Source organism: Trachurus trachurus, assembly GCF_905171665.1.
Source record: "Trachurus trachurus genome assembly, chromosome: 9".
NCBI lineage: Eukaryota > Metazoa > Chordata > Actinopteri > Carangiformes > Carangidae > Trachurus > Trachurus trachurus.
This window is the reverse complement of record NC_139895.1, coordinates 3,101,979-3,171,300: the sequence shown is the minus strand read 5'-3', so window position 1 is coordinate 3,171,300 and position 69,322 is coordinate 3,101,979. Positions and strand designations below refer to the sequence as shown.

At 41.0% G+C, this 69,322-nt stretch overlaps 2 protein-coding genes across 3 annotated transcripts; both read left to right on the top strand.

Annotated features, from left to right (window-relative positions):
* Positions 1–24,474: 24,474 nt before the first annotated feature.
* LOC310991882 (protein mono-ADP-ribosyltransferase PARP15-like) lies at positions 24,475–26,902 on the top strand (the record flags this gene model as incomplete). The annotated part of the gene is made up of 3 exons (XM_083979813.1): positions 24,475–24,624; positions 24,837–25,011; positions 26,579–26,902. 3 exons carry the CDS (start codon positions 24,475–24,477, stop codon positions 26,863–26,865), a joined length of 612 nt encoding a protein of 203 aa, XP_083835939.1. The 3' UTR covers positions 26,866–26,902.
* A 1,409-nt stretch (positions 26,903–28,311) lies between these two features.
* LOC310991315 (protein mono-ADP-ribosyltransferase PARP14-like) lies at positions 28,312–49,978 on the top strand. Of its 2 annotated transcripts, none has more exons than XM_083978971.1 (23): positions 28,312–28,556; positions 30,138–30,223; positions 32,524–32,551; positions 32,833–32,907; positions 33,528–33,701; positions 35,384–35,509; positions 35,797–35,898; positions 36,243–38,436; positions 38,583–38,737; positions 38,912–38,982; positions 39,311–39,547; positions 39,862–40,083; positions 40,316–40,418; positions 40,553–40,702; positions 40,814–40,867; positions 42,072–42,257; positions 43,011–43,214; positions 43,612–43,739; positions 45,365–45,600; positions 45,726–45,997; positions 46,553–46,692; positions 46,890–47,064; positions 49,052–49,978. In XM_083978971.1, the coding sequence occupies exons 1-23, from the start codon at positions 28,370–28,372 to the stop codon at positions 49,333–49,335; spliced, it is 5,589 nt and encodes a 1,862-aa protein (XP_083835097.1). In that variant the 5' UTR covers positions 28,312–28,369; the 3' UTR covers positions 49,336–49,978. The 2 variants fall into 2 exon arrangements, with proteins under 2 accessions (XP_083835097.1, XP_083835096.1); XM_083978970.1 differs by having other exon boundaries at positions 38,583–38,759; positions 38,907–38,982.
* The last annotated feature ends 19,344 nt before the right edge of the window (positions 49,979–69,322 follow it).

The following is a 69,322-nucleotide window of genomic DNA, read 5'->3' as shown; positions in this document are numbered from 1 at the left end:
GCCAGAGTGGTGTCAGAGTGGATAGAGGCAAAAAAACATTCTAGAGTTTTTCTGGCTAAACTGTCAGCACGGCCACAAATTAAACTCTAGACAAATTATTTTCTCCAGTTTTGTAGCCACACTTGTCTTCTGGCTAAAATTCTGGTCAAAAATGCAAAGAGACTTAGATAATAATTTAAAATATTTTTTAAATGCAGCCAGGGAGCTCTCTGCTCTCACTCAGCTCAATGCATTTTTTTCACAGCAGCAGGAGAAGGAGCTCAACTTTGTAACTTGCTGTTAAGTGCTTTTTAAATCATTTTAATTCACCAAAAAATAGTCACAGGTCACAAAAAAGTCCTCTTCTTACTTGGTGTGGCTAATTGTGTTGACATTACTTTTCTCTTTTTAACTATTTATCTCTGCTCTCATTCAGCCCAATGCTGAGAGTTCTCCACAACTCTGTCTGTAGCCTAGTGGTTAGCTTGCTGGTCTGGGGACCTGAAGGTTGCTGATTCAAATCTTGCCTCAACAACAATTATAGTGAATTATTTTCCCAGTTGTCCTCTGTTGACTTCTGATAACTTGCTTCATGTTGAAACTGCTGCTCTCAGCCTGAAATTCACAGAAATTTTCATTCTAAGTCATTCAAGCTTGACTCTCAAGCTTTCTTGGTGTTAACTGTGTGTGCACCGTGGCCTAGAGGCAGAGTGGAAGTCTAATGACCATGAGGTTGTGGGTTCGATTCCGACCTTGGTAAAAAATGTGTATGGTGATCACTGCTTGCACTATTTGCTAATTCTGCAACAGCGTTCAGTTGCTATCAGCAGTCACACCATTTCCATTCTTGGAAATGCTTTTTCTAGTTTTCTCCAGTTTTGTAGCCACACTTGTCTTCTGGCTAAAATTCTGGTCAAAAATGCAAAGAGACTTAGATAATAATTTAAAATATTTTTTAAATGCAGCCAGGGAGCTCTCTGCTCTCATTCAGCCCAATGCATTTTTTTCACAGCATCAAAGTCTCAACCTCTTCCCTACAACTCCGCTGTAGTGTAGGGGGTAGGGTGTCTGCTTATCAACCCCATGGTCACTGGTTCGAATCCAACGGAAGAGCTCTTGTTATGTTATGTTGAATTCTGCTCTCCTCCCCCACCTTCAATTGGTTACAGGTGTTTGTTATCTCCTTTATTACTCGTACCAGTTTGCAGCACATCATCACATTACAATGAATGACAACAGCCCTGAAAGCAGTGTGCTCTCTGTAGCCGAGTGGCAGAGTTAAAGTTTAGTGACCATATGGTCATGGGTTCGATTCCTGCCTCAGTCATTTCACATCATTGCTTGACTTTTGATTCCAATTATTCAGCTGTCATTGGACAGTCTTTGATTCCTCATAGTATAAAGCTCATTGTAACTCAGGTTCTCTGTGGCCATATGGTTAGTGTGTTAGGTGTTGTGCTATTTCAACAATTCATATATCAAAACGTGCAGCTTTTTTTTAACTTTATCGGCATTACTTTTCTCTTTTTTTTAACTATTTATACTTTTTAAAATATTTAACTTTTTCTGCAAATTAAACTCTAGACAAATTATTTTCTCCAGTTTTGTAGCCACACTTGTCTTCTGGCTAAAATTCTGGTCAAAAATGCAAAGAGACTTAGATAATAATTTTCATTCTAAGTCATTCAAGCTTGACTCTCAAGCTTTCTTGATGTTGACAGTGTTCAGATCATTAACAGACAACAGTCTCTGCAACTGTGTGTGCACTGTGGCCTAGAGGCAGAGTGGAAGTCTAATGACCATGAGGTTGTGGGTTCAATTCCGATCTTGGTCAAACATTTGTATGGTGATCACTGCTTGCACTATTTGCTAATTCTGCAACAGCGTTCAGTTGCTATCAGCAGTCACACCATTTCCATTCTTGGAAATGCTTTTTCTAGTTCTTCTTACTACTTTCCGCCTTTCTACGGTTTTAAACTAGTCCTTCATACTTTGTGCGATTTCAACAATTCATATATCAAAACGTGCAGCTTTTTTTGAACTTTATCGGCATTACTTTTCTCTTTTTAACTATTTATACTTTTTAAAATATTTAACTTTTTCTGCTAATTTTTTCCCATAGGAATGCATTGAAAACATCTTCAAACTTTTAAAATTTTCTTACTACTTTGAACCTCTAAAACGTCAGCATACTTTCTCCCACAGACTCCATTTGACTTTTAAACTGTAGACAAACTTTTAATCTATTCACATATTACTCAGCTTATTGATATCTTCAACAGTTTTTAGGTATTTGGCTGTTTTAAAATCATTAAAATTTTAGACAAAATCCAACTTTATAATGGTTGTGTATTGCGTTTAACGAGCAGGGCTTAGAGTGAGTGACATCATCGTTAGAGTGAGAGGGATCGAAAAAACATTCAGGATTTTTTCTGGATAAATTGCCAGCACGGCCACAAATTAAACTCTGGACACATGATTTCCTCACCGGTTTGTAGCCACACTTGTCGTGTCTCATCTGATGTGCTCAAAACAGCAGACAGACTTACAGAATTGTCTCAGTGAGCCTAATTGTCCAGCTAGACCCGCTCCAGTGGCTCATCCACTTCAATATAAAAGTAGGAGCTGATTTTTTTAGAAAAACAGAAATGCCCCCCTTTTCTACCTTGCGACGGCAAGAAAAGTTTTTGCCCTACAAACATTTAATGCACATTGGCTCGCTCAGGAAGGTCTCCTTGCCCCGATGGTCAGGACCACATTCTGATAAGAGGTACGGTTCTCTTTTTATGGCCTGTTTTCGGGAGCTGCACTGAGCTCAAATCTCTCTGCTCTGCTCTGCTCTGTGTGCAGTTGGTCCAGCTGTAGTGGCCAGCTCGTTATCATGTCTATAAATAGAACAGGTGCAGGTGCAGCCTGGCCGCTCGTTAAGATGTTTTTAAACACAGCCCCACACAGACACATGATCAACCAGACTGACAGAGGATGTCCACGCACAAACACAGGCATCACACTCACACAGACAGACACACACAGACACTCACACACAGTCACACATGCACGCATGCACGCATACACAAACACACAAACACAACACTGTTCCACACAGTAAAATGTAAGCAGTTGGTTGAGTCGCCATGGTAACTTCTGAGGGCAGGCTGCCACGCAGGTGTAATCAATCAGATCATTAGGGAGAGAGGAGTTTTGTGGCGCTTAACAGTTTTACTTTCTGCACATGTACACACAGACAGAGAGACTGTCAGACTCACACACCCAGACACACACACAGGTTTTCAACTCAAATTCATCAGCCTCTCAATTACTTTATACTTTTGATGTAAACATCTCCAACAATTTATATTTTTCTCATGAATTTAAGTTCAGACGTTTAGTCTTTCCAACTCTATTAATAGTAGTACAATTACAGGTGGAGCCTGGGATATAGGATGCAGCTTTTAACATGTGTTAACATCTATCTATCTATCTATCTATCTATCTATCTATCTATCTATCTATCTATCTATCTATCTATCTATCTATCTATCTATCTATCTATCTATCTATCTATCTATCTATCTATCTATCTATCTATACCCCTCCCTATTTTTTAACCCCTCTCTCTCCTTTTTTTCTTTCTTTCTTTCTTTCTTTCTTTCTTTCTTTCTTTCTTCTACTCCTTCATTTGTATTTTACGTAACTTTTTCTATCCTTCCCTCTCTATCCATCCATCCATCTACCTCTTTCTATCTATCATCCCCCCTCTCTTTTTCTTCTTTCTTTCACTCCATTTCTGTCTTTTTACTTCTTTGTTTGTTTGATTGTTTCTTTCTTTCTTTCTATTCCTTTTCTCTTCCTTTGTTTTTACTCCATTTCTTTCTTTCTTTCTTTCTTTCTTTCTTTCTTTCTTTCTTTCTTTCTTTCTTTCTTTCTTTCTTTCTTTCTTTCACTCCATTTCTGTCTTTTTACTTCTTTGTTTGTTTGTTTGTTTGTTTCTTTCTACTCCTTTTCTCTTCCTTTGTTTTTACTCCATTTCTTTCTTTCTTTCTTTCTTTCTTTCTTTCTTTGTACCGCTCTCTGTATATCTCTCTCTTTCATTTATCCACCCCAATTTCTTTTCTCTTTATCTTCTATTATTCTGTTTTTCTTACCTTTTTCTTTCTCTATCTACTCTTCTCTCTGTGTCTTTTTCTTTCTTTCTGTCCTTTTGTTCTTTCTTTCTTTCTTTCTTTCTTTCTTTCTTTCTTTCTTTCTCCATCTACCCTTCCCATTTTCTTTCTCTCCGTCTGTCCTTTTCTTTCTTTCTTTCTTTCTCCATCTACCCTTCCCATTTTCTTTCTTTCCTTCTGTCCTTTTCTTTTTTTCTCTCTTCTTTCTCTTCTTTCTTTCTTTCTTTCTTTCTTTCTTTCTTTCTTTCTTTCTTCAGCTCATTCAGCATTGCTTCCAGCATTCACACCATTTCCATTCTTGGAAATGTTTTTTCTAGTTTTTATTAGTGTGAATGCTGAAAGCATTCACACTATTGTTCTTCTGTTTGGCCATTTTCTTCCGCCTTTTTACGGTCTTCTTCTAGTCCTTCATACTTTGTGCTATTTCAACAATTCATATATCAAAACGTGCAGCTTTATTTGAACTTTATCGGCATTACTTTTCTCTTTTTAACTATTTATACTTTTTAAAATATTTAACTTTTTCTGCAAATTAAACTCTAGACAAATTATTAGTGTGACTGCTGAGCAGTCACACTATTGTTCTTCTGTTTGGCCATTTTCTTCCGCCTTTTTACGGTCTTCTTCTAGTCCTTCATACTTTGTGCTATTTCAACAATTCATATATCAAAACGTGCAGCTTTTTCTGGACTTTATTGGCATTACTTTTCTCTTTTTAACTCTTTATACTTTTTAAAATATTTAACTTTTTCTGATTTTTTTCAGCTTTATAATGGGTGTGTATTGCGTCTAACGAGCAGAGCCAGAGTGGTGTCAGAGTGGATAGAGGCAAAAAAACATTCTAGAGTTTTTCTGGCTAAACTGTCAGCACGGCCACAAATTAAACTCTAGACAAATTATTTTCTCCAGTTTTGTAGCCACACTTGTCTTCTGGCTAAAATTCTGGTCAAAAATGCAAAGAGACTTAGATAATAATTTAAAATATTTTTTAAATGCAGCCAGGGAGCTCTCTGCTCTCACTCAGCTCAATGCATTTTTTTCACAGCAGCAGGAGAAGGAGCTCAACTTTGTAACTTGCTGTTAAGTGCTTTTTAAATCATTTTAATTCACCAAAAAATAGTCACAGGTCACAAAAAAGTCCTCTTCTTACTTGGTGTGGCTAATTGTGTTGACATTACTTTTCTCTTTTTAACTATTTATCTCTGCTCTCATTCAGCCCAATGCTGAGAGTTCTCCACAACTCTGTCTGTAGCCTAGTGGTTAGCTTGCTGGTCTGGGGACCTGAAGGTTGCTGATTCAAATCTTGCCTCAACAACAATTATAGTGAATTATTTTCCCAGTTGTCCTCTGTTGACTTCTGATAACTTGCTTCATGTTGAAACTGCTGCTCTCAGCCTGAAATTCACAGAAATTTTCATTCTAAGTCATTCAAGCTTGACTCTCAAGCTTTCTTGGTGTTAACTGTGTGTGCACCGTGGCCTAGAGGCAGAGTGGAAGTCTAATGACCATGAGGTTGTGGGTTCGATTCCGACCTTGGTAAAAAATGTGTATGGTGATCACTGCTTGCACTATTTGCTAATTCTGCAACAGCGTTCAGTTGCTATCAGCAGTCACACCATTTCCATTCTTGGAAATGCTTTTTCTAGTTTTCTCCAGTTTTGTAGCCACACTTGTCTTCTGGCTAAAATTCTGGTCAAAAATGCAAAGAGACTTAGATAATAATTTAAAATATTTTTTAAATGCAGCCAGGGAGCTCTCTGCTCTCATTCAGCCCAATGCATTTTTTTCACAGCATCAAAGTCTCAACCTCTTCCCTACAACTCCGCTGTAGTGTAGGGGGTAGGGTGTCTGCTTATCAACCCCATGGTCACTGGTTCGAATCCAACGGAAGAGCTCTTGTTATGTTATGTTGAATTCTGCTCTCCTCCCCCACCTTCAATTGGTTACAGGTGTTTGTTATCTCCTTTATTACTCGTACCAGTTTGCAGCACATCATCACATTACAATGAATGACAACAGCCCTGAAAGCAGTGTGCTCTCTGTAGCTGAGTGGCAGGGTAAAGGCTTAATGATAATGAGGTCATGGGTTCGATTCCTGCCTCAGTCATTTCACATCATTGCTTGACTTTTGATTCCAATTATTCAGCTGTCATTGGACAGTCTTTGATTCCTCATAGTATAAAGCTCATTGTACCTCAGGTTCTCTGTGGCCATATGGTTAGTGTGTTAGGTTACCGCTCATGAAGTTGTGGGTTCAATTCCTTCCATGGACATGTTTCTTGTATGCCATTCCGCATGTCTTTGTCAATTTATTCTGCTAATTCAGCATGGTTCAGCAATGGCTTTCAGCATTCACACCATTTCCATTTTTGGAAATGCTTTTTCTAGTTAGTGTGACTGCTGAAGCAGTCACACTATTGTTCTTCTGTTTGGCCATTTTCTTCCGCCTTTTTACGGTCTTCTTCTAGTCCTTCATACTTTGTGCTATTTCAACAATTCATATATCAAAACGTGCAGCTTTTTTTGAACTTTATCGGCATTACTTTTCTCTTTTTAACTATTTATACTTTTTCAAATATTTAACTTTTTCTGATTTTTTTCAGCTTTATAATGGGTGTGTATTGCGTCTAACGACTTCAATTGGTTACAGGTGTTTGTTATCTCCTTGATTACTCGTACCAGTTTGCAGCACATCATCACATTACAATGAATTACAACAGTCTTGAAAGCAGTCTGCTCTCTGTAGCCGAGTGGCAGAGTAAAGGCTTAGTGATCATATGGTCATGGGTTCGATCCCTGCCTCAGTCATTTCACATCATTGCTTGACTTTTGATTCCAATTATTCAGCTGTCATTGGACAGTCTTTGATTCCTCATAGTATAAAGCTCATTGTAACTCAGGTTCTCTGTGGCCATATGGTTAGTGTGTTAGGTGTTGTGCTATTTCAACAATTCATATATCAAAACGTGCAGCTTTTTTTGAACTTTATCTGCATTACTTTTCTCTTTTTAACTATTTATACTTTTTCAAATATTTAACTTTTTCTGCAAATTAAACTCTAGACAAATTATTTTCTCCAGTTTTGTAGCCACACTTGTCTTCTGGCTAAAATTCTGGTCAAAAATGCAAAGAGACTTAGATAATAATTTAAAATATTTTTTAAATGCAGCCAGGGAGCTCTCTGCACATCATCACATTACAATGGCAACATGCTTATGTCTGTGCTCTCTGTGGCGAAGTGGCAGAGTAAAGGTTTAGTGATCATGAGGTTGTGGGTTCGATTACTGGTCCAAATCTTGCCTCATCAACAATTATAGTGAATTATTCTCCCAGTCGTCCTCTGTTGACTTCTGATAACTTGCTTCATGTTGAAACTGCTGCTCTCAGCCTGAAATTCACAGAAATTTTCATTCTAAGTCATTCAAGCTTGACTCTCAAGCTTTCTTGATGTCAGAGTGAGACAGAGTGCAGCTCATCAACAGACAACAGTCTCTGCAACTGTGTGTGCACTGTGGCCTAGAGGCAGAGTGGAAGTCTACTGATCATGAGGTTGTGGGTTCGATTCCAACCTTGGTCAAACATTTGTATGGTGATCACTGCTTGCACTATTTGCTAATTCTGCAACAGCATTCAGCTGCTGCCAGCAGTCACACCATTTCCATTCTTGGAAATGCTTTTTCTAGTTAGTGTGACTGCTGAGCAGTCACACTATTGTTCTTCTGTTTGGCCATTTTCTTCCGCCTTTTTACGGTCTTCTTCTAGTCCTTCATACTTTGTGCTATTTCAACAATTCATATATCAAAACGTGCAGCTTTTTCTGGACTTTATTGGCATTACTTTTCTCTTTTTAACTCATTATACTTTTTAAAATATTTAACTTTTTCTGATTTTTTTCAGCTTTATAATGGGTGTGTATTGCGTCTAACGAGCAGAGCCAGAGTGGTGTCAGAGTGGATAGAGGCAAAAAAACATTCTAGAGTTTTTCTGGCTAAACTGTCAGCACGGCCACCAAATAACTCTAGACAAATTATTTTCTCCAGTTTTGTAGCCACACTTGTCTTCTGGCTAAAATTCTGGTCAAAAATGCAAAGAGACTTAGATAATAATTTAAAATATTTTTTAAATGCAGCCAGGGAGCTCTCTGCTCTCATTCAGCTCAATGTATTTTTTTCACAGCAGCAGGAGAAGGAGCTCAACTTTGTAACTTGCTGTTAAGTGCTTTTTAATTCATTTTAATTCACCAAAAAATAGTCACAGGTCACAAAAAAGTCCTCTTCTTGCTTGGTGTGGCTAATTTATACTAATTTCTCTTTATTTTAAGAATCATTGAAAAATCTCACATTCATGAAAGTCTCAACCTCTCTTCACTACAACTCCACTGTAGTGTAGGGGGTAGGGTGGCTGCTTCCCAACTCCAAGGTCACTGGTTCGAATCCAAGGGAAGAACTCTTGTTATGTTGTGTTGAATTCTGCTCTCCTCCACCGCCTTCAATTGGTTACAGGTGTTTGTTATCTCCTTGATTACTCATACCAGTTTGCAGCACATCATCACATTACAATGAATGACAACAGTCTTGAAAGCAGTGTGCTCTCTGTAGCCGAGTGGCAGAGTAAAGGTTTAGTGATCATATGGTCATGGGTTCGATTCCTGCCTCAGTCATTTCACATCATTGCTTGACTTTTGATTCCAATTATTCAGCTGCAATTGGACAGTCTTTGATTCCTCATAGTATAAAGCTCATTGTAACTCAGGTTCTCTGTGGCCATATGGTTAGTGTGTTAGGTGTTGTGCTATTTCAACAATTCATATATCAAAACGTGCAGCTTTTTTTGAACTTTATCGGCATTACTTTTCTCTTTTTAACTATTTATACTTTTTAAAATATTTAACTTTTTCTGCCACGATTCCTTACTTTTTTTTTTAAGCAGAAGCCAGTGATCCTCTTATCAAAGGTTTTCTTTACCCCTCACATACTGTCTCTGTCTGTAGCCTAGTGGTCAGCTTGCTGGTCTGGAGACCTGAAGGTTGCTGGTTCAAATCTTGCCTCAACAACAATTATAGTGCATTATTTTCCCAGTTGTCCTCTGTTGACTTCTGATAACTTGCTTCATGTTGAAACTGCTGCTCTCAGCCTGAAATTCACAGAAATGTTCATTCTAAGTCATTCAAGCTTGACTCTCAAGCTTTCTTGATGTTAACTGTGTGTGCACCGTGGCCTAGAGGCAGAGTGGAAGTCTAATGACCATGAGGTTGTGGGTTCGATTCCGACCTTGGTAAAAAATTTGTATGGTGATCACTGCTTGCACTATTTGCTAATTCTGCAACAGCGTTCAGTTGCTATCAGCAGTCACACCATTTCCATTCTTGGAAATGTTTTTTCTAGTTAGTGTGACTGCTGAGCAGTCACACTATTGTTCTTCTGTTTGGCCATTTTCTTCCGCCTTTTTACGGTCTTCTTCTAGTCCTTCATACTTTGTGCTATTTCAACAATTCATATATCAAAACGTGCAGCTTTTTCTGGACTTTATTGGCATTACTTTTCTCTTTTTAACTCTTTATACTTTTTAAAATATTTAACTTTTTCTGATTTTTTTCAGCTTTATAATGGGTGTGTATTGCGTCTAACGAGCAGAGCCAGAGTGGTGTCAGAGTGGATAGAGGCAAAAAAACATTCTAGAGTTTTTCTGGCTAAACTGTCAGCACGGCCACAAATTAAACTCTAGACAAATTATTTTCTCCAGTTTTGTAGCCACACTTGTCTTCTGGCTAAAATTCTGGTCAAAAATGCAAAGAGACTTAGATAATAATTTAAAATATTTTTTAAATGCAGCCAGGGAGCTCTCTGCTCTCATTCAGCTCAATGTATTTTTTTCACAGCAGCAGGAGAAGGAGCTCAACTTTGTAACTTGCTGTTAAGTGCTTTTTAATTCATATTAATTCACCAAAAAATAGTCACAGGTCACAAAAAAGTCCTCTTCTTGCTTGGTGTGGCAAATTTATACTAATTTCTCTTTATTTTAAGAATCATTGAAAAATCTCACATTCATCAAAGTCTCAACCTCTCTTCTCCACAACTCCACTGTAGTGTAGGGGGTAGGGTGGCTACTTCCCAACCCCAAGGTCACTGGTTCGAATCCAAGGGAAGAACTCTTGTTATGTTATGTTGAATTCTGCTCTCCTCCACTGCCTTCAATTGGTTACAGGTGTTTGTTAGCTCCTTGATTACTCATACCAGTTTGCAGCACATCATCACATTACAATGAATGACAACAGTCTTGAAAGCAGTGTGCTCTCTGTAGCCGAGTGGCAGAGTAAAGGTTTAGTGATCATAAGGTCATGGGTTTGATTCCTGCCTCAGTCATTTCACATCATTGCTTGACTTTTGATTCCAATTATTCAGCTGTCATTGGACAGTCTTTGATTCCTCATAGTATAAAGCTCATTGTAACTCAGGTTCTCTGTGGCCATATGGTTAGTGTGTTAGGTTACCACTCATGGAGTTGTGGGTTCAATTCCTTCCATGGACATGTTTCTTGTATGCCATTCCGCATGTCTTTGTCAATTTATTCTGCTAATTCAGCATGGTTCAGCATTGGGTTTCAGCATTCACACGCATGTTCCGTTAGGAAATGCTGTTTCTAGTTTCTTTTCATCTTCCGGACGATTTTCGATTCGCTACTAGTCCTGCAACTCGAAGAGCGAAAAAGACCAATCATTGGAGTTTAACAAACGTCTACTGCTCAGGCATACTTTCACCTAGAGACTTCATTTAAACTTTAAACAGTAGACACAAGTCTTGTGTATTGTCTTATTACTCCACGTTTTGATAGGTCATATAGTTTTTGATCAATCCCTGATCAATGACCATGATCATTTTTGGAGAAATTATGAGTTTATAATGGGTGTGTATTGCATGGAATGTTCGTGTCAGAGTGCGTGACATCATCGGTTAGAGTGGGAGAGAGTGAAGAAACATTCTGTATTTTTTCTGGATAAACTGTCAGCACGGCCACAATTTACACTCTACAGACATAATTTTTTCAGAATTTGTAAGACAAACTTGTTATCTCTCATGTCATGTGCTCAAAATATCAGAGAGACTTACAGAACTTACAGAATCAGCCTCTGAGTGCGGCCATGTCTGTCTCTGCTCCTCATTGAGTCCAATACAAATATTTTCTGAGAGGAGCAGAACGGCCTGATGTTTTAAAACTGCCAGCGTCGCCAAAATATTTACTGTAGAAACACCAAATCGTACCGAAATTTTCATTAAGTCCTTAGAGCAACGTTGATCTGTGTTTTGTTCTGATAGGAGTTACCGTTTTGTCATGCTAAGCCTAATTGTGAGGCTGGTGCAGAGGCAGAAAATGGCTCTTTTCCTCCACGTTTCTGTCTGCCTCAGCCTGCGGGGGCCCCTATCGCCATGGTAACCTCTTTGATCCTCAGGCCAGGGCTCGTTAACTTCATAAACAATCCACCTGGCGCTCGTTTAAATGTTTATAAACACAGACACAGCTAAATCAGACTGACACAGGATGCAGCTACTAACTAACTATGTGTCAAGTCAGTCACACACACAGACTCTAGAGCCAGCTTCATGTGATTACAGTCACACACACACACACACACACACATACACACACACACACACACACACACAGGTAACCTAATGTGGTTACAGCTCCTCCATATCAGTGCTTATAGAAAGATGATCATGTGTCTGTCTGATCAGCTCTGTCTTGACCTTAAGATCGTGGGTTTGATTCCCATGTTGACAGAGATGGCACAACCCGCAGTAGCTCCCGTGGCCCATTCAAAATTTCCCGAGAGGAAATTTTCTAGTTATTACTATTATTACAGTTTGACTTGTCGGTTTGTAGTTAACGGGCAGTGTAGCATAGGGGTCCGGGTTGTTTGGGGAGCTGTCCCCGGTGCTGATGCCCGCAGCGGATGCATTTCCTCCACGACGGTGCGCCGCGACTGGCTCAGCCTCTTTCTTTTCTTTTTGCCACCAGCTTTCCTGCTTGTGTACATTTTTGTCCACCTGTTATGACACGGGCCGTCCCTTGCAGATTGTCAGCTGGCTTGAGAACCTAATGCATAACTGTGGTTTATTGCGCATTTCCTTTTGCTGCTATAATAAATCAAGAAATCAAGTTTGTTTAATTTTAATGAGTTGTAAACTTCAGAAACCATCAAACACATATATCTAGGAAGAGACATGGGCTGAGAGACCTGTTTTAATGTAACCTACATTATTGATAAAAGAAAAACCCAAACGGCACCGTCAGACCGTCTTGGCCGTTCTAGTGTTCAATGTTCCAAACAAACCATAAAAAAAAACATTTTAAAACCACATGTATTTCTTTTATTTCCGGCGGTGTCCCTTTGATGTGCACGGCTGCAGCAGCCCGAACAGCACATGTTGAAGCGCTGTGTCTTGTTGTGCTGTGTGCGTCACATGGCTGGCTGAGGGTGTCACCTGTCTCATTATCACTGGCTGTTTGTGTTGTTTGTCAAAACATGGATGAATGGATGGATGACTTTCTATCGGCGGCATCTTGTAGCCTATTTCTATCGAGGGAAAGTTATTTCAGGATATCATTATGTTTTATCGCCCAGTCCGAAAGTGACAGGCTATTGCCCGTTCACACACCGACAGCATCGCCCACTGAATTGATTAACTGCTGTGTCGAAAACCACGCTGTGGTTCGTAATCCAGTTGCAGACGGGTGTATTTGCAGCTGACGAGAGGATCGAAAAAATTGAGTCGTTACATTTTTCTAATTAAAAAACTATACTATATTATTATAGTGTCTGTCCATTCCCCATTCATGTTCACTGCTCCCTGCTGCTGTATGTTGTCGTCCTCCTGCTTACAGATGCCACCTGGTGGTTGTTTGGGCACATTGCCGCTTCTCATGAAAACACAATTGACCCTTCGTGTAAGCCCCGCCCCCTTGGTTACTGTTGCTACGCCGGGCAAGCTTTCACTCCCAGCCATGCTCTTGGCAGTATTTGGTATCGATTTCAAAGGAAATATCAGCAAATGTCTGGATAAACTGTTCTGAAATAATAGAGAGAAGAAGTCACAAAGATCATTCATAGTTTTCAGTGACGTGACTCGCGCAGGAGGATAAAACATCTGTTCAACGACACGACTGGACAATGTACAGAGCAGCAGTAAGGACTGGTAATTTTACCGTCTATCAACCCACCAAGACTTAGGTCATCTCACTGGTCATGAAACGTTATCAAACTAAAAGTTTTTGGGCGATTGTGAACCACATACAGCTTTGGCTGCTGTTTTTTTTTTCTCCCACCGCTGCATCAGTCAGTGAAAGCAGTCCCTGCCTGGAGGATCCCTCGCCTAAAAGCCCAGGTAAAAGCCCTAAAAGTACAGCTGTCATTTCGGAGGTGAACATATGGTTATCCCCATATTTACACTTGCTCAAGTCGAAAAAAAAAGTCCGCTCGTATCTGAACATCTCTATATTGCTGCTGCCGCCGCCGCCGTAGTAGCAACAGCAGCAGCAACATCCTTCTCTACAAACAAATGTTTTTCGCCGAGTTGATCGGGGATGGGGGGATGGCATCCCCCCTGAAATAAAAACGATCAAAATCATCCCCCCTGTAAAAATGCCATCCCCCCTCTCCATCCCCTTTTTACATTAAATGTTGGACATAACTATAATTATATTAAGGCTGTCGCCTGGCCTGGGCTTCCCGGCTCTAGCCCCGAACATTTCTTATGTAGCCCAGCTGGGATGTTTTCTCAGTTAAACAGAAGCGCACATTAAAGCAGATATCAGTGGAATGTTTTTGTTAATATAAGTCCTAAATAGTCCTATTTTCCGTCAGCAATCACTTACATGAAGTATTTCAGCCTAAACACGAGTCTCTCCGTCACTCTGCTCTGCTGTAACCCGAGGAGAAAATTTTCCTTGTGGGATACAAGTGTTATCCAATGAGGAGAGAGAACGGCATGAAGGGCTGTGTGTGCAGCCAAGGGATGCGCGTGAATGTGGTGACGTAGCACGAGGACCAATTGATGCCTGACAAGGGCGGGGGCTGCTAACTCATGGTGCGTTCAAAGAAACTCGTACTTTGTGTTTTTCCTTCCTGTGAAGTCATACCAGTTCGATCTGGTACGAGTTCACGGGTCGGAAGTTACGAGTGGCCGTTATAGGGAACTTTCACAGACAACAGGATGGTAAAAACACGAGCTACGGGTTACCTGGAACGCTACCAAGTCGTAGTTGTGACTTGAAGCTGTAACTTACGGTTTCAAAAGCCTGCCTTGAACGCAGCATTAGCCGAAACGGCCGTGAAGCTGATATCTGCTTTAACTGAGAAGGTAGTTTTGTAATTTCCCGGTCACAGTGAATGCAACACAGGCACGACGCCACGACCAATCAATAGTGTAAAGCTGCAGTACCGGAGTAACCGTAGTTCTAGGACTGCAGTTTTAGGACCCGTTCAATTTACGTCACAGCGCCCCGACACCCCCAACGTTCGGAAGTTGCTGCGTTACTATGGAAACGGTCACCGCTTTGACCGTTATATTATTCCGCTTTGAATTTTATATTACAAGTTCACATTTTGAGTTTGAGTGGTTAGGCAACGAAGAAAGGAGTTGGTTAAGTTTAGTAAAAAGATCAGGTAGAGTGTAGACAGGCCAGATCAGTTTAAGTGAGAAGTGTAATTGTGCAGGTTTAGGCAATGAATAAAGGAGCTGATTAAACAACAGAAAAATAATTCCAGCAGTCGATTTCCAGACCGTTGCTAGGTAAAACAGGCCGTTGCTAGGGACGACGCTCTGATCAGAGGACAGCAGAGGAGGAGAACTATGGATATTTACCTTATGTTTCATATTTACCGTCATTTAACAGCATAATAAATGACTTGTAGATTGTTACAGGGACAGTGGAGGCTATCTGCCTTCCACACCGCTGCTGAAAACCAACCCTGCGCTCAGAGCCTCCGCTGTCACTGCTTGTCTCGGTGAAAAAAAAAAAAGGAGCTCGGTGGAAGTCCGCGACAGTAAACGTGTTTATGACAGATAAGACTACACAAATATACCCATGCTAACATGTATATGATAATATAATATTCTTTTTGAAAAAATATAGCTTTTAATAAATATTCTACATTATTCAAGCTTTAGTAGAGTGTAGAATAGAGAGAGTCCAATGTCCAGAAAGTAGTTAGGAGCACGTTTGAGGTGATTTGTAGTCGATAAATCTGACGGCAGTAACTTCAGACGAGATAAAAAATTATCAGCAGGTAACGACAGACAGTCTCCACTTGGTAGGAAGCGCTGTGACGTATATCGAACGGGTCCTAGAGCTGCGGTCCTAGACCTAGTGGACCGGCCCGGTCCGGCGTGGTGCTGCAAGTGACCCGCTGACGTTAGTGTGTTTACATTTTTCTAACGTCTATGAGCGCGAGGAGTGACTATTCTCGGTCAGAGTTTTGTTTTTGCTCTCCAGCCACAGCTCCACACTAGACCAGTTCTGAGTTCACTTTCATACACTTAGCCATTCTTGTCATTACAATGAAAGGAACCTTAGTCAGTAGGCCTACTAAATGGGCTTTTTTAAATGTTTTATCTGAAGCAATGTTGTCTTTTCCCTTTATTTTCTCCTCAGAGTACACCAGAATGCCTTATTAGTGTGACTGCTGAAGCAGTCACACTATTGTTCTTCTGTTTGGCCATTTTCTTCCGCCTTTTTACGGTCTTCTTCTAGTCCTTCATACTTTGTGCTATTTCAACAATTCATATATCAAAACGTGCAGCTTTTTTTGAACTTTATCGGCATTACTTTTCTCTTTTTAACTATTTATACTTTTTCAAATATTTAACTTTTTCTGATTTTTTTCAGCTTTATAATGTGTGTGTATTGCGTCTAACGACTTCAATTGGTTACAGGTGTTTGTTATCTCCTTGATTACTCATACCAGTTTGCAGCACATCATCACATTACGATGAATGACAACAGTTTTGAAAGCAGTGTGCTCTCTGTAGCCGAGTGGCAGAGTAAAGGCTTAGTGATCATATGGTCATGGGTTCGATTCCTGCCTCAGTCATTTCACATCATTGCTTGACTTTTGATTCCAATTATTCAGCTGTCATTGGACAGTCTTTGATTCCTCATAGTATAAAGCTCATTGTAACTCAGGTTCTCTGTGGCCATATGGTTAGTGTGTTAGGTGTTGTGCTATTTCAACAATTCATATATCAAAACGTGCAGCTTTTTTTGAACTTTATCTGCATTACTTTTCTCTTTTTAACTATTTATACTTTTTCAAATATTTAACTTTTTCTGCAAATTAAACTCTAGACAAATTATTTTCTCCAGTTTTGTAGCCACACTTGTCTTCTGGCTAAAATTCTGGTCAAAAATGCAAAGAGACTTAGATAATAATTTAAAATATCTTTTAAATGCAGCCAGGGAGCTCTCTGCACATCATCACATTACAATGGCAACATGCTTATGTCTGTGCTCTCTGTGGCGAAGTGGCAGAGTAAAGGTTTAGTGATCATGAGGTTGTGGGTTCGATTACTGGTCCAAATCTTGCCTCATCAACAATTATAGTGAATTATTTTCCCAGTCGTCCTCTGTTGACTTCTGATAACTTGCTTCATGTTGAAACTGCTGCTCTCAGCCTGAAATTCACAGAAATTTTCATTCTAAGTCATTCAAGCTTGACTCTCAAGCTTTCTTGATGTCAGAGTGAGACAGAGTGCAGCTCATCAACAGACAACAGTCTCTGCAACTGTGTGTGCACTGTGGCCTAGAGGCAGAGTGGAAGTCTACTGACCATGAGGTTGTGGGTTCGATTCCTACCTTGGTCAAACATTTGTATGGTGATCACTGCTTGCACTATTTGCTAATTCTGCACAGCATTCAGCTGCTGTCAGCAGTCACACCATTTCCATTCTTGGAAATGCCTTTTCTAGTTTATGTGTTAAAAATCACAATTTTTTCTGGGGGAGTGCCCCCAGAGCCCCCTACAGTGCTATATAAAGATGGCAAATCAATTAAAGCCCAGCTGAGTTGGTACTAGTGGAGAAGCTCCATATATATAAATTATATAATATAATTTACATGAATTACACTACCCCCCCCCCCCTTTTTTTAATAAGGTGAAAAAAATTGACCATCCCCCCTGAATTTTTTTTTACAACTCGACTACTGGTCCTAGTCTCAAAATGGGTCCACAAAAGCAAACGTAATGACTCACTGCGGAAAGCTTGCCAGGCCTATAGTTACGGTTGCTAACGTAGGATTGGACAATAGCCGTTTGTGGGAGGAGTTGGCGAAGGGTCAATTGATCCTCCACTAAAAAGGCGCACCAGAGCCAGTCTATTGACGAGCCTTGCCACTCTCCATTAGCCCCATTGTAACGAACTTGGTTGCAGTTCCACCAGAATTCCACTAGGAGTGCTCGCGGGCGAGTGCAGAATGAATGGGGCCCTATGGAGCTAGAAGGCTAAATTTGTCCCTTTCACCTGGTAATAGTCAAAAAATCGCAAATATTGTTGTATTTTCTGCAAGATCAATATGGATTATAGGTTAAAAGTGAAATTGTTGAGAGGTTTTGTCCTTTCAATTTCCTACAGGTTGGGCTATTGTTGCCCATAAAACGCTAGCATTCTGCTAATGAATGCTGATTGGTCAGTGACGGACTTGCGACTATTTACGACCAGAGATCCCACCTGATGACACAATAGGTGAGTCATTCTATAATTAGGGGTACATGTCATGTCCTTAGGCTTTGGTCATCAACTATAAATTCTTTGCTAAAAGTTTATTTAATGTAATTACTAATTTTATGTCAGGGCACATTTCCCTTTCATTTGATATGAAAATCCAACAGATCCCATCATTTATTTTTTGTTAAAAATGCATATTCTGTGCTGAAATAGCTGTTTTTGGGATGTCCAATTTGCTAAGTACAAAGTTTTGCTCTTCAGGAGAACACAAAAAAATAATAATTTGTGTACAATTTTTACAAATAGTTATTCAAAATCAGTGAAAAAACACGAGAAATGTGTTTTTAAAAGTATTTTTTGCTTTAATGTACACTAAATAATTCATTTTGAGAGTGTCCGAGAACTCATGTCAACCGTGTTACCAATTGACCCCTTCCCCAATAACCAAGCAATGGTTCACTCCAAAGTCCAAAGTTCAACATCATGTGATGCCACTTTTCTTTTTGGAGGGAAACTTGAAGATACTATGGTAAATTTCTACTCCTCCTCTTCAATATTTTCTCAATATTAGGGTGTGCGCATAGAGCGGGTTAATTGACCGTCAACTGTGTTACCAACATATTCTTTTGAACTTTCTTTAGTTGCTATATTGACAAATATGTAGGGAAAGTGTATAAAAACATGAGTTAATTAAGGTCATGTGGTGATGGATCAGAAGCCTGCAGTTAGCACAAGGCCCCAAAAATGGCTGAAATGTCAACCTGTGTTACCTGTCAACCGTGTTACCCACAGTTGAAAGGGAGTAACACAGTTGACATTGTTGGGTGTTTCAACTGTACACTGCTGTCAACCGTGTTACTTTGTCAACTGTGTTACGTGTGGTTTTTTTGTCATAAATGTTTTAAATACTCTGATAAACTGTAACAAAGACGATTGGGGCTCTCTCTGGATAAGGGGATATTACATAAATATGGTGAATATTTCTGAATTCAGTGTTTTCAGTGGATTCAGTGGATTTATGTGGAAAAAAGATCCATCCTTCATGGTAATATCTCACAGAATTGACATGATAACGCTCAAAATTCATAAAATCCAATTAGTTAAACAAACAACCTCAAAACCCTTGGTGAGTGGACCTGAAAGCTTTCAAGAAAATGTGTTATCAAATCTGTAGCACTTCACACATGCTTTCTATGACCAAACATTTGTCCGTAACACGGTTGACAAAATAATGTATCCAATAATTATTTTCACAAATATATTTAAATAGACATTAAAGATTAAGCTTGGCAAATTATGAATTAAGCACATTAAGGGGGTATACTATGGAGACATCAAGTTTATTTTTCAAAAAAGAATACAGATTTTTCTGGTTTTGGATATGCTGAAATGTACCCCTAATTATGGAATGACTCAGCTGTAAAACGGGGGAAAAGCTGTTTAATTTCCTTCTGTAACGCTGTTATTATGCACTTTATTAACTTTTAATATTTTTTCAAGCGAGAAAGTAACTGTTTAGTCTCCCAATGTGCGGTCAGTTTATCCAAATGACGGCTGTTTAGAAGTCTGCTCCGATGTTTTCGGAGAAGTGAAGCTGCACCTGTGGATCAATGACCGGGACATCACAGCGGCAGCAGCCGGTCTGCTGACGTGCTCGGTCGGCGTACCTCTGTCGTCGATCCCGGCGGAGAAAACGGTCGCTAATTAACTTACCCGTAGGTTTTTAGAGGTTTACCACCGGCTGGTTAAATTCTTTGGTAGCACTACATAATACAGCCCGCGACTTACAGCGTACCTACCGCTCTCTTGCCGCGTAGGTTGCCGCTTATTTCACGTAAGTACTGAGTAACTGCAGCTCACTTTCCCCCGTTTCCCCCGTGCATTTACAGTATAACTAGGCTGCGTCTTAGCGCGTAATTTACATCCTGCTTCACACCAACTTCCACAGAAGTACAGGGTAACTCTCGCTGTTTTACAGTTTAACTAGGCTGCGTCTTGGCACGTAACTCCTGTCATACTTTACACCAAATTACACAGTAACTCTCGCTCACTCCGCCACTAATTACCCCGCATTTTACAGTATAACTAGGTTGTGTCTTAGAGCGTAACTCCCGTACAACGTGCTACTTTGCCTGGACTTACAGTGTAACTCCTGCCAGGTAGGGGAGAGCATCCTCAATTGTAACGTTTTTCACTTTTCACTCTACTACACAGAGATCGTTTTACCTACATATTTCATATTTTCAGGCAAAGTACCAATACATGTCTGCTATCAAAAACATCAACTTAAAGTTTTTCAATTAATAAAAGAGGTCTTGAGTAATATAACTGAAAGCGGACTGTGTCCGATGTTACAACTGAAGCGCTGGTGCGTCTTGATTGTAACAGCAGGTTTGATAATTGTAACACTGCTAAAAAGTAGCATTAAACTCATCGTTTTCAGGTCAAATCAATTATATTTAATTCAGGGAACTGCTTAACGTTTCTTTAACACTAAGAATGTCCTATAAAAATATTGTATATTATTAAAACTTACCGAAAGTACATGTTGGAGCGTTTGTGTGAATTCATTGATAGGAGAATGCATGCGAACACGTATGCTGCATTCGATTGCACTCGGAACTCTTTTTTTTTCAGAAGCAGCGTTGCTCTTTCTCTTTCTCACTCCCTCCCTCTCCCTCAAATAGCTAATATCCTCCCCCAGCAGTACTTTTTGATTTTCGAAAGACATCCAAACAAACATCACCACTGTGGCCGCCATGTTTTCCAGGTTGTGCAATGAAACACATTTACCTCAGATGTCGTAATTTCCAACGAGTGCAATTGAACGCAGCATTAAGAGTCCCATTCTTATGGTGCGTTCCAGGCAAGGGGGCAGTTGTCGGTCTGAGAAGTGAAGCTCACTTCCGCGTTCAAAAAACTGCAATCCCCTCGAATTCCTCTGGGGGCTGGTGTCAGAAGGGAGCATTCTCCATAGACCCCCATGTTAAAATCGCCGACTTTACATCCTCAGTAAACATGTTAAAAGCCTGGTGTCAGAACGTTTTTTTGTCTCAATCGATAGTTTCTACCCCCGCACACACTCTGAGGGGGGTGAATTTTTTTTTAACTCTACAGTTTTACTGTTATTAGGTTAAAATTCTGGCCAATTAGGGCGCGGAAACGTTGAGTGACAGGTCCGAGCAGCTCCGTAGACAGCTGCTTCGAGGCCAGTGGGCGGGATCTCGGCCGGCCAATCCAACATGGCGCTGTTCAGGCCGCCATATTTGAGTCACAAAAACGACTCCCCAAAACCAATGGGTGACGTCACGGACGCTACGTCCATTCTTTTTACAGTCTATGGTTCCAGGCAACCCGTAACTCGTGTTTTTCCGACCTGTTCCTATGGTTACCCGTTAGAATGTACAGTCAAACTCGTAACTTCCCACCTGTGAACTCGTACTAGATCGATCTACTCCCAGTTCCCAGTTCGTAACTCGTAACTTGGACGCTACAAACTCGTAACTGGTGACTTGAAGTCGTGACTTACGGGTTAAAAAGCCTGCCTGGAACGCACCATTAGCCTAAACCTGCACTGACCCCTGTTGGGTCAAATATGTAGCAACACCTCAAATCAATTCTTTTTTTTAGAGTCTATGCAAAAGAAAATCAGTCGGTTTGCACAAGTTTTATTGCAACAATAAGATAGGCCTACACCTCAGTGCATTAGAACATTATGTGCAGATCAGCCCTTTTCCTCTCCCGTTGGGGGGACATTGTGTAAAACAAACAAAAAACAACCAAAGAGCAAAATTATTCGAGCTGTGTTTGCAAATGTCTGCCGTTGTCATAATTGTAACATACGTTACAAATGAGCCGCTCGGAGCACCGTCCATTTGGCGTTGTTTACAGAACACACCTACCAATAATGTGTTAAAACGATGCAAACTAGTGACTAACATAACATTAAAGAAAAAATCTGTAGTCAAAAACTAATGTGGGAGTGAATTTTTCTTATTTTGCGAAAATCCAGCTTCTCCGACGATATCTCACTGCAGCATGGAGGAAAACACTTGCACTTTGCCAGGCATGTGTATTACGGTCCTCGTCACATCCTGACGTAATCGGCCAATCAAGAGAAAACGTGAACGTTACAACCGTGACGCGTTACAATTGAGGCGGCTCTCCCCATTAGAAATTAAATAGTCTACTGTACAATATGAGCACAGTTGCAATCCATGTTTTCCAAAAGTGTCAGCAGCGACATTTCACCTCTATTTCAGAGATTTATTATTCATTATTTAATTGTATGGTTTGGAATAGGTGAGAAATGGGTATAGAGTGTGGACATTTTCCAATACAGTAACAGGCTGGCTGGTAGTAAACTTACCTCTCTAAAATGGACATCTATGAAAGTCTAGTTCTGTCATCCAAGGGCAAAACACAAACTATACAGTAATATATCCACAATAATGAGTCATTCAGAGAGTTAGAAAATATTTTATTATTTATTAACCAGAAAACACATGACACATCCACATCCATGATCATTCATAAACTTTAAGTACAGTAAGTACTGTAAGTGAGCACTGTTACCCCTCCTTAGTCTGCACCTACACTGTACTTGTCTTAGAGTTACCCAGTAACTAGAGGGTAACGGGCTGTATTATAAAGTATTCTTTGTTATTCCCTCCTTAGTGTGCAAATACACTGTAATTGTCCTGCAACTACAATGTCGTTGTCCCGGAGTTACCCAGTACCTACAAGCTAGCGGGCTGTATTATAAAGTATTCTTTGTTATTTCCCTCCTTAGTGTGCAAATACACTGTAATTGTCCTGCAACTACACTCTAGTTGTCTTGGAGTTACCCAGTACCTTCTACTACAGCTGTAACTACTGTCTAAGTAGAATCAGTAAGTTAGAACACAGTTTGTTTCACGAGATAACATCATCTGAAAGTACAGTAATACTAAGACAAAACTAACTGAAGTGTCCTCGACCCTGACATCATAAAATAACAGATTTCTACTGGCTTTTGTTATTTACATTAAAGTTCAGTTTTGTTCCTTCTGTTATAAACTGTTTCATTTAGTTTTGATCCATCTGTCTGGTCCTTCTAGGTCTAAAATAGTCAGTCAAGTCAGTTTCATTTGACAAAATGTACTTTCTAAGTTAGAAGAGTCAAGTTGAAAAGATCGTTGTGATACTACTATCACACCCGAGTGTGAGGATGGGCTCCTCCATAAAAGGTGATCTTGATCTTGATCCAGCTCCTTGGGTTAAGGCAGAGATCAGGGTCATGGGTGGCATATGCCATCTCCCTCGTCAGGCACCATTTTCATGGCATCTCAAAAACCTCACCTGTGTAGAAACATAATTATATATTGTATCATCAACTTCATCACATAAATGCATCACTGTAAAACAAAGTGAGAAAATTAATAACTTTGAACGGTACAGTTTTTCTCATCATGGAATACTTAAAGCAGAAGTAAGTGATATATTTGTGTTAATATAAGTCTTAAAGGGATAGTTCAACATTTTGGCAAATTGGCCCATTGCCATAATCGCTATAGTCATAGCAGTAGGTTCGTTACCTTTAATTGTAGGTGTAAGCTATTTTCAGTATGGCGGAGCGCAGCAGCAGGCTGCTCAGAGCTACGCTATGGAGGCTAATGGAATTTCTTGGTTTCCCTCATTAAACTCATCAAATACAACATCCCAAAACTCCACAGCGCTTTTGTAGACAAGTTGTGAGCTGCACAACCACCACGCTATGAGATAATGACGGAACGATACGAAACGGAGCCGTTTTCGAGGTAAATTCATGCAAAACCGCTGATGCGCGTTGCGTTCAGGGACAGTTTTTCAGCAAGCAGTCTCCGTATTTACCCTGTATTTACCTCGAACACCGTGAATGTGGCGACGTAGGGACGAGGACTGTTATGGTGCGATCAAGGAAACTCGTAGACTCGTGTTTTTCCGTCCAGTGAAGTTGTATCAGTTTAATCTGGTACGAGTTCACGGGTCGGAAGTTACGAGTGGCCGTTATAGCGTTATAACGGCCACTCGTAACTTCTGACCCGTGAACTCGTACCAGATCGAACTGGTATGACTTCACGGTCGGAAAAATACGAGTTTCCTTGAACGCACCATAACAGTCCTCGTCCCTACGTCGCCACATTCACGGTGTTCCTTGGCTGCACACACAGCCCTGCATGCCGTTCTCTCTCCTCATTGGATAAAAACTGTAGGATACGATAAATGTTTTCTCTTCGGCTCAGAGCAGAGCAGAGGGACTGACAGACCCGTGTTTCAGTCCAAACACTCTATGTAAGTGATTGCTGTTGGAAGATATAACTATTTAAGACTTATATTAACACAAATATATCACTTACTTCTGCTTTAAATAGTGAGTCTCCACACCAGATAGTTGGACCAGTCCCTGCCGCGTACATGAACTGATGAAGCCTCTTGGATGAGAGGTGAAACGTCTTCCTAGACAAATAACTAAGTCCAGTTGCTTTCGATTTAACCTCCTTTGATAAACAATTAGATGAACATTTTCCCATGGAAATATTAGTATATCTGTATGTTCCCTTTTCCTACCTCAAACAAACGTTCCTGTTGTGATGTTTGCAGATGACGCTGCCCTGCCTGGAAACTGGGACGCCATGCAAGGCGACATTGTGAAGCTGTTTACTCTCACAGCAAGATCTAAAGAATACAATGATGTGGAGAAGGAAATCACAAAGACGGGTCTTACTCCAAACATCATCAGTGTATGGCCACTATTCTTATTGGTTTAACTATAATACAGCAGCACTGGTATCTGGGATATTTTGGTTTTTGGTCATTGGGTAATAGCCTACTATGAAAACAGGATTCGACCTAACTAAGACTATCTAGTCGTAACACAAAGTAGAAAACACATGAAGTCAACAGAGTGAAAATAATTTACAGAACAAATAACATGTTGTAACTTTGTTGGCAGATTGAACGAGTCCAAAACGTGACACTGCGGCAGAGTTACCAGCTCATGAAGAAACAGCTGGAAGTGAAGAACGGCCACACCAACAATGAAAAGCTGCTCTTTCATGGCACCGCTTCCACCTCCATTGATCTCATCAACAAACAGGGCTTCAACCGCAGCTACGCAGGAGTATACGGTAACAGTTACAACCTGCATTGTACTCAGTTAATGGGACCTCACCTTGAGAGTCCGGTATGTCCTAGTAAAATATTGTGTCCACTAACGCATGAAAACATAGGGAGGCCGCTAGACATGATGTGATAGGCAGAGAGTCTATAGAGTGCCGAAGCGGAAGCAGGAAGTAACGGCCCCATGGGACCTCAATTTGAAAAAAGGCTCCATAGAAATGAACGAGACTGCAAGATTTATTTCGTGATCCGTTTGAATTGTGCCATGACAAAAAAAATATGTCCTCTACCTGTTTAAAACATCACGTTTCATCCCGAGAAATCAGCAGTTTGTTGTAAACCTATTCTAAAATAAAATTCCGAAGAATCTGTAAGCAGAAAGACTACAAGTTGCGTAGGTGACGTCACCAAATGCCGCCCTTTCCTGTGTCAGTTGGTGACGTATTTTTTGTGGGACATCAGATCTGTAGTCCTAGAGCGTCGTCACACAAAATACATTCTTCTGTTGCCGTTTTACGATAAACTGCTGATTTCTCGGCATGAAACGTGATGTTTTAAACAGGTAGAGGACATATTTTTTTCTCATGGCACAATTCAAACGGATCACGAAATAAATCTTGGAGTCTCGTTCATTTCTATGGAGCCTTTTTTCGAATTGAGGTCCCATGGGGGCCGTTACTTCCTGCTTCCGCTTCGGCACTCTATAGGGAGAACGTTTTATGTTTGAATGTGTGGCGCCAGATATACAAGAGATCTGCAGATATCTATAGAGTTTATGACTCATTCTTTGTTATCCACCAAAAGAAGACAGCATGGACAGAGGACAAGGCTAGTGGAGGAGAAACAAAAAAATGGATTATTGAAAAAACAAACAAATACAGGAACTCACATAAAAGCATGAATATAGAAATCCTCAGGACCAACAGGGGAGGAACACAGATAACCCAACAAAGGGCAATGGGGAAGAAACCAAGGTTAAATAAATGAGGAAAGGAGACAGAAGTGGTGTTATCAAACACGGGTGAGACACATGAGGTGATCACAGGAGGGAAAACACAGGAAAACAAGACATGGAATTTCAAAATAAAACAGGACATTAACAGGGAACAGGAGACAAATCATGGCAGAGGGAACATCATGTGATGGATTACCAGAGCAGAAATCCTCAACATTTTTGTCTTTTTTGATTTCTGGGACTATTAAGGAAGAAAAATTTCGTTTGGATTTTGGATGTAGGATTAATTTCAGAGACTGGATCAAAGGAAAAATGGCTCTTCTTTTTTTCTTTTTCTTTTTTTGAACAGACTTATGAAATGAGGAATAGTAAATTGTGTTTGTGATGTTTGGGTTATGGCTTATGAAAACTGGAAACACTACTGTTGAGGAATACCATGGTTTGAGTTATTTTTGTTGAGTAAGTCAGGATGGAGAAATATTTGAAAAGAGTTGATTTGGTTGGTATTGAAATCTTAAATTAGTATTTGAATAATTTCAGTTAAATTTCAGTTAAAATGTGAGGTTCATTCAATTTGTTACACTTGGTTTATTGTTTAATGTGTTTATTTTTTGCTGCAGCTTCAGTGTATGGTAGAGGTACCTACTTTGCCGTGAACCCTGCCCACTCAGCACAAGGCAGCTATGCCCAGCCGGACGCCATGGGGCACAAGCGCATGTACCTCGCCAGAGTCTTGGTTGGTGACTACACCATTGGGAATACTCGAATGATCACCCCACCTGCGAAAGGCTCTGGGAATGCTGCAGATCTGTATGATAGTGTTGCAGATAATACTAACAATCCAAACATGTTTGTAGTCTTCAATGACATACAGGCTTACCCAGAATACCTTATCACATTTACATAAACTACCATGATCACACTGTGCTGTAATAAAAATGAGATTTAAATAAAATAAAAAATTCCAAGAGCTTTAACACTTGTTAAACTTTTTTTAGGTGCTGTATGCAAATTGTTGCTGTTGCTACATAGCCAGTATTAGCATTAGCAGTGGTGGAAGTCAAAGCCAGTGGAGCACAAGATGACAATTTCATCAGGCACCAAGCAGGGGAATCATTATCTGCTCGCATCCAGCGCAGGATTGGATGTTGGCAGCCCAGTGGTAGTAGAAAATGTTGGGTAGTACATGAATGTTCTATAGTAGCTACTGATCCCTTAGTTTTATTGACAAGAAATGAATTGATCCAGTATTCATCATTGGTATTTGGAGTCAGTGTTTTAAAGAGACTGATTTTGTCGAATTATCAGTTTGAGAAAAAAGAAAAACAGTTCATATATTGAATGTGTCAAACTGAAAGCTGCACACTTTCACCAGTGGGTGGCGCTGTCGGCTCATTAACACATCCTGTTTATTTCTGTCCTGTCACAGAATCACAGGGTAAAATAATAAAGTACATCTCATTAGTATAATAGTATTTTTACCACTGTAAGTCATAATTACTATCTAAATCTTAAGATTAACGCAGTTAATTGAAGTGTCAGATTGATCGACAGCAGGTTGTGTTGACCTCGGATCTCGGTGCCCAGCCTCCTCAGCGACAGCTAGTGTATGTGTGTGGGTGTGTATATGTGTATGTTTGTCCGCATGTCTATGTATGTGCGTGAGTGTGTATGTAATTGTGTATGTATATTTGTGGGGGTGGGAGGTTTGGGGTTTTCATGGCGTTTTGTATTGTTTTTATCCTCTGTGAAGCACTTTGTGTTACTGCAACGTATGAAAAGTGCCATATAAATAAAGTTGATTTGATTTGATTTGATTTGATTCAGGTCAGTGTAGTTCTGACTGGATGTGGGCGGGTCAGTGTCTCAATGTCTCATCATTGCTGTACTGTAGGCTACTTAAGATAGCCTATAAAATAAATAGATGAGGTTTATTTGGTTCAGTGCAGAACAAACGCATCTGTTCTTCTACATTAATCACATTTTAATTCTGCCTTTTTTTTTTTTAGATGACAGTGCTTATTAGGCCAAAACTAATGAGTCTATATTGATTGCACCGACTGCAACGTCTGAATTTTTCCATCCAACTATATTTATACAACAGACAAACAAACATTATTATTATATGTAATAATAGGAGGGGTCTATCTGCAGCCTAAATATATTTATATGTAGCCTAAATAATGTATTCACAGCCTAATAAAGTAGATGATTACTATGACAAACTATGGCCTGTTGTCAACAAATAGGCTACAGATCTAGTATCACCCTCCACCCCCATGAGTCATCTGTTCAACTTTCTCCCGTTTCTCCACGACTCGAAGCTGAAACGAAAGTGAAAGTGTGTGAAACACGAAGCGACACCGAGTCTCTCCTCACTTTGTCTCCGTTGTTAGTGCTCGGTAGGCGGGATGGACGGAGCGGACTGTCCGCCGCCGGTGGCCGTGGAGGGGGACTGGACCCCGGACCAGACCAAGACCCTGAAGAACAAACTGCAGCTTTACTTCCAGAGCAAGAAGAAGTCCAGCGGAGGAGACTGCCGGGTGGAGCTGGAGGAGAAAGCCCCGAGAGCCGCCGTCTTCTTCCGACTCGAGGAGGGTGAGTCCCCCACTGCCGTGTCCGCCCGGTTCCACGGCACTCAGCACCGGGTCCAGGTCCGAATCCGGGTCTGGGTCTATGACAGAACCGGGTTTCAACAGTCCAGGCGAACCGAGTCTGGACTGAAGACTTTAACCGAGAGAGTTACTGCGACACCGCGGAAACTCTGCACTGTAAAAACATCATCAAACTAGATTTAACTTCATTTAATGTGACTTAACTTCATATTTAATGTCATTTAATGTAGATCGAGGCACATCCTGTTCAAATCGGCAAATTAACTTTTAATCGTCACTGTAAACTGTAGAAACTCTGACGTCATTGGTCAACATGTCACGTGTCAGCTCGTAATAACACAATCAGGTTATTAGATAGTTTCATCCCGAGGGAAATTCACAACTTCCAGGAGTTTAGGATAAAAACATTTTAAAAAGCATGCAATAAAATACTAATAAATAAAGTTTTAAAATGCATAGTTTCTCAGTGTGTTACGGTGTATTATGGTTTTATGGTCTGTTTAGTTATTGACTCACTTATATCAGCTATTGGTTGTGTTTTATACATCAGGCAAGATAATGAGCAGCTGACTTCCCAGCATGCACTGCACCGCTCCGGCCAAGCCTGCGATGGCGATGACACAGCAGGTGGATCAATAATGTAAAATATAAACAGTGATTTAAACTAGTCTGAAGTCATTGGTGGAAAAAAAAAAAAAAAGTTAATAATAAATCTAATAGTAAAAACACATCATAACTTGTAAATGTGATTCTGATGAGGACTTTTATTCTGAAAGAACACTTTGATTGTATTTATTTCTAACAGAACGTTTCACTTTAAATCCTGATGCTTTAACTTATACTTAAATATATTTCTGAACTCTTTTACTTTACTTAAAACTACAAAGAGGTGTTTGTATGGCAACAGACAACATTACCCTAAGATCACTTTACTGTTAGGTAATGGAAATGGGGGAAATACTGATTTAATTCAATCTAATTCAAAGATAAAAATCAAGACACATATTTGATTGATCTGATGACTATAGGCCATAAAAAACATAGACGTCAGGCTGAGACATGTGACGTGGTTCAGTCAGTGCATTAAACAGAGACACTGTTGGTAAAACTGGTAAGAAAAAAAAAAGCTAATTTAACAACAAGTACATATTTGACATTTTTCTTAGTGGTTGAACATCAGTGTGTTCATGTAGAGAAAGGACATTCCCTCTTTTGTTCAATTTCACTTTCAAAGATCCTAAAAAGTCTTTAATGTAACTTATTTACATCTGTTGAAGTTTTTTATGCAGTAAATGATGTAATGGATCATTATATTCAAATATTATGCGCAGCACAGTGTGGAGAGAGATGTTCTACAACCAAAGATAAATAAACTGGAGTGAAGCACCAATAGGCCTACCTTTAAACTCTGCTGGGGTTTAAAATCTCTTTCTTCTTTACACAGCTCTGTAGTCAAATCAGACTTAACAGTGAAAATGATAAGACCTGGCTACGACTGTGTTTGCTGTTCTCTCACTCTGTCAGACTTTTCTGAGTTGTGTAAAATCTGAATCTCTGGTTGCAGTGAGACAGCGAGTCCTGGCGAGAGAGAACCATGAAGTCACCGTGGACCAGAAAACCATCATCAAGTTACGTCTGTTTTCTGCAACAGTAAGTCAGAGAGTTTCAACGTGTCGTTTGTTCACGGTCTTTAAATCAACGTTTCAGTCGTGCATCGGTTGTGAAGAAGCTCGACAGCTGCAGAGTCTCTGGTGTTCAAGTTCAGCTGCAGGATAAACGAAGCAGGAAGTGACTATCAGGGTGGGACAGGATCAGAGGGTTTAGGTTGATCATCAGTTTGGAGCTCGTTCTCTACCTGAGTCTCACTAGTTTACAGCGGTGAAACCAATCGACACGTCCCACTGGTTGATTGTTATTCAGTCAGGTGCTGTCAATCACCCAGATACCGGATGGGCTGATGTATATTTACATGAACAGTATGTATGTGTGTGTATGTGACTGTATATGGGAGTATATGGGTTGAACATAGGTGCATAGGCCTACTGGCTTAATATGAATGTATAGGAGTGTATGTAGGTTTTGAATAGATTTCTATATTTTTAAGTTTTATACCTACTATATAAGCGGTAGGATTATATATGTTTTTTACTTCTTCCTAATCCCTTTCGAGCATGTTATACGGAAGCGCATTGCATTCAATTACGAGAAAAGACCTCGTAATTATGAGATAAGGTGTCTAATTTTTTTTTTTTATCCAGTGAATACAATGCGCTTCCATAATGTTAAGACTGATTTATTAATTTTTTTTTTTATATTACTATTACTATTTTACATACTTAGCTATATTACTCTGTTTTTTTGTTGTTGTTGTTGTTTGCTTTGTCTTCTGTCAGTTTTTTTTTTTGTTCTTCTTTTCTTGTTTGAAATAAAGGCTTAATAATCACATCTTAATAGTCACGTCACAGCAAGAATAAATGGCGGGTCGACAAACAACTGCTGAAAGAAAAACAACCCCGATGGCGCCATAAAGCTCAGATTACTAGAATAATTAGATATTGTGAGTGAGTGGCAGGCAATATAAGATGTATCTTCTCCCTGCTCCCTTCCAACCAATGAAAGAAATGTTGTGATGATATTGTCAAATTGTGAAATTGCCTTGGTTGGAATAAATAAATATAAAGAAAGAAAGAAGCAAATAAACAAATTAAAGCATTGGTATCAGTCAACAGTGTTGTGGGCCGGTCAGGGCCAAGAAATGCCAGGGTTTACTTTCTTTGCCCCAGTCCACCTGCTATAGTTTCTGTCATGTGACACCATGTGACAGGTGAGGTTACAGGTGTAAACCCTGGTGAGATGATGAGTCCTGGTCGACCTTTGGACTGAACCCAGTGAATGTGACGTAGTTCCAGCAGCTCCAGGGTCAGACGGAGTCGGGCCATCGTTGTTTCATTGTTTACTGGTCTGAGGGGGGCGGAGCTTCCTGCTCCTGTTGTTGTCACACCTGTGATCAACGTGTTAGAAATTCCTGAAGCTTTGACCTGAACTCAGTGTTCTTCTTCTTCTTCTGTGGTTGCTGCTGCCTAGCGACAGGGTGTGGTTCCTCCGTCAAACAGTGACGACGATAAAGTTTTAATCAGGACAATAAAACCAACATGGAGGTCACGGCAGAACTCACTGCTCTGAATCTAAAGTCTCCTGTACAGTCGTAAACGTTTTGTCTGAAATTAACCTAAATATTTATTTTTGCAGACAAAACATTCAAACTTCTTCTGCTTCATTTTTGACACATTTTTTCCCCTGAATGTCAGAAGCAAGTTTAAAAAGTTTAAAGTTTTTACTGACAGTGGTGCCTGTGTGAACTCACTGTAACTGCACTGGGATCGGTTTTATAGAGAGAAGTTAAACATTTACTCACCGAGCAGCAATAAGAAACAAATGATCAGAGTCAGTTTTGTTTTTCCTGAAAACCGGATTCTGACTTTGTTTCTTCATGTTTACATTTTTTTTTTCAAAGTATATTTTTTGGCTTTTTGCCTTTATTTGATAGCACACTGTAGAGATAGACAGGAAAGGGGGAGGCAGAGAGAGGGGGAATGACATGCAGGAAAGGTCTGCCCGACGCGGGATTCGAACCGGGGCCGCCTGCGGTGAGGACTGTAGCCTCTACATGGGGTGGCCGCTTTACCCACTGCACCACGCACCGCCCCTTCATGTTTAAATTTATCAGATAATTTCTACAAATGTTGTTGTTGTGAGTTTGTTTCTGTTTGAGTCATATTTCTATTTGAACGCACAACTTTTTTTTTCTGTAAACTGGACTAAAAATGTTCAATTTAAGGGTCGCTAACCTGTGTTACTGTTGTATTTTCCGTTTGTTTGCACATGCTTTAGATATTTTCTTTGAGTGTTTTTTCCTCTTCATGTGACTGAGTCGTTTTTTTTCTCCTCAGACACCGCCGAACAGCGACGACGTCTCAGGTAAAACTCAACTTCAAACTCTTTCTGCTTCTCTCTGGTTTATCTTCAGTCAGACTGCTTTTCTGTTATACAGAGATTCAAACCAACAGGAAGTGAGTGTGACTCTCCACTTCCTGTTCGTGTCTTTCCACTCCAAACTTTAGTTCCTTTTCTTCCTCTGGTTTGACGTGATCGTATCAGTGGAGTGAGAGTTTATTTCTCCTCACTTCATCACGTCTGGTTGTTTTCATGTTGCAGATAAATGATCTAAACTGGACAAACTTGATTCTCTTGATCCTCAGATTCTTCCACAGACTCAAAGGCTCAGGGGTCGGAGGTCGAAGCTGGAGCCGGAGCTGCTGCAGCGGACACACCTGGTAAAAAAAACAAACAAATAAGTGTTTCAGTGTGAAGACAACTCAACTCAAAGTTTAGATTTTCCCATTTAGAACTGTTTTCCTGCAGATTTCCAGGTGTTTTCACAGAAAATAGATCAAATTACTACAACTCCCACTTCCTGAGCTTTCAGCCAGTTCTCTTGTCCGCCATCAGTTTTCTGGAAAGAAGTGTAAAAATTTCATTTAATCTAATGTTTTATTGCACTATTGCAGGCATCATTAAGTTATCAATATTATCATATTATTACTGTTTCAATGTTCAGTTATCTGTTATCTCAGTTCATAAACCCCAGTTCATATCTGAGAGACTTGTTGTTGTTCAGTCAGCAGCAGGTCAGCTGAAAAAGGAAAAACGTTCTAATGAAATCAACCTCAACACAACTAACTGGACTCTGAATGTGGAAAATGTTTGAAGCTCTTTACAGAAAATGTTTGGATGTGATCAGTAAATAACCTGTGAAACAAACCAGTATCCAACCTTGTTTCTCTTGCTATTTCTTTGCATCACAGACGTAATTAATAAAGTGTCAAAACAAACGAAGACAGTAAAATGAGTGACACAGAGAAGGTGAAGTTGTTTTTTACTCGTCTGGTCTCAGAAACAGGGACCGTTCAGAGTTCTGCTGTGGTGCTGGAGAACGTGTCAGACAACATGTGCAGGGATCTGCTGGTGATGCTGGTGGAGAACGTCTCCGGGGCCGACGACAGCAGCTTCAGTCTGGAGATCATCTGGGAGTCCAACAGAGCTGTGGTCGCCTTCGACAAGCCTGAAGGTAACAACCAACTTTCATATACGAATTAATTAGATATTATAAATTATACACATGTTCATGAACAATTTAAATATGTACAGTATACATATACACATTTACCTGTATTCTATATGTGTTATAAATGTATATCTTTACATGTACCAGTATTAATATAAAGTGTCATTGTAGTGTCACCCCTGATGTATGGACCTTCCTGATTTCTTACTTTTTTGCACATTTGTCACACTTGAATGTTTAAGATCATCAAATAAATGTTAATATTAGACAAAGACAACCCAAGTAAACATAAAATGCATGTGACAAAGTAATTCCCCCCTTGTTAAATCATGAACTTACTGTGATAAAGCTAACTTTTTTTGGAAAACTGAGTTCAGTTTCACTGTCCACTCCTGATCACTGCCAAACCTGGTGAATCAAGAAATCACTTCAATAGATCCTATTTGAGTGAAGTGAACATGCAAAAAAGTAAGAAATCCAGAAAGGAGCAAATACTTTTTCAAAGCACTGTATATATGACATTTCTGTGTGGGCTGAAAACAAAAACAAAATAGGATCAGCACTGGAGGTGAATGTTTGGGGAGTAAAGAAAGCTGAGTTCAGTTTCACTGTCCACTCCCTGGCCTGATCACTGCCAAACCTGGTGAATCAAGAAATCACTTCAGTAGATCCTGTTTGAGTGAAGTGAACATGCAAAAAAGTAAGAAATCCAGAAGGAGGCAAATACTTTTTGACGGCACTGTATATATGACATTTCTGTGTGGGCTGAAAACAAAATAGGATTAGGACCGGAGGTGAATGTTTGGGGAGTAAACAATCAATACTTCAGCCCATGTTCTTATTGGGGCTGTTGGGGGTGGATGGTCCATTAGATGGAGAAATGATGAAGACATTGGTTCTGAGTTTTCCACCAACTCATTGTGAAGACAGTGTCCAAAGTCCTCAGATGTTTTGCAGACAGTGTTGACTGGATGAAGCAGTGGAGTGAGAGCGCACTCTGCTGGACAAACTCTGCAACTCGGCACGGTGGCACAGTGGTTAGCACTGTTGCCTCACAGCAAGAAGGGTTCGAATCCCCGGCCGCCCAGGTCCTTTCTGTGTGGAGTTTGCATGTTCTCCCCGTGTCAGCGTGGGTTTCCTCCGGGTGCTCCGGTTTCCCCCACCACTGAAAACATGCCAGCTAGCCTGATCCTCCAGTCAGCGCCCCTGACCAAAGGCACTGGCTCATAATCTGGAGTTGGTCCCCGGGCGCTGCACCGCGGCTGCCACATCCTCAGGGATGGGTTAAATGCAGAGAAAGAATTTCACTGTACTAGCTGTATATGTGACAAATAAAGTACCTTTAACCTTTAACCTTTAACAACAACATTTCTGAATGACCTCAAGCGTTCAGACAGCATTCACTCTGATAACTGATATGTATCTGCATGACACCCATGTGTATGTTACTGTTGTGTACAGTACACAACAGTAACATACACATGGGTGTCATGCATGAGCCTCTAAAGAGTCTGGAGACTTTTAAATGTGGGGCTGTGTTGCTTGTTGTCTCGCATGTGTTCTCCTACAGTTTGGACATTGTTTCTGCGTCCTCATGATGCCTTTGTTGGGTTTTGCAGCTCAGACATGGAACCAGCCTGGTTTCTTCTGATTGGCTTGTTTTAGTAACATGGAGTGTTTTGCAGATGCTGAGAGGTTCCTCACCATGAGTCAGACCAGCAGCAAGGTGCAGAAACAGGGTTTGACCGCTCGACTACTGGAGGCAGCGACGAGCGTCAGGGTGGAGAGTCTTCCTCCAACTGTGGGCAAAGGTACAAACTGTAGAAACACTGCAGTGTCTGGTGTACAGGAGGTTCTGTTGATCCAACAGTGACAATAAACCTGCAGCAACTTCCATGAGATAGAGGGGGCTATTCTTTTTACACATTCTTGTTTTTTCGATATTTAGTGTTTTCAGGCATTTTAATTTGTTGTTTGTATACAATCTGATGTTTTGAGTGCATGTTGGTATTTGTTAATCACATTTTCATCATTTACGGTAATCATTTTCACAAACTTTTCCGTCTTTGTGATTGAAGACTCTTTTTTTCCTTTCCAGACATGTTGGATCTGTATTTTGAGAAGAACTGGATTCAGCCGGACAAAATCGTCATGATCCCAAATGAACAGGCTGCCATCCTCTCTTTCAGTGATGCCAAAGGTTTTTCAACTGATTCTGTTTGTTAAAGTAGATTCAGTATAAGCATTACAGTAACTGTCACATTTGGAAATGCTCTTCGAGATGTCATTACACCATTTGCCAGGAGTATTTGGACATCCTAATAACGTGTTAGAGTTGATTTGTGTTGTCTCAAGTGTGGAAGTACACCTAAGCAGCCCAGGAAAAAGACAGTGTTGGAGGTGTCCACATACTGTAGGACATAAAGTGTCTCCTGTAACTTTGACAACTTAATTGTCATAGAAAATCAAAGAAAATCACAATTGTTTTGTTGTAGATCAAATACTAAACTGAGCTTTCTTCCTTTACTCCTTGTATTGTTACAGTTGTGGAGAACATTTGTACAACAACAGACTACATGATTGGCTCCACTCCTGTCAAGGTGTACCTATACCATGAGTCTCTGGGCACCGCCTTGTACGGCAAGGAACGACCAACTTGGAAGATGCCTGATCCCGTCACCGAGCGAGTTCACCAAACTGTCTGGAAATTCCTCCTGATGAAGAAACAGTTAAAAAGCATCAATGATCAGATGGGTCCATACTTTTGCAGTGTGGATTTGGATAATCCCGAGGTGAAACTGAGTCCTCTTCCCAGCTTTTTGAGGCAGAAAGACCTGACTGCGAAACATGTAGAGAACTGGGCTGTTACGGCCCAGGAGGCCTTCCGTCAGCTGATGTCTCAGTACTCGGCCTTTGAATGTCCAGCGAATGCACCTGCATGGAAAGCTGTAGAGAAAGAGGTGCGTTTGGTTGTCAAGGAAGACGCTTACCTGGTACTGGATGCACCCAGGGGGGCTTTGATGGTGGCTGGCCTAGAACATGATATCAAACAAATCAAGGCTCCGGTGGAGAACCTGGTTCTTAAAGCCATGAGTCAGATCGAACGGCAGACTAATGGTATCTCTGATGTGATGGACTTGTCACCTGCGATGTTCTACATCCTGAAGCAGGACGGGCTACACAACTTTGCACTCAGCATTTCCCCTGATATGATCCTGTCCTACGATGAAGAAGCTCAGAAGTTAACCATTTCAGGACTCCCTGGAGAGGTTTACAAGACCAAATCATGGATCTTGGAGCGGAATGTGCATATGAGTAAAAAACAGCTGAATCTCCCTCCAGGTCTTCTAGACTTTCTGAAGACAGTGGATTCAATGGCCATGTCCCAGGACCTGTTCACATCCCAAGGGATCAGTGCCATCTACAGCACTGACACTAAAGGGGTTTTACTGTTGGGCAGCTCTGACAGCATCCTCTCCGAGGCAGAGAGTAGGATGAAGGCAGTTTTGTCTGTGAGCACTGTGGATGTGGAGGATGAAGAAGTTTTGAGTCTTCCCAGCTGGGTGGACTTGACCAAACAACTTCTTGATGCCTACAATTCCTCTAAGAAGAGAACGGTGGACATTCAGCTCCACCCAAAAAGAAGAGACAAAATAACAGTGGCCGGCTTTATGACTCCAGTCAAGGAGGTCAGCAGCAATCTGAGGGAATTCATTGGGAACTTCTCACGAGTCAAAGAAACCGTTCGTGTCAAGTCCTGTGCTGTTGTTCAGTTCCTTGACAAGAAGAAATCACATGATTGGTCCAGTATTGCCAAAGCTAATCATGTGGCAATCCACTTAGACTCAGAACGACCAAGAATCACTATTGCTGGGGCTCGTCTTCATGTTCAGAAAGCCAAGTCTTGCCTTCTGGAACTGACCAGCACTTTCTTCCCTGACAACTTGATTATTGACAAGCCTGGAGCAAAGAAGTACTTCCAGTCACATGGAAGCATTTTTCTGTCAACAATAATGACAGAGTTCAACTGTGTGGTCCTGCTTCGTCCAGAGAATCAAGAGGAAGATGAAGAAGATGAAGAGGAAGTGAACTACGAGAGAGAAGGTGGGCATGGTTATTGCAATGTGAAGACCACCAGTGGAGTCCTAGTTTCGGTCAGCAGGGCAGACATCTGTAGCTTCAACGTTGATGCAGTAGTTAATGCAGCGAATGAGGATCTACAGCACATTGGTGGCCTGGCTTTGGCTCTGCTCAAGGCTGCAGGACCAAATCTGCAGAGGATCAGCAACGATTACATCTCCAAATATGGAAAACTACGCCCAGGTGACGCCATCGTCACAGATGCATGTAACCTGCCTTGCAAGTATGTAGTTCATGCAGTCGGTCCTCGATTCTCAGACTATGACAAGAAGACATCAGTGTCACGCCTGAAGCTTGCTGTTAAAGAAAGTCTGAAACAAGCAGAGATGGCAAACTGCTCCAGCATCGCCCTGCCGGCCATCAGCTCAGGTGTGTTTGGTTTCCCTGTTGAACTCTGTGCTGAGACCATCGCTCAGGCTCTGCGGGAGTACTGTGACAGTCCAGGAGGTCCAGGATCGTTGACTGAGATTCACCTGGTGGATAACAACCACAACACAGTCGGAGTCCTGGCCAAAGCTGTCAACCAAGAGTTCCTTGACCTGGGACCCACCATGACAGTACCTCAGCAGGGAGGCGGGAGAGCTGGTTGGTCTTCAAGGTAAAGTGTTTACCGATGATTTGGTTATACTGCAAGAAGTTAAAATAGTAGAAAACTGTGAAATATACTCTCAGCTTCATATCACTGCACAATACATATGTAGCTTAGGTGGACTGAAGGTGAATTTTTATGTTATTGTTCTCCAGTGGACATCAGCAAGGTCGAGGTCAAGGGGGAAGAGGAAGAAGAGGGAGAGGAGGGAATAGAGGTGAATTTCATGAAGGCCAGCAAGACAACTGGGGAAGTCACAGCCCCAGAGGACACACCACGCCTGGAGCACATGGAGGACATGGAGAACACGGTGCATATGGACGACATGGAGGGTAGGCTTCTTTGTCTATTTGTTTAATGTTTATTTTCTGGCATCTGCTCTTTTCTCCAGGGTTCTTAATTTTGAATCATGTTAGTGGAGTCTGAGATATTTCTAAAAAAGCTTTGGATGCAGTGACGTCTTCTCTGTTTGGCTGCAGACCAGGGAAGCTGGAGAAGACCACCGCTGAGGGCCTGAGGATTGTTCTCTGCAAGGGAAGCATTCAGGACCAGAAGGTGAGAACTGACTCGGCCGATCCACTTTTGATGCATCTTTTCAATAATGCAGTTTATGATGAACTGCAGAATTTGTGTGGATTCCGGGAGCAGTATTTTGGGATTAAGATGAAGGAATTGATTTATTTGATTAGTTTGTTGATGATACATAGTTTAAAACAGACTTAACCACAAACCTCAGATCTTTTTTAGTCTCTGAGTTGAATTCGACTGATATTTATCTCCTTTATATTTTTATGGAGCATTGGAGAACTGACTTTGAATTGAATCATTGAATGATAATCAATGTTTTGAAATTAGTTTTCTGATCATGTACTGTCCTCCACAGACCGATGTCATTGTCAACACCATCTCAGAGAACATGAATCTGGGCCAGGGAGCTGTTTCCAAAGCGATCCTGGAGGCGGCCGGACCGTCTCTGCAGTTGGCTGTTCGGTCTGAGGCCGCGGTGGCCACTCTGCAGCACGGAGACGTCGTCATCACCGACGGCTTCAAACTCAACTGTCGCAAAATTTTCCACGCAGTTTGTCCTTTTTGGGCCAATGGAGGAAGGCAGGCAGAGGAGGTGAGTGGCTTCACACAGCAGGTTTAAGTCTACAACAGAGCGACTGAGGTTTTTTATTTCACAGAAAAATTTAAAGTTCAGTTTTGTAACAGAGACAGTTTGTCATGTGGTTCTGCTTGTATGTGGTCATATTATTTTAGTAAATGTAATGTTTATTGAACACATTTTCTCACAAGCCTGAGGCCTTTGTGAGGACAGAAGATAAACACTGGGGATTTGGTTTGTAAAGTTGTGACATGTAAGTCTCCAAATAAAGGTCTATACTCACTGAATTCATTTGACCCCTCAGCCTCTGTGTCCATTGTCTGTCTCAGGTGTTGGTAACCATTATCAGGGATTGTCTGAAGGAGGCAGAAAAGCTGAAGATGACGTCACTGTCGTTCCCGGCCATCGGTACAGGAAACCTAAGTTTCCCCAGAGACGTGGTGTCCAGAGTCCTGATGAGGGAGATCCATTCATTCAGTCGCAGCAGAACTCCTCGCCACCTTAAACATGTGGCCATTGTCGTCCATCCCAGTGACCAACAAACTGTGGATGTAAGTGACTAATTCACGAGTTGGTTCTGAGAATGAAACACATTGCACTGTGGGTAATGTAGGCAGCAGACTTTGACAAAGAAGAAGAAATGGAATGAAAACAAATGGTTCTGCCAATCGACTTATATCTTGATTAAACTTCCCATTATCGGTCCAACAAGAGACTTGAAGTCTTTGCTCACTTCACTACTGCAAAAATCACAACATAATATGTCAACATGTTGTTTGTCAGTGTTTCACCAGGGAGTTCAAAGGTCAGAGCAGTCAGACACACATCCAACATGAAACTCAGACCTTTAACGAGCCACCGGCCCAGAAATCACAGCAGCCCTCAGGTAAGAAGCACCCGTCGTCTCTGCCTTTATTCACGAGCAGTCGAACCACTGAGAACACAAAGAAAAGCAACACATCAAGCACAGGAAGTCTGTAAAGAGACATATTAAGGTGTGCGTGTATTTGTGTGTGTCAGGCTCCTTCGGTCGGGTATCGTCTCCCTCTCTCGGAGTGTACAGGATGGAGATGGGTCAGCTGACCCTCGAGGTGTCATCAGGAGACATCACCAAGGAGGCCAGTGATGTCATCATCAACTCCTCCAATTCACACTTTAACCTGAGATCAGGTGACTGTTGTCCTCTTGTTTTCTTCTGTTTCTTTGAATGCTGTTATTGTGTTTTTACATACAACGCATCATTTGTTTTAATAACTGTGCGGACTCTCTTTTATATCTTAGGGGTGTCAAAGGCGATCTTAGATGGTGCTGGGTATAATGTTGAGCAGGAGATTGGTAAGTACCTGTAGCTGTGATTGATTTATTGATCATCAGGCAGGTCGAGGGATGTAAGGAAACCCAATGTAGCTCAGACAGAAGCTTTAGTGGACAGAGGTGTTAGGTAAACATAACACATATGCTAATACAATACAGTGACCAAAGCCCTGAATACCTCCTTAATTCTGTTAGAAAACCAATGTTAAAGGTAAAAGAATAACCCATAATGGAATGAACCCCACCGATGTCAAAATATAACAACTATTCCCCACATTACCATAACATTTTACATTGGTATGCAACTTGCATTCTGTAAGCTATAATTTAATTAAACTGTAATTTAATAATATAAAGCTAAAGTCAGAAAGTAGCTAATATTAGTTAGCCAATGGTAACTTACCGCTAAACTTGAAAACTAGCTAGCTAAACTGTAACTTAAAGCTTAAGTCAAAAACTAGCTAATGTTAGTTAGCCAATGGTAACTTACCTCTAAACTTGGAAACTAGCTAGCTTAACTTTACTTAAAACTTAAGTCAAAAACTAGCTAATGTTAGTTAGCCAATGGTAACTGGGGAGCATACATCAGTCCAACTGCCCAAAAGTCTGACGGCTCATTTCTCCGACTACTCATTCTACAGTGTTAAGGTTAGGTTTAGGGTAAGGTTAAGGGTTAGGGCTACTTAAGTCGGAGAAGTGGGAGGTCGGACTAATGGACGCAAAAATAAAGAAATGTATGGTCGGAGAAATGGGTAGTCGGACAGACGCCATGCGCCCATGGTAACTTACCTCTAAACTTGAAAACTAGCTAGCTAAACTGTAATTTAAGGCTAAAGTCGAGTGTACTAACCAAGGAAGCTAGTTAGCTAATGCCACTGGCATGAAGCATTTAGAGAAGAGACTGGAGGAAACTCACTGTGTTAAGCATGGGGGTCAAAATCTTATCAGGCCACTCAGGACGTGCCACAAGATTCTTCCAGCTTCAAAGAACTTTACCAGACAGCAGGTCTTCTTGTCTCATTGCTACCACTCCACTGACTGATGTTAGTCTCTGAACATGAGGGCTAGTGAAGTACCACTGTCTTCATAGGTTAGTGGCAAAACAAGCTCTATGGTGGCTGTACTTGGATTGAAATTACAGGTATTGACTGAAGTATGTTCACTGTAGAATTTCACTCTGTCTGACCTGGATTAGAGGGAATTGATATTTGGTTCCTCTCTGTAGCGAACTCTCTAGGTAACCAGCCTCATCCAATGATCTTGACGTCAGCTGGAAACCTGCCCAGCAGACACATCATCCACATCGTCGGACAGAACGATCCTGCAAATATCAAGAACATTGTATACTCAGTGCTGAAGGTCTGCGAGGAGAACAAGTTCAGCTCCGTAGCCTTCCCGGCCCTGGGCACAGGTCTGTCCTGACAAAAAACAAAAGCTTCAGTAGTAGCAACTCAAACAAGACTCTACATTTAGCCTATAATTCTCTTTTTTTCCTCTCCCTTGTTCCCTGTGTTACTTATTCATTTTGTCTTTTCTATCATGTCATTGCCATGTTATTTGGATTCACAGTTAATGGTATCTATCTATCTATCTATCTATCTATCTATCTATCTATCTATCTATCTATCTATCTATCTATCTATCTATCTATCTATCTATCTGCAAGTACTGTAGATTGAAGCAGATGTCAGTAATTCAAGCTTCAAAGATGATGGCTATGACAAACGGGGGGATTCAGTGGATGATTTCTAACAGTTTATTATTATGGCTCCAACATCTGGATCTAAGTTCAATTCATGTAAAGCACCTTTGAAATTTCAGTATTCCCAAAACTGAACAAGGCCTACAGTGCCGCTTCAGTCCAGGTGATGGTGCTAATGAGTTTATAAACTGGAGATTGTACATTTAGGGCAGTACCTTCATTTACTTGATAAATATTCTTCTTAATGTAACTCCAAACATCACCTAGGCTGTTATTACAGTTATTTTCACTTTTATTCATTGTTCATTTCATCTTTTGCTTTAAAGAAGACACAAAATAGTGAGAAATGCTTATCATGAGACAGTTGGTCTGTCAATGAGTTTTAAGACTAAACAGTCTCTGCAACACAATCCTATTGGCCATCATCATCATCAACATCACCGGTCCTTATTTGCCCATTAGGTCAGGGAGGGGCCAACCCATCGGCGGTGGCCGATGCGATGGTTGGTGCAGTGGTGGACTTTGTGAGGAAGAAGCAACCGAGATCTGTTCGCTCTGTGAAGATCTTGATCTTCCAGACGGTCATGATCAAAGAGTTCCACACCAGCATGAAGAAGAGACAGGGAGAGGAGGTGGAGCAGAAGAGCGTCTTCACCAAGATTAAAGGTATTAAACGTTCTGTTGGTAAACTCTGCCTACATATAGTTAGAATGGTTTCATTTTAAAAAGATAATAAGCGTTAAGAAGTTTCCTAAAACAGCTAATTGTAGTTTTTAATCAACTAATAGTTGTTGGGGAATATTTTTAGTGAGAGTAATCCAAATTTGGTGCTGAAGTAAGTAGTAGAGGGAGAAGTCTATATGTGTGTGTGGGAATCAGTGTGTGTTGATGATGAAGGAGACTAACTGATGAATCAGATACATCAGGTCTGATTTAATAAACATCTGTGTATCCAAATAATTATTGGCTAATAAAACCAAAGCTCCAACAAAACAACCACACTATGAAAACCACCATCACTGTCACTGCCATGAACATGAATCTATTGTTACTGCTTTTTCAGAGGGCTTCACACAATTCACTTCATTTCTTACGGGATCTGTGGACGAGCGGTCTGGAACTGAGGACTTGGTTCTGGAGGCAGAAGAGTTTGAGTCTACAGAGTTTCAGCTGTGTGCTGACAACAAAAAGGTTCACACGTGTTCATTCTCTCCATGTGTTATATCTTTACTTTGAGAGGGCGTCTTGATTCTGGACTCAAATCAACAACCACGTTTTATTCATTTACTTGATTTGGTTGGCTGTTCGAATCCCGCTCTGTCCGGGTTGCTGCTATATTGTCCTTGGGCAAGACACCTTACCCACTTTGCTCCTGATGGGTCGTGGTTAGCGCCTTGCATAGCAGCTTCCGCCATCACGGGGTGTTCCCACCAAACGCGATGACGCTTCATCGCGCGTCGAGATTACATGTAAAGTCAATGCAAACACGCGATTAGTCGCGTCATCGCGCCGGGCGATGCGATGGACGCGATAGCGCGGCGCGATGGACGCGTTGGCCGCGAAAAATCGCCTCCATCGCGTCGCCCGGCGCGATGACGCTTCATCGCTCGAGTTCAAATAATTGAACTTTTGCGGCGAATTCGCGTGAAGACGCGCCGCGACAGCCTATCAGCTTTGAGATCGTCACCGACGTGCTGACGTACGGACGTACTGGTGTTCCCTTGGCAGTTTAGTCAGAGCGAGTCTATTGACAATATTAGAAGTTTTCTGGTTTAGATTAGTTTATTATTCAGATCCCCATTAGCGGCAGCAAAGCCACAGCTCTTCAGTGTTGCTTTTCCGGTTTGGATATTCGGACCTGAAAGCCCGTTATCACTGCTGTTTTCAACCAGCGGGCGCTGCGAGCCGGCCGCCCCGTCCCAAAGCACTCAACAGGCGGTCAGTCACACAGTAGTTCACGGAGCCGTCTCCTCCTCCTCCTCCTCCTGCAGCCAGAGACACACACCGCTGTTCCTCTCCCATCTACAGGGACAGGAACAGTGCAGCGACGGTGGTTATCTCAGCCAGAGAATGAAATAGTGGGAGAAATGTTGTTGTTTGGGCGGGCTCGTCGCGCGACGCGATGCTGCGACGAGGCGTTTTTTGCATATTGAACCAGCGTCAAAACTGGAGCGTCTAGCGCGACGCGATTTCATTTGACGCGCGATTCAATCGCGTTCATCGCGTTTGGTGGGAACACCCCGTCAGTGTGGGAATGTGTGTGTGAATGGATGAATGCGATGTATGATGTAAAGCGCTTTGGGTATCGTTGCAGGTATAGTAAAGCGCTATATAAATACAGACCATTTACAAAAAACAGCTATTGCTGGGACAGATTACTAGTCCAAAGATCTATAACTGTGTCCCAGCTCAGGGAATTTGTCCTTCAGAGGACGTGGTCTACAGAGTTGTGGCTACATGGCTATACATCAAAACAAAAAGAATCAGCACTTGCTCCTGCATTCAGATGAAGCTCAATAGACTGAAACGTTGACTTAACAATTAAAGAACTTCAAGTGAGTGTGGGAGCAAGTGCTGATTCTTTATGTTGAACCTGACTGGGGATCTGTTCCCAGCACCACCCTAAAGGAGAATGTGCATGCTGGTTAAGCCTTGATAATATACAGCAAAACAAACGGCTGGTTAAAGCGGCCGCCGGACCCGGTTTGCTGTCTATCTCTACTATGCGCTCTCAAATAAAGGCAAAAAAGCCAAAAAAAAATACTTAAAAAAAAGAAATAGTGGTTTGTAGCTTCACAGCCATTTCTCTGCCACAGGCTGTGAGTGACACTAAGCGGAGGATTGAGCAGCTGATCTTGGCCGAACAGGCTCAGAGAACCATCACAGACAAGTTCATCAGTCACCTGTCGCAGGCCGACGTTGAGCAGCTGAAGACCCTGCAGAGGGAACTGACCGTCAGCATCCGTCTGGACAAAGGACAGGAGGAGCAGGAACCCAGCATCCACCTGGAGGGTCTGACCAGAGACGTCCACACTGCAGAGTCAAGAATCAGGTCAGAAAACAAGGGCTATAGTTATGATATAAAAACAGAATGAATACACAACAGAGTCTCAGTCTGGATCACTACATGTCAAAGTATTTTATTGTTTCTTTTCTTAATCTCTTTCTGACCGTCAGCAACATCATCCGGAGGGTGGAGAGGGCGGAGAACTCGAAGACCCAGGCCTTGATGCTGAGTTCTCTGGTGGAGTGGCAGTTTCAGCATCGCAATGGGAGTATGGTTTCCTTCGACATGTACACCAACCTCATCCTGGAGGAGGCCCTGGGGAAAAAAGAAATCGTGAAGATAAAGATTAATAATGAAACGTATAATGCTGATGCACAGATTAGAAAAGCTGTTTCGATGAATGGGCATAAACAGCTGGAGCTGCTCAGGAAAGACTTGAAAGGTGAATGATTATTGTGTGAATCCCAATTTAAAGGGACAACGAGGAGTTTCTGTTTGGTTATAAAAAAGTCTCACGTTAATGTGGATGAATCTACGTTACCACTTGTTAATGGGCCCATTTTCAATAAATATATCGTTTTGTCTCTATGGTTATTTTGTTATTATTAGTGGTGGTGGAAATGCTGGGCGAGCCGACCAGCTTTTCTTTACTTTCGGTTTTGTGGCGAGTCATGAGAATAACGCCGCCGAATCTCCGTTTATGGTGGGAACTACGACGGTATGTGATCGTCTTCCAACCTCTGACTTTAATTCTTGATGAATGAAAACATGAGTCTGTCTTGCGCCGGTCAAAGAATTTCACGGTGCGGAGGCTCATAAATGTAGAGTGAAGACACTTCACTTTTCCAAAACTCCTCGTTGTCCCTTTAACCGACAATTCAAATATTAAGCGCAAAGCTGTAATCTTAATTAGATGAACATGTCCCTTTGAAAATATCAGTATCTGTATGTTCCATTTTCCTACCTCAAACAAACGTTCCTGTTGTGATGTTTGCAGCTGACGCTGCCCTGCCTGGAAACTGGGACGACATGCAAGGCGACATTGTGAAGCTGTTTCCCCTGACAAGAGGATCTAATGAATACAATGATGTGGAGAAGGAACTCACAAAGACGGGTCTTACTCTAAACATCATCAGTGTACGGCCACTATATGATTGGTTTAACTATAATACAGTAGCACTGGTATCTGGGATATTTTGATTTTGGTCATTAGTAATACAATAAAAATAGGATTAGTTATAATAAGGAAAGAGAAAGTAGCAAACACATTAAGTCAACAGAGTGGCAATGACTTACAGAATGAATAACATGTTGTGTTGTAACTTTGTTGGCAGATTGAACGAGTCCAAAACACGACACTGTGGCAGAGTTACCAGCTCATGAAGAAACAGCTGGAAGTGAAGAACGGCCACACCAACAACGAAAAGCTGCTCTTTCATGGCACCGCTTCCACCTCCATTGATCTCATCAACAAACAGGGCTTCAACCGCAGCTACGCAGGAGCACACGGTAACAGCCTCACAAAGTCATTTTTAGTGTGAATGCTGATTGTTCTTCGGGTCGGCCATTTTCTTTCTTTTCCCCGGAAAAAAGGGCAAGACTGCTATCGCCCCCACAGGAGCTAACACACAAGGGACCTACACAGTTGAGCTTACCAGTCCTGTATCTGTAATAAGGGTGGGCGATATGGCAAAAATATCATATCACAATTTTAGAAAAATAAAATAACGATCTCGATTTTATCACGATCTTAAATCGAAAATTGAAAAACAGACAATTTAGGTCAAGAGCCTTTCTGAACAGATTTTAATGGGCTTTATGCACAGCTCCACTACTTCCTGAACTTAAGGCAGCTCCTTTATTCCCTGTTTTACATTATTGGGAAAAACTGATTAATCCAGGTGTGTCTGAGTAGTCACAATGATCAGACACACCTGGATTCATCAGTTTGGGAGCTGCCTGTCAGAAATTCAGGAAGTAGTGAAGCTGTGCATAGAGCCCATTTAAATAGCTGCAGTTTTGCCAACATGTGCAAGTAAACATACTCTGATAAAATGCACTCTTGTAACATAAAAGGTAGCTTTTATTTAGGAGGGGGGTTAGGGGGGTTGTTAGTTGGACTAGGGGGGCGTTCGCGGTAATTTGAACACTGTACAATTAGCGCGATATAGCGCATTTACCGTTTATTAGCGGCCAAGAGCAACCTATCCATGCGTCCTTGTGTGTGTGTGTAGGCTACATACGTGCAGTGTGCCCGCACGTGAGAGAGACGGCAGGTGGAGGGGCTGACTGGCAGAGATGAGAGATAGTGAAACGCTGTTTAAAAAAAAAAAAAAGAAGCAACCATCTCCTGCTTTGGCTTTCAGCCATGGCTCTCTATGCGGCTACCGCTACACACACAAACAAGGAGGCGGGTAAGAAAGCGCGTCACTGCCCGTAATTCGCTATGATTGGTCGTTCAGGTTGACGACGTAATAGTAGTCTGGTGCGTCGGTGCATCAGCATAGAACTGCAGTTTATAGAATGTGCCCCAGACGATCCTACGATCTCTGCACTTTGGCAGATCGTCTACACGCTCTAATCCTTCACAATGTAATATCGTCATATCGCCCAGCCCTAATCTGTAATAATAGCCACATTTTTTGGATTTTAAAACATTTTAACCCTCAATCTTCCATTTGTATGGAGGCCAATGCCAATTTGTTTGTCAATCACTTTGGTCAAAACTGAAAAAATATTAATATCTCAGACATTCATGCTTCCCGGAGAATTAATCTTACTGAAGTCTGTAACATCTAGCCACTGGCAGGTCACAGGTGTCACTCATGTTAGTATCACAGCGTGTGTGAATCATAGACAGTGTACCTTACTGTCATCATAAGATGTCTGGAATTTTCCAGATCTCTGGAAAACCAATCATGTAATTTAGGTTTATTAAGTGTGTGTGTTAAAGGTTGATTATGTAGAATATTTATTAAAAGCTATATTTTTACAAAAATAATACATCCATGGGGCGTTTTGAGGGTTACAGAATGAAAGTAGTGCTTTTCCATAAAAAAAAAAAAAATTGTCTGAAATAATGTTTTTAAAAAATTTGACGGGCTCGACAATGATTCTCTGTCACGTTCTGTTTACATTCGCCACCGAACTTTTTTTTTTTTTTTTTCAACTTGACGAGAGCAGTGACAGCGGAGGCTCTGAGCGCAGGTTTGGTTTTCAGCAGCGGTGTGGAAGGCAGAGAGCCTCCACTCTCCCTGTAACAAGCTAAAAGTCATTTATTATGCTGTTAATGACGGTAAAAATGAAACTATGATGATAATTTCCTGCATAGTTCTCCTCCTCTGCTGTCCTCTGATCAGAACGGAGTCCCTAGCAACGGCCCGTTTTACATAGCAACGGTCTGGCGTTCTGTTGTTGTTCTGGTAAAACTACAAAGTCAACCTTTAAGTGTGTGAGTGATAGTTTAATCTGTTCAATGTGTTTATTTTTGTTGCAGGTGTCATGTATGGTAATGGTTCCTACTTTGCTGTGGACCCTGTCTACTCAGCAGGGGGCTATGCCAAGCCGGACGCCAATGGTCACAAGCGCATGTACCTAGCCAGGGTCTTGGTTGGTGACTACACCATTGGGAGACGTGGAATGATCACCCCACCTGCAAAAGGCTCTGGGAATGCTGCAGATCTGTACGACAGTGTCGCTGATACGACTCCCAACCCAACCATATTTGTAGTCTTCAGTGACATACAGGCTTACCCAGAATACCTTATCACATTTACTTAAACTACCATGATCACACTGTACTGATATGCGCTAAAAAATCTTAAAATTACAACCATATTATAAAAGCTGTAATATTGTTAAACTTTTTTGGGTGCTGTATGCAAGTTTTTGCTATTGCTACATAGCCAGTGTTAGCATTAGCAACTGATTCCTATCTCCAATGGTGGAAGGCAATACCAATGTCAATTCTTGTTTTGCTTTTGTTTCAGTCAATTTGTTTCTTCCACAGAAGTAACTAACCAGCTAGCCTGGAGATATCCCATACTACCGTAGGCCACCATTTTACAATAGTGAGTCATATTGTAGTATCCAATCTGAAGCTGATGGAAATGGAAACAAAGTTTGCTCACTGGGCTGTTGAGGGCGGAGTTAGATTAGCTAGCCATTACAAATCAAACTGGTGTAATACTATTTTACTGTTTCTTTCCAGCAGCTACATATTGTTGTTTGTAACCGACAGCAAATGTTGTTTTGAATTTAAAACCATAATATCTGTTCTACAACGTTAGCTGTCTGGTATTTTTAGCCACGGTAGTTCTGTAACAACATTAACTTGTAAATGATCTGAGTAGAGACACTGTCACATGTGACCACCATGCTCCTGTAAACTTTGATTACATTTAAATAAAGTTTTGAATCTGAATACTACTTTCACCACTCTTTATTATTCTCTTCTGACAATGAAAACATTTTTGAGAGAGGAGTCACTGTGTAATATATTACTGATACAGGGAAATAAATATTTCACCAGCACTGTTTCATCACTTGTTGGGCTGTTTAGGCCAAACACTGACACTCATTAACTCTGGTAATTCAGGTGTGGTAGTGGAGTTAAAAAGTGTCTCTCGAGTTTCAGTTTTACAACATCAGTCCTGTGTTCCTAAAGGGTTGGAGAAGGAGCAAGTGGAGATAACCAGTAAGTCTCTCTTGGAAATGTGTTTTTGATTTTTTAATGACGCAGAGTAGAGTAGGAGGAGACTGCTGTTGTTGAGGGAGATAAATGAAGAGCTGCACTTTACTTTCACTTTCTAACTCTTTTGAACTGTACAGGACCTGGGTCACATCTGAGTAAGTCCCATAAAACCAATCCAACTGAAATCACTGTTGTGTAGTGGTACATTTAGAAAAGTTAGTGTTATTTGCTGGAACTTTACGTATTTTGTAGAAACAAGTGAGTAGTAATTCCACATTGTTGCTCATTATGTTTAATGTAAACTGGTTTAATAGTTGTTTTAATCTCTGGATTCCTGCAAATTCACTCCTTTGGTGTTTTTGCTGTGTGTTTTATGTGTAATGGAGGTCCATGGGTATAGTCAGTCACAAGGTACCAGTGAGGAGAAGTGACAACGTGTGGCGGTTAGCGGTACTGAAGTTAAACTCAGTCACCCATAAAAGATGTGCTAATTGACCTCTTGGCGAAACGGTTTGCATCATCGCCTGCGATGCGTTAGACTCGGGGCAGGCCAGACAACATCGGTTGCATATGTGTGTACTGGTAATTTCCATATAATGCATTTTCAAATTACATTGTTGGTTAAGACTTCGTTTAGGGTTAGATTTAGGCTTAGGTTTGGTTATAGCCTTTAGAGAGACAGGCTATGGAATGCATCATGTCAAGGCCTGTTCTCACAGCAGTACAAGTGTGTGTGTGTGTGTGTGTGTGTGTGTGTGTGTGTGTGTGTGTGTGTGTGTGTGTGTGTGTGTGTGCATCAGTTAGAACCAGGAATTTCCTCTATTCTGCTTAACAGGAAGTGAGTACAGGGAGATAAATGAAGAGCTGCACTTTACTTTCACTTTCTAACTTTTTCAAACTGTACAGGACCTGGGTCACATCTGAGTAAGTCCCATAAAACCAATCCAACTGAAATCATTGTTGTGTAGTGGTACATTTAGAAAAGTTAGTGTTATTTGCTGGAACTTTACGTATTTTGTAGAAACAAGTGAGTTCTTAATTCCACATTGTTGCTCATTATGTTTACGTAATGTAAACTGGTTTAATGGTTGTTTTAATCTCTTGATTCCTGCAAATTCACTCCTTTGGTGTTTTTACTGTGTGTGTGTGTGTGTGTGTGTGTGTGTGTGTGTGTGTGTGTGTGTGTGTGTGTGTGTGTGTGTGTGTGTGTGTGTGCATCAGTTAGAACCAGGAATTTCCTCTATTCTGCTTAACAGGAAGTGAGTACAGGGCCCATATTCACAAAGAGTTGCGTTTAGTGATGTAATTTTGAGAAAAACCTTAACATTTTTCCTCAGTTAAGAGTAGAAGCTGGTAAAGATAAAAGATTTTCACAAAGCATGTCAGCCCTTACGGGAGCTGAGGTTGTTGTTGTTGAGGAGGAGGATACCAAACAGTGAATGACAGTGATTTAAAGAAACACTACATGTTAGACTGTGCAAGGGCAATGTGGTCAACCTGATAAAAGATTAGTTTACTTCCTCCTCCGCAAATTGCCACAATGACAGCAGAAATGAAACAACTAGAAAAATGCAACTATGCAGCAGTGATGACTTGGGTCTGTCACAACCCTCTGTCAGCACAGTTTTCAGTTACAGCCTTGAATTGTAGGAGAGTTTGTTCATTCTCCGCTGATGTCCACACATTGAAAGTTAAAGCAGAAGTAAGCGATCCGGTCGTTTTCGCTAATGCTGCGTTCCAGGCAGGCTTTTGAAATCGTAAATTACAGCTTCAAGTCACAACTTACGACTTTGTAGCGTTTCAGGCAACCCACTCATGTTTTTCCGACCTGTTTTACCTGTGAAAGTCACTATAACGGCCACTCGTAACTTCTGACCTGTGAACTCGTACCAGATCAAACTGGTACGACTTCACAGGTCGGAAAAACACGAGTCTACGAGTTTCCTTGAACGCACCATAACAGTCCTCGTCCCTACGTCGCCACATTCACGGCGTTCCTTGGCTGCACACACAGCCCTGCATGCCGTTCTCTCTCCTCATTGGATAAAAACTGTAGGATACGATAAAAGTTTTCTCCTCGGCTCAGAGCAGAGCAGAGGGACTGACAGACCCGTGTTTCGGTCCAAACACTCTATGTAAGTGATTGCTGTCGGAAGATATAACTATTTAAGACTTATATTAACACAAATCACTTACTTCTGCTTTAACTCTTTTCCTCCGTCTAGTAAAGTTTTCTCGTTCTTTCTGTATGTTCAAACAATGTGCGGCTTCTTTTAAAGTCAAACTAACCATTTATTGAACTTTAAGTTGTTCATAACATAAAGATCTTAATACAGTCTAAGTTCTGTAATGAACTTGAAGTCTAATCATTAGGAGTGCATTTGGGTTTGTTTTTTGTTGTTGTTTTTTTTCAACTGATCAGAGCTTAAAAAAGAATGAGCCATACCTAGTAACAGGGTCAACTACACGCCCTCACAAAGATAAAAGTTTTCTGTCAACTCCTTGCTCAGAGTTGCTCTCAGCAACTTCCTAAATCACTCTTAACTCTTCTGCGACCTTAAAATAAAGTTTTGAATCTGAATACTAATTTCACCATTCTAATGACTCTTCTGAAAATAAAAACATTTTTGAGAGAGGAGTCACTGTGTAATATATCTAAAGCTAAATATTTCACCAGCACTGTTTCATTACTGTTTGACACATAATTAAGTAAGATTGTGGAGTTTTCAGCCCTGCGTTCCTAAAGGGTTGGGGAAGGAGTAAGAGGAGATAACAGGAAGTCTCTCTTGGAATTTATTTTTGATGTTTTAAGGATGCAGAGGAGGACACTTCTTTGTTTAGGGAGATAAATGAAGAGCTGCACTTTACTTTCACTTTCTAACTTTTTCAAACTGTACAGGACCTGGGTCACATCTGAGTAAGTCCCATAAAACCAATCCAACTGAAATCATTGTTGTGTAGTGGTACATTTAGAAAAGTTAGTGTTATTTGCTGGAACTTTACGTATTTTGTAGAAACAAGTGAGTTCTTAAAGCAGATATCAGTGGAATGTTTTTGTTAATATAAGTCCTAAATAGTCCTATTTTCCGTCAGCAATCACTTACATGAAGTATTTCAGCCTAAACACGAGTCTCTCCGTCACTCTGCTCTGCTGTAACCCGAAGGGAAAATTTTCCTTGTGGGATACAAGTGTTATCCAATGAGGAGAGAGAACGGCATGAAGGGCTGTGTGTGCAGCCAAGGGATGCGCGTGAATGTGGTGACGTAGCACGAGGACCAATTGATGCCTGACAAGGGCGGGGGCTGCTAACTCATGGTGCGTTCAAGGAAACTCGTACTTTGTGTTTTTCCTTCCTGTGAAGTCATACCAGTTCGATCTGGTACGAGTTCACGGGTCGGAAGTAACGAGTGGCCGTTATAGGGAACTTTCACAGACAACAGGACGGTAAAAACACGAGCTACGAGTTACCTGGAACGCTACCAAGTCGTAGTTGTGACTTGAAGCTGTAACTTACGGTTTCAAAAGCCTGCCTTGAACGCAGCATTAGCCGAAACGGCCGTGCCAGTGATATCTGCTTTAATTCCACATTGTTGCTCATTATGTTTACGTAATGTAAACTGGTTTAATGGTTGTTTTAATCTCTTGATTCCTGCAAATTCACTCCTTTGGTGTTTTTACTGTGTGTGTGTGTGTGTGTGTGTGTGTGTGTGTGTGTGTGTGTGTGTGTGTGTGTGTGTGTGTGTGTGTGTGTGTGTGTGTGTGTGTGTGTGTGCATCAGTTAGAACCAGGAATTTCCTCTATTCTGCTTAACAGGAAGTGAGTACAGGGCCCATATTCACAAAGAGTTGCGTTTAGTGATGTAATTTTGAGAAAAACCTTAACATTTTTCCTCAGTTAAGAGTAGAAGCTGGTAAAGATAAAAGATTTTCACAAAGCATGTCAGCCCTTACGGGAGCTGAGGTTGTTGTTGTTGAGGAGGAGGATACCAAACAGTGAATGACAGTGATTTAAAGAAACACTACATGTTAGACTGTGCAAGGGCAATGTGGTCAACCTGATAAAAGATTAGTTTACTTCCTCCTCCGCAAATTGCCACAATGACAGCAGAAATGAAACAACTAGAAAAATGCAACTATGCAGCAGTGATGACTTGGGTCTGTCACAACCCTCTGTCAGCACAGTTTTCAGTTACAGCCTTGAATTGTAGGAGAGTTTGTTCATTCTCCGCTGATGTCCACACATTGAAAGTTAAAGCAGAAGTAAGCGATCCGGTCGTTTTCGCTAATGCTGCGTTCGAGGCAGGCTTTTGAAATCGTAAATTACAGCTTCAAGTCACAACTTACGACTTTGTAGCGTTCCAGGCAACCCACTCGTGTTTTTCCGACCTGTTTTACCTGTGAAAGTCACTATAACGGCCACTCGTAACTTCTGACCTGTGAACTCGTACCAGATCAAACTGGTACGACTTCACAGGACGGAAAAACACGAGTCTACGAGTTTCCTTGAACGCACCATAACAGTCCTCGTCCCTACGTCGCCACATTCACGGCGTCCCTTGGCTGCACACACAGCCCTGCATGCCGTTCTCTCTCCTCATTGGATAAAACTTGTAGGATACGAGAAAAGTTTTCTCCTCGGCTCAGAGCAGAGCAGAGGGACTGACAGACCCGTGTTTCGGTCCAAACACTCTATGTAAGTGATTGCTGTCGGAAGATATAACTATTTAAGACTTATATTAACACAAATCACTTACTTCTGCTTTAACTCTTTTCCTCCGTCTAGTAAAGTTTTCTCGTTCTTTCTGTATGTTCAAACAATGTGCGGCTTCTTTTAAAGTCAAACTAACCATTTATTGAACTTTAAGTTGTTCATAACATAAAGATCTTAATACAGTCTAAGTTCTGTAATGAACTTGAAGTCTAATCATTAGGAGTGCATTTGGGTTTGTTTTTTGTTGTTGTTTTTTTTCAACTGATCAGAGCTTAAAAAAGAATGAGCCATACCTAGTAACAGGGTCAACTACACGCCCTCACAAAGATAAAAGTTTTCTGTCAACTCCTTGCTCAGAGTTGCTCTCAGCAACTTCCTAAATCACTCTTAACTCTTCTGCGACCTTAAAATAAAGTTTTGAATCTGAATACTAATTTCACCATTCTAATGACTCTTCTGAAAATAAAAACATTTTTGAGAGAGGAGTCACTGTGTAATATATCTAAAGCTAAATATTTCACCAGCACTGTTTCATTACTGTTTGACACATAATTAAGTAAGATTGTGGAGTTTTCAGCCCTGCGTTCCTAAAGGGTTGGGGAAGGAGTAAGAGGAGATAACAGGAAGTCTCTCTTGGAATTTATTTTTGATGTTTTAAGGATGCAGAGGAGGACACTTCTTTGTTTAGGGAGATAAATGAAGAGCTGCACTTTACTTTCACTTTCTAACTTTTTCAAACTGTACAGGACCTGGGTCACATCTGAGTAAGTCCCATAAAACCAATCCAACTGAAATCATTGTTGTGTAGTGGTACATTTAGAAAAGTTAGTGTTATTTGCTGGAACTTTACGTATTTTGTAGAAACAAGTGAGTTCTTAAAGCAGATATCAGTGGAATGTTTTTGTTAATATAAGTCCTAAATAGTCCTATTTTCCGTCAGCAATCACTTACATGAAGTATTTCAGCCTAAACACGAGTCTCTCCGTCACTCTGCTCTGCTGTAACCCGAAGGGAAAATTTTCCTTGTGGGATACAAGTGTTATCCAATGAGAAGAGAGAACGGCATGAAGGGCTGTGTGTGCAGCCAAGGGATGCGCGTGAATGTGGTGACGTAGCACGAGGACCAATTGATGCCTGACAAGGGCGGGGGCTGCTAACTCATGGTGCGTTCAAGGAAACTCGTACTTTGTGTTTTTCCTTCCTGTGAAGTCATACCAGTACGATCTGGTACGAGTTCACGGGTCGGAAGTAACGAGTGGCCGTTATAGGGAACTTTCACAGACAACAGGACGGTAAAAACACGAGCTACGGGTTACCTGGAACGCTACCAAGTCGTAGTTGTGACTTGAAGCTGTAACTTACGGTTTCAAAAGCCTGCCTTGAACGCAGCATTAGCCGAAACGGCCGTGCCAGTGATATCTGCTTTAATTCCACATTGTTGCTCATTATGTTTACGTAATGTAAACTGGTTTAATGGTTGTTTTAATCTCTTGATTCCTGCAAATTCACTCCTTTGGTGTTTTTACTGTGTGTGTGTGTGTGTGTGTGTGTGTGTGTGTGTGTGTGTGTGTGTGTGTGTGTGTGTGTGTGTGTGTGTGTGTGTGTGTGTGTGTGTGTGTGTGCATCAGTTAGAACCAGGAATTTCCTCTATTCTGCTTAACAGGAAGTGAGTACAGGGCCCATATTCACAAAGAGTTGCGTTTAGTGATGTAATTTTGAGAAAAACCTTAACATTTTTCCTCAGTTAAGAGTAGAAGCTGGTAAAGATAAAAGATTTTCACAAAGCATGTCAGCCCTTACGGGAGCTGAGGTTGTTGTTGTTGAGGAGGAGGATACCAAACAGTGAATGACAGTGATTTAAAGAAACACTACATGTTAGACTGTGCAAGGGCAATGTGGTCAACCTGATAAAAGATTAGTTTACTTCCTCCTCCGCAAATTGCCACAATGACAGCAGAAATGAAACAACTAGAAAAATGCAACTATGCAGCAGTGATGACTTGGGTCTGTCACAACCCTCTGTCAGCACAGTTTTCAGTTACAGCCTTGAATTGTAGGAGAGTTTGTTCATTCTCCGCTGATGTCCACACATTGAAAGTTAAAGCAGAAGTAAGCGATCCGGTCGTTTTCGCTAATGCTGCGTTCGAGGCAGGCTTTTGAAATCGTAAATTACAGCTTCAAGTCACAACTTACGACTTTGTAGCGTTCCAGGCAACCCACTCGTGTTTTTCCGACCTGTTTTACCTGTGAAAGTCACTATAACGGCCACTCGTAACTTCTGACCTGTGAAGTCGTACCAGTTCAATCTGGTACGAGTTCACAGGACGGAAAAACACGAGTCTACGAGTTTCCTTGAACGCACCATAACAGTCCTCGTCCCTACGTCGCCACATTCACGGCGTCCCTTGGCTGCACACACAGCCCTGCATGCCGTTCTCTCTCCTCATTGGATAAAACTTGTAGGATACGAGAAAAGTTTTCTCCTCGGCTCAGAGCAGAGCAGAGGGACTGACAGACCCGTGTTTCGGTCCAAACACTCTATGTAAGTGATTGCTGTCGGAAGATATAACTATTTAAGACTTATATTAACACAAATCACTTACTTCTGCTTTAACTCTTTTCCTCCGTCTAGTAAAGTTTTCTCGTTCTTTCTGTATGTTCAAACAATGTGCGGCTTCTTTTAAAGTCAAACTAACCATTTATTGAACTTTAAGTTGTTCATAACATAAAGATCTTAATACAGTCTAAGTTCTGTAATGAACTTGAAGTCTAATCATTAGGAGTGCATTTGGGTTTGTTTTTTGTTGTTGTTTTTTTTCAACTGATCAGAGCTTAAAAAAGAATGAGCCATACCTAGTAACAGGGTCAACTACACGCCCTCACAAAGATAAAAGTTTTCTGTCAACTCCTTGCTCAGAGTTGCTCTCAGCAACTTCCTAAATCACTCTTAACTCTTCTGCGACCTTAAAATAAAGTTTTGAATCTGAATACTAATTTCACCATTCTAATGACTCTTCTGAAAATAAAAACATTTTTGAGAGAGGAGTCACTGTGTAATATATCTAAAGCTAAATATTTCACCAGCACTGTTTCATTACTGTTTGACACATAATTAAGTAAGATTGTGGAGTTTTCAGCCCTGCGTTCCTAAAGGGTTGGGGAAGGAGTAAGTGGAGATTATAGCTGCTGCGCAGCGATGGGTCGGGTCCGGGCTACTTTTGGGCAAATTTAGGCAATTCTGAGCAACAAACAGGAGAATAGGAAGACAAGACAGTTGTCCTTATAATGTCCAATTTGCATCATTTGAGGATTGAACCCACAACCTCGGGAACCAAAGACTGTTGTCTATCGCACTGAGCTAATTGACAAGTGGCAGATCAACAGTGGCTTCACACATTGATTAAGCCATTCACTGTCGCGTAGGCAGAAAAAGAAAAATGAGTTTTTGAGGTAAAATAATGATATGTATTTGTCAAACATCTACTATGGATCTAAGATGTTAGAAGCCTTCGCACATGGTCCAGTCCAAGCTATTTGGATTTTTAAGTTTAGAGGCTTGCTGTGATGCCACCATTAGGACAATTATCTTGTGTTTCGTGTTGAGGACATTTGACATTTCAATTTGTCATCATCATCATCATCCTGGCTGGGTCTCAAACTCACAACCTCTGACACCAAGAACCAGCACTTAACTCAGTGAGCTAATTATCTGGAAGTGAGACATGGTGTGTGTCTTCTCAAATAGACTCAGGGAGTCAGTGTCCGGGCAGCAGTTGTGAACGCAGATTTCTGTGATCTAAACAAAAATCTGTTAATACATAAATTGCATTTAGACAGCAAAATAGCTTGAGGACATCTGTCATCATCATCATCATCACCCTTGCTGGGTCTCAAACTCACAATCTCTGACACCAAGAACCAGCTCTTAACCCACTGAGCTAATTGGCTGGTAGTGAGACCTGCTGTGTAGCTTCATTTATCCACTCAGGTGAGTCAGTGCCCGGGCAGCTGTTGTGATGAAATGGTCAAAATTTCAGAAATTCAGTCATCTAAACAAAAATCTGATAATACATAAATTGCATCTTGACAGCATGGAAATGTTGGTGATTTGTTTTTAATGATAAGTGTTTTGCTTCATAAGACAAAATATGATGTTTAAAAATTCCACACTCACATTGACTGCAGTTGTTCCCATGAGAGCAGAATTCAAAATGTTCTCAAAAATTCAGTTTTTGAGATAAAATTCTGATATTTGCTAAACTTCATCAACCATGACTCCAGAATATTGTCATTTTTTTTCAGGAAGATTGAAAATGTATTTATCAAGAATTTGATGGTATATGTTTACAGTAGTGTTTACAGTCAAACGTTTTCATGCACTGTAGGCTCAGTTTTTGCTTAATCAAAAATCCGAGAAACAAGTTTTGTGGAGGACAGTCTGGAGATGCTCTGTAGCAAGTTTGGTGTCAATTGAGCAAAAATTGTGGGAGGAGATACATTTTAAAAGTTTTACAGTTATTGAAAAAAACAGAGTGATGGACTTCATAATTTGTAATAAGTTTAAGTGGACAAAAGTTTCAGCAGTATTGAGGCTACATTGTGGTGAAGTTTCAACACTGTAGCATCTACCGTTGGTTTGGTAGGAATTTTTAAAGTTTTTAAATTTAAACGCTTATTGTGCCCCCCCTGGGAGGGGGGGGCACATGTCCTTGGAGTTGAGTGAATCTGGCATGGGACTGAACCTTTGTGCAAAGTTTGGTGAGTTTTCGCCCATGGGAAGTATGACTTCCTTGGAAGAAGAAGAAAGAAAGAAAGAAGAAGAAGAAGAAGAAGAAGAATTCCTAGGAATACAATAGTGTCCCGGCAGCTTAGCTGCCCGGACCCTAATAACAGGAAGTCTCTCTTGGAATTTATTTTGGATGTTTTAAGGATGCAGAGGAGGAGACTTCTTTTGTTTAGGGAGATAAATGAAGAGCTGCACTTTACTTTCACTTTCTAACTTTTTCAAACTGTACAGGACCTGGGTCACATCTGAGTAAGTCCCATAAAACCAATCCAACTGAAATCATTGTTGTGTAGTGGTACATTTAGAAAAGTTAGTGTTATTTGCTGGAACTTTACGTATTTTGTAGAAACAAGTGAGTTCTTAATTCCACATTGTTGCTTATTATGTTTACATAATGTAAACTGGTTTATAATGGTTGTTTTAATCTCTTGATTCCTGCAAATTCACTCCTTTGGTGTTTTTACTGTGTGTGTGTGTGTGTGTGTGTGTGTGTGTGTGTGTGTGTGTGTGTGTGTGTGTGTGTGTGTGTGTGTGTACACTTGTAATTTCCATGTAATGCGGACAAGAAGAGTACTTTCCTTGTGCCTTGAGGACATTTTCAAATTACATTGTGGATCAGTTAGATTAGAACCAGGAATTTCCTCTATTCTGCATAACAGGAAGTATTCACAAAGATTCCTAAGACTAAGTGTTGCTTTTAGTGTTTGTTAAGTTGTTCATAACATAAAGGTCTTAATACACTCTAAGTTCTGTGATCAGTGATTTTCACTGTCTAATCATTAGGAGTGCATTTGGGTTTGTTTTTTGTTGGGGGGTTTTTCAACAATTGATCAAAGCTTAAAAAAAGAATGAGCCATACCTAGTCACAGGGTCAACTACACGCCCTCACAAAGATAAAAGTTTTCTGTCCACTCCTTGCTCAGAGTTGCTCTCAGCAACTTCCTAAATCACTCTTAACTCTTTCGCGACCTTTGATGGCTTTTCTCATCATTGCATGCCCGAACGCTGACGACCTTTGACGAGAAATTTGTATATTATTCAGCCCTGAGGTTTATTACAGGCAACAGCTACAACACTCATCATTGTGATCTAAAGTTGGATGGTCCTCTCTATCTAACGGGCGTGTTAGACACTAGATTTTATTTATTTTTGCAAAATCATCTGAAACCACACTTTTATCATTAGGAAAATTTAAATCTATAACTGCATCTTATTTTACCTTTAACTGCTCCAGTTTTTAACTAGACTTCTGTTTTCAATTTATCTTTGTCACTTTTACTTTTTGGTATTTCTGATATGCTTATGTACTGTATGTTTCAAACGTTTTGTGTTCTGTCTTGTCCTCAAATGTTTTGTGTTTTGTCTTGGTTATATTGTAAATTAGTTTTCTCCTCAATATATCTCTGAGTTTAAATAAAGGTTAAAATAATAATTTGGTTCTTCTGATCCCAGAGTAACTCCATCAGATGCCTCCTGATGAGACCTGATAACTCATGCCACTAACTGAAGTAATAGTTGTAAAGGCTCAGTGGACGACCCTCCATGATCAGTCGTGTGTTTGTCTTTGTGTGTGATGTTGTGCAGAGTGATGGCAGGTCGGAGGCAGAACCGGTGGAGACTGAGGCTCCTGGTCCTCTTCAGCCTCGTCATCTTCACTGATCCCTTCAGTAAGAAACATCTGACAATTTACCAAAGCTCAGGTTCAGACTCTGTTAGACGATTCCACAAGATTCAGGCCTGAACAGTGTGATACAACCGGTGTGATCTCTCTCTCAACTCAAGTGTATTCAAGACTGAGGCTCAGACCAAGAGCTCCCCCTACAGGCTGCTTCTCAGAAGTGATTCTCTTTCATTTGAATTCTGAATTTCCTCATTTCACTGTGATCAAAGTGACTTAGTAAAACTGTGAGGACACATTATGAGAGCAAAGGAGCACTTGGTGTCTCTGTCAGGTTTCACTGCAGACATCAGTCAGTTAGAAGTAGCAGAGGAAAAACCTGCAGCTCATCCTGTGGATCTTTCAATGTGACATTTGCTTCCACTTCACAGAGGTGAGAGATGAAGACTGGGAGGAGCTCGGCCCCGACATCGCTGCCCTGCACCGCCTCCGAGGTCTGGCCCAGCACATGTTTCATGAGAGGCTAGAGGAACCTTCAGACCAGAGGAGGTAGTGGAAGAACATCTGCAGCTGTTCAACATCTGGGAAATTGATACTACGCAAATATGTCACATGTTTATATTGAAACACCACTGCTTAAAAGGAGTAATCAGTGATTTAAAATGTTTTCATAGTAATTTGCCCAGCACTGACCACTGACCAGCATACTGCAACAGATCTGTGATGAATGTCAGTCTAGAAGAAGCTGCATACTATGGAAAAGGATTAGGGCAAAAATTCTGAGTTTAAAGTCGGAATTGGAGATTAAAGTCAATTCTGACTTTAAACTCAGAATTCTGAGAAAAAAAGTCAGAATTCAGAGTTTGAAGTCAGAATTCTGAGGAAAAAGTCAGAACTAACTTTTTTTTCCCACCGTGCCCTTAATCCTCTTCCATAGTATAGACCAGCAGGCCAATGAACAAACATGTCAGTAGAGTTGATTACACATCTGGTCATTTTAGTGTGTTTTTTTTTTTTTAGCAGAACATGAATTGACAATGTAATAAAGACTGTATTTTATCTTAGGGACATGTCCATGTATGGGGCCCGTACTGAGAGATCCATTAGGAGGTAAGGAGGATGTAATTATGCTATTTGACATGTAATAAACCCTTTTCTCTTTTTTTTCAGTGATGCATCATTAGTGTATCAATACAATCCCAATGCATGTATACGTATCCTAATGCATTAGAGGAATACTTTTCTTTTTTCTTTTTTTTTTCTCCATTGCACAATATTTATAATTTTATAGTTATCCTTACAGTGACACTAATGTGGTGTTTGCTTTTAAATCAAAAATGAAACAAGATGTGGTCTTCATTTGGTTTTAACATCAACATGTTATTCTTGCTTTAGCGTGGAGACTGACCAAAACCCAATGAGTTTGTTGGATGGCGTTCAGGACTGTCAGGATTTCACAGCCTGCGTCAATGAAAGGAAACAGGTACTACAACAAATTAAATTAATCTGAACGGTCTTGAAATGGACATGAATATCCTCTCACGTATCTATGACGAGGTGTTTGCTAAATCAAAACCTGACATCTTCCCACCTTTAACACGTTTATCTGCTGTCTTATTTCCCAGGTCTTTGACACCTTCTTGGCATCTGTTGATGAACAGAAGATACAAGATCAGCTACTAGGAGCATCTGAGATCTCACACAGCTACAGCCAGAAACTTCTGGTTATGGCTGACAAAGAAAAGTCCACGAATGACAGAGTCCAACAAGACTACAGCATGGATCCTCATTACTCAGTTATAGTCAGTAAAGAATGTCTGTACAATGAGTCATGTTTACCTGAAGTAGACAGCAACGCCGTGGTGAAGATATTTGGAAGAGTTTCAGATGATGGACAAACTGTGTCTGGACTGTCTGGCTCATCACTGGCAGAGCTGATGATGAAAGCGTCACTGAAGACAGCACCAGTGTTCTCCATTGATGGAAACACAACTGCAGACTTCCAGCATAACTTCATTCGGATGTTTATAGTCCGGGGAATAAAAGCAGTTTTAGAAACAAGCCAGGGGAATCATCAGATCTACCAGGTCATGGATAAACCTGACTCAGTCTCCAGCTACCAAATTCCCCAAAGACCCATCGACCACACCACACAGTACGACCACCAGCAGATCATCATGATGGAGGATGACGCTGTGGTCAGGAAAGCTGCTACTTATCTTTATGAGAAGCATCCAACAGTAAGCTCAGTCTATGTTCTTGATGAAAACCAAAAACCAAAACTGGTCTTTGGAGACTCAATGCCACTTTCAGAAAGCAGTAGACTGGTGCTGGTTGGCCATGGACTGAGAGACAGCTCAGGAGAGACGAGATTGTCTGGGAAGTCATCCCAAGATGTGGCTGAAATCATTTCAAAGACCTCCAGAGTCAGTGATACAATCAAAACAACAAGTGTGGTGTCATGTCAGGTCGGCTCAAATGAAGAATTTGCTAAAACGTTACTGAGAGAGCTCCACTCTCTCAGCATTAAGACAGAGCTGCACGTGAGAGACGCTTTAATCCAGGTCACACACACGGGACAGAAAATTACCCTGGAAGTCTCTCAGAAAGGGGAGAAATGGCGACATAAAGATGACAGCATGAAAGTGGTGGCAACCCTCGATCGGAACGGTGACGTAATTATTAGAAATGATCCTGGCAGTAGAGGAGAGGCCGTTTTTACCAATGAAAGAAACGTTCTAGGAAAGAATAAATCAAAAAAGACCAAAAAACTAGAAACCTTTGTTGACCCGACGGTTTTTAAAATGTTTGACTCAGAAGAAATGAATATAAAAAAAAACATTAATACACTTGAGGCCTTGGCCTGGGGATTCTTCGAGCCAGACCTACCCCGTCCCAAAAAAGTCACCATAAGAAAGAAAGCCTTCGGAAAAATTGTGATCTACAAAAGCAAGAACAAACAGATGAAACATCGTGAAAAAAGTTACACTCTAGAGAAGTGTTACAAGATTGAATCAGGAAAAGATGTTAGAGATGCGATCTGGCACTATGCACGGACTGGAGAAAATAGGGAGACATACCTGATGGTCAATGGCTGGATATATAGTGTTCATCCAAAAACTCTATATGTGCATCTAGTTGGAAAAAAGATTAACGAAAATGAAAACAACAAAAAAGTGGAAAATTTGATTAGTACAAATATGGACATAGAAATGTATAAAGACATAAAAGAAAATCTTTTTTCTGCAGGTCATAAAGATACAATCACAACCAAAATGGAATATGCTAAATATGTGAGAAGTATTTTTGTTGGAAAGCAACCAAACATAGAAATGACAATGCATGCTGAGGCCTGGTACACTACATATTTTACTGCATCAGTTATATGTGAATCTGCTAGAAATTTCCGGACATTTCCTCTGGTTCTCATGGCCCTGGATATGGTTGAAAGCAACAACAACATAGTCCAAAAGAAAGGACTGGATTTCTTTTTTGAAGAACACCCAATGGCAAGACATGGAAGTTGGACTGACCCAAGCAAACGTGGATTTAGCGGCTCAGCATTAATTAAAGGGTCCAGCAAACTAGCAAAAAAAGATTGGGAATCGTTGCCCTTAAATGAAAGGTTGTCTAAATTAAAATACTCCCTCCGCACTGTCATACAGTATGAATCAGTCATGTTCCAAACCTGGGTGGAAAACACTGGTGGGGGGGCAAAATTAATGAAAGACACCGCAGAAAAATTTGCGATATTTGATAAAAATTTTAATCAAGAAATCTTCTTAAATGGATATAACAAATTTGCAAGCGATGTTTTGACACCGTCTACAGATGTCCAAAGACCTTCGACGTCTGGAACATTGGGAGGCTACGAAGACGGTTACGTAACATTGAAGGACTTGCATTCTGCCTCAGGATTAGAGAATTCCTTTAAACTTGAATCATATTTCTATCGGGCTTCTGCATCATTTACTGAAGAAATCCACATCCAGCTTAAAGCAAAATATGGCAAAAATCTGGCAGGACTACACCTCAAAGAGGGCAGTGCCAGAATAGAATATAGACAGTTCAGTTGTCAGTTTGTGCCTGAAGGTGCCTATGTTGAATCTGTTGAATTTAAGGTTGATTTATCTCTAGAGAGTCAACGCTACAGTGAAACTTTGTTAAAAGGCATCGAGACAGCAGCTCGTGACATGGAGACACACACTTCACAGTCTTCCCATCAAATCAGTAAATATGTGGAGCACATTGGGACAGCTGTTGGGACACTAGGCCTCATGCTGGGGATGAAAGGAACTGTTCGGGCTTTTGAACAGGGTGACATCGAACATCGTGTGATGGGGTCTTTGCAAACTGCTCATGGAGTGGCCGCTATGACATCATCTGTGATTGCAAAACAAGCTCTGTCCTCAGAGACAAGAATTGGTAAAGCTGCAGCAGCAATCATGAGAAACCCTGCAATGAAGAGGACGATTTTACCAAAGGTTTTACCAAAGGTTTTACCAAAGTTTTTACCAATAGTGGGAATTGGATTTGGGATGTACAGTGTTAAAGAAGACTTACAGAGAGGTGACATATTGGGATTAATTGATGCTTCCATTGATGTACGTATACTTGCTTTGGATGTTGTTGAACTTGTTCGGCCTGAACTGGCACCAATTATCATACCTATAAACCTGGCACTGTCAGCAGTCCGAATGGTCATTGATGATGTTTATATGGGTATCCAGTCTGAAATTAACAGTCTCCCAAAGGATGCTGGGGTTTTAGATAAACTGAGGGCTGTTTTCGTCGGCTTTGAGAAAGGGGCTATGCATTTTGGAATTCAAGTTGCTAGTTTGTTTTATGATTGGCGTTATGATGAAGTTAAGGAGGGACAAAAATATGTTGCGAACATTTCAGACTATCACAAATATTACACAGTTACACAAGAGCAGGATGGAACAACTGCCATTGATTTTAGTAGTGGTGAATCCTCCTGGAATGGGGGAGGTATTTACTTCTGCCTTGCTGATCAGGGTCCATCTGAGTTCTGCATGAACTATTTTGTATCTAGCAACGAGACTTTTGGGAAGAAGTGCTGGAACATTAATACACAAGGAGCCAAAGACATCATACTTGGCCTGGGAGAGTCGCATCAACTAGAGTATAAAACACTACAGAAGAAAGTACTCATGTTCATCCCAGCAGGCACTGTGGATGTGGTTTCAGGTTATAAAGCTGTGTCAGATTCAAGATATGGGAGATACAGGGGAAACAGAGATGCTAATCATTTTTTTGCAGATCAGAAATCACAGGATAATCATACAATTGACCTGATGTTGACTTACTATTACCAACTTCATGGTGAACCAGGTGATGATACATTCTTCCTTGGACCACAGAGAAGTTATGTTGAAGGTTCTAGTGGAAAAGACACGTACATCATACCTGACAATGGAGGAAAAACAATAATAAACAACTACGACCCTTCCAAAGCATTAGACACTCTTCATATCAGGGTTAATTACAGTCACATTTCTGTGTCTAAATCTGGGAATGATGTTGTGTTGATGTATGAAAGCAGCCACACTGTGACCATACAAAACTGGTTTTTAGGGGAAGCATATCGTCACATGAACATGATGTCAGGAGATGGAGTCTTGTTTGAGATTTCTTCCACAGTGATTTCCTCTGCTCAGCTGGTGGCCAGAGGGATTAACAAGATGTTTAAGACAAGTGGTGAAACTATTGATGCATCGCAGACACTTTTACGTACAGTTACAAACATCTTTGGGACTCGGTATGATGACGTGCTGATTGGAAATGGAGAGAGGAATGTGATAGATGGAGGAGGAGGTGAAGATCGTTTGATTGGTGGTGAAGGAGAGGACATATACTTGGTGAAAACTAAAAACCAGTCTTCAGTGAAGATTGAAAATTACTCAAGAGACAATAAAACAGATCTGCTCATAATAGAAGCAAATCTTCATAGTTTTCAAGTTTCAGTAGCAGGTGATGATGTTCAGATGAAGGCTCTCCTTGATGGAACAGTCATCAATGTGAGTTTACTGAACTGGTTCAGATCACCAGAGGACAGACACTTACTAGTCATCACAAAGGATTTGATCACGTTCACAATCTCAGATAACAGGGCTGACTGCCTGCAGAGCGACCCATTCACCAAGTGTATAAAAAGTCTGACCATTGATTACAGCAATTCCACCCATCCTCTGGTGGTGGACCTTCAGGAGGACGAGGCTTTTGACAGTGTGACAGAGGTCCGCGGGTCAGAGTTTAATGATCTCATCAAAGGAAACAAGGAACATAATGTTTTTGTCCCAGAAAGAGGTGATGACTTCATCCAGGGTAGAGGAGGAGAGGACTGGTACATTATCACACCAGGCCAAGGAGTAAAGACCATCAACAATCGATCACCAGATCTGGCCCTGGATTTTCTCTTCCTGAAAGAACAATATCAGAAAGTTACATGTGCCTGTGAAGGACGGAGCATCATCATTTCAGTATCTGGTAGAAGAACTGTCATCTTACAGAACTGGTTTGATTCAAGGCATGATCAGCACCTGCAGATAAAGACCAGTGATGGAATAACAGCTGGATTGATGTCTAACCTTGACAACTGCAGCACATCTTTAATGCTTCCCTTAATTGTTGATTACAGAAACCAGGAACCTGAACCACTGGACATGCTTTCAGAATTCCAGCCACTCATTGTTTCTCTAGGACAACAGTCCAGAGATTTCACTTATAGGAGGGACAATAGGTCCTTTTCTAACCTTGAAGGGAAAGAAATGATAATGAATGCAGATTCAGTAAGAGAGATGTATGGCTCCTCAGGTTTCGACTTCATGGTTGGGAACAGCAATGACAATTTGCTTGATCCTTACACTGGGGGTGCACTGATGATGGGAGGTAAAGGAAAAGACAATTACATAATCAAACGTGGATATGGAGAAAAGTTACTAATCAATAACTTTGCTAAAGATTATAATATTGATACTGTGTTTGTTGACATGGATTTCATAGACGACAGCCAAGTCACTGTGGATACATTATCATCAGGAAATTTGTTTGTGAAAATCACAACGAAAGGGGAAGAATTACTGATCACTCTGCTCAACTATACTGAAGGTTCCCAGCACCAGCACCTGGAATTTCAGAGCTCTGATGGAGTGAAATTTAAACTGAAGTCACTGAACACAACTGATGACCCTCTGTTTGTGATTGAAGCTTTCAAAGTGACTCTGAAACAGTCACAGGTTGACTGTCATTTAGACCTGAGCTCTCACAGAAATCTGTCAAAGGTCCATACAGTGCAAGGCTGCCCCTTCCAGTCCAATGATATTCTAGGTAATGATCATGGCAGTATTGTAACTGGTGGGTGGGAGGATGATGTGTTGAAAGGGGGCCAAGGAGATGACACACTGATTGGAGGAAATGGATCTGATCTCCTGATTGGTGGACTAGGAGACGACACTTTTTATGGTGAGGATGGAAATGACACAATGATAGGAGACTCTGGCAGTGACGTCTTCTTCCCTGGACCAGGGGCAGATCTCATGGATGGAGGTCCTGGAAGAGACAGTGTTCTGTACCGAGGTGATCACGAGAGGAGGAAAGGTGTTTACGTCAACCTGTTGACCGGACAAGGTCGCAATGCTGATGCTGAGGGGGACGTGTTGAAGGACGTGGAGAATGTCATCGGCACCATCTATTCAGACATCCTGGTGTCTGGTTATGAAAGTTCACTTCTCAAAGGCTCAGACGGCAACGACATCTTGGTGTCCACAGGTAGTGATTACCTGGTCGGGGACGATGGAAACGACATTTATATGTTGGCTTTCCACCACGGCTCTGTCACTATTAACAACTGTGCAAAGGACAATGCCACAGATGTCTTATACTTAAGCTCAAAGTCATCAGCAATATTTGACTGCCAAGTTTTATCAGACAAAGTTC

What these genes read in the sequence shown, in the direction of transcription:
- LOC310991315 (XM_083978970.1), top strand. Translation starts at nt 28,370, where the DNA reads ATGGACGGAGCGGACTGTCCGCCGCCGGTGGCCGTGGAGGGGGACTGG. An exon ending in CTCTTTCAGTGATGCCAAAG is followed by an intron (nt 35,899 to 36,242) that starts GTTTTTCAACTG and finishes GTATTGTTACAG; the next exon opens with TTGTGGAGAACATTTGTACA. An exon ending in TTACTCTAAACATCATCAGT is followed by an intron (nt 46,693 to 46,889) that starts GTACGGCCACTA and finishes CTTTGTTGGCAG; the next exon opens with ATTGAACGAGTCCAAAACAC.